Source organism: Jaculus jaculus, chromosome 1, assembly GCF_020740685.1.
Source record: "Jaculus jaculus isolate mJacJac1 chromosome 1, mJacJac1.mat.Y.cur, whole genome shotgun sequence".
Classification (NCBI taxonomy): Eukaryota; Metazoa; Chordata; class Mammalia; order Rodentia; family Dipodidae; genus Jaculus; species Jaculus jaculus.
The window spans coordinates 102,107,001-102,178,018 of record NC_059102.1 but is presented as its reverse complement, the minus strand read 5'-3'; the positions used below and the strand labels follow the sequence as shown (position 1 = coordinate 102,178,018).

At 46.0% G+C, this 71,018-nt stretch overlaps 1 protein-coding gene across 2 annotated transcripts; it reads left to right on the top strand.

The window, feature by feature from the left end:
* Positions 1 to 10,980: 10,980 nt before the first annotated feature.
* Positions 10,981 to 69,127, top strand: B4galt1 (beta-1,4-galactosyltransferase 1). Of its 2 annotated transcripts, XM_004658379.2 has the most exons (6): positions 10,992 to 11,387; positions 46,659 to 46,894; positions 60,231 to 60,418; positions 62,040 to 62,162; positions 65,505 to 65,609; positions 66,330 to 69,127. In XM_004658379.2, the coding sequence occupies exons 1-6, from the start codon at positions 11,048 to 11,050 to the stop codon at positions 66,460 to 66,462; spliced, it is 1,125 nt and encodes a 374-aa protein (XP_004658436.1). In that variant the 5' UTR covers positions 10,992 to 11,047; the 3' UTR covers positions 66,463 to 69,127. The 2 variants fall into 2 exon arrangements, with proteins under 2 accessions (XP_044989950.1, XP_004658436.1); XM_045134015.1 differs by lacking the exons at positions 60,231 to 60,418; positions 62,040 to 62,162; positions 65,505 to 65,609; positions 66,330 to 69,127 and adding an exon at positions 54,294 to 54,575 and having other exon boundaries at positions 10,981 to 11,387.
* Positions 69,128 to 71,018: the final 1,891 nt, after the last annotated feature.

Here is a 71,018-nt window from a genome sequence, read left to right as displayed (position 1 = left end):
CAAAAAACTTGTAATCTCAGCTTTTGGGAGGCAGGGACAGAAGAGAGTTTTGAGGCCAGTCTGGGTGACACAGAGAATTCAAGGCCAGCCTCAGGGAGGAAAGGAGAAAAGGAGAAAGAAAATCACTCTGAGGTATTTTTAAAATTATTTATTTATTTGCACAGTTAAACTAGACTTTGGCATTTTTTTAAAAAGTAGACTAAGTCTGTGGGGATCTTAATCTAAATATTTTATTTATTATTTATTTGAGAGAGAGAGAGATAGAAATAGGCCTTTAAAGAGAGAGAGAGAATGGGCATACCAGGGCTTCCAGTCACTGCAAACAAACTCCAGATGTGTGTGTCCCCTTGTGCATCTCGCTTACGTGGCTTCTGTGGAATCGAACCTTGGTTCTTTGGCTTTGCAGGTGAGCATCTTAACTGCTAAACCATCTCTTCAGCCCCAGCATTTTTTTTCTTTCCTGTAAGAGAAGAGATAGTGAATATTTTAGGCTTTGTAGGTCAGTTGTCTCTGTTGAAACTACTTCATTCTGCCATTGAAGCTTAAAAATAGTCATAGGCCATGTTAAAAATAAAAAATGCCTGAGTTCGAATACATTTTCATTTACAAACATAGGTGGTGGATTGGGGAGATAGTTCATTGGCAGTGGCTGAAGGCCCTGGTGCATCCATTCCTTCAGTTTCTCTCTCTCTCTCTCTCTCTCTCTCTCTCTCTCTCTCTCTCTCTCTGTGTGTGTGTGTGTGTGTGTGTGTGTGTATGTGTGTGTGTGCCTCTCTCTCAAATAAATAAATAAATAATTTTAAAAAAGATAAGTTTTGGGCTGGAGAGATGGCTTAGCATTTAAGCGCTTGCCTGTGAAGTCTAAGGACCCCCGTTTCAGGCTTGATTCCCCAGGACCCACATTAGCCAGATGCACAAGGGGGCGCACGCATCTGGAGTTCGTTTGCAGTGGCTGGAGGCCCTGGCATGCCTATTCTGTCTCTATCTGCCTCTTTCTCTCTCTGTCTGTCACTCTCAAATAAATAAATATTTTTTTAAATAAAAAAAGATAAGTTGTGGCACATGCCTTTAATCCCAGCACTGAGAGGCAGAGGTAGGAAAATCACTATGAGTTTGAGGCCCGGTGCTAAGTAGTGAGTTCCAGGCAGGGGCGGGAGTAGGGGAACCAAATCTAACTGATGGAACCTAGTTTGCCAATCACTAGCACTGATAATTGAAACAGGAATTGCACCTGAAAATAGTATGTTTCCATAACAAAAACCTAAGGCAGTCTGGAGAGATGGCTCAGTAGTTAAAGCCTTGCCTGCAAAGCCTAAGGACCCAGGCTCAATTTCCCAGTACGCACATAAATCCAGATACACATGCATCTGCACTTTGTTTGCAGTGGCTAGAGACCCTGACACCCTCATTCTTTCTCTCTCTCAAATAAATAAATCATACATAAATACACAAATCTCTAGTCTCTGTTTCTGTCATTGGTGCCCTATCTGAAGTGAGTAGACATTTGTTCATACAACAGTATTTTATACAAGAACCATTTTCTGGGCTGAAGAGATGGCTCAGAGGTTAAGGTGCACATGTAATATGGAGTTTGTTTGCAGAGGCTAGAGGCCCTGGCATGCCCATTCTGTCTGTCTTTTTCTCTTCTCTATCTCTCTCTCTCTGTATACATAAGTAAATAAAAATAATTAGTTAAAAAAAAACCATTTCCTGAAATTTCAAAACAGCAATGAAACATCAAGGTCGAGCCTGTGTAGGTTCTATCTTGGTGTGGTGGCACACCCCTTTTGGTCCCAGCACTTGGGATGCAGAGGTAGGAGGATCATTGTTAGTTCAAGGCCAGCCTGGGACTACAAAGTACCAGATCAGCCTGGGCTAGAGGGAGACTCTACCTCAAAACATCAACAACAACAAAGATAGAGTCTGTGGTGGCACAGGCCTCTAATCCCAGCCCTCAAGAGGCTGAGATAGAAGGATTTCCAGGAGTTGGAGGCCAGCCTGGGGACTATAGATTGACTGTTAGGTCAGTTAGGTCTAGAATGAGACCTTGCCTCAAAAACAAAACAAAACAAAACAAAAGAAACACATGTTATGGTAGTCAAGGGAAAAAGTGGAAAAGGATTCCCATTCTAATAGAAGGCAAACAAAAAGGGCTTAGCGGTTAGAAACCACAGCTAAATGCAACACAGACTCTAAAGTGAATCCTGAGCTATAAAGTCTAGTATTGGGAAAACCAGTGAAATTTGAGTGAGGATTAAGGGTAGGATGATAGTCATGTACCAATGTTATGTTCCTGACTTTTTTTTTTTTTTGTTAAATATTTTATTTTTACTTATTTATTTGACAGAGAAAGAGTGAGAGAATGGGTGCACCAGGGTCTCCAGCCACTGCAAACAAATTCCAGATGCGTGCACCCCTTGTGCATCTGGCTAAAATGGGTCCTGGGGAATTGAGCCTGGGTCCTTTGGCCTTGCAGGCAAACACCTTAACTGCTAAACCATCCATCCAGCCCAGTTTCTGATCTTTTAAAAAATATTTTATTTTTATTTATGTATTTGAGAGAGGGAAAAAGAGAGAGAGAGAGAGAGAGAGAATGGGAAAGCCAGGGCTTCTAGTCACTGCAAACAAATTCCAGATGCATGTGCCACCTTATGCATCTGGCTTACGTGAGTACTGGGGAATCAAACCAAGGTCCGTTGGCTTTGCAGGCAAGTGCCTTAACTGCCAAGCCATCTCTCCAGCCCCTGATGATGATGATGATGATGATGATGATGATGATGATGATTTTGAGATATGGTCTTGCTCTAGCCTAATTGCTCTAGCCTAATTCACCAAGTAGTTTCAGGCTAGCCTCAAACTCACAGCAATCCTACCTCTGCCTCCCAAGTGCTGGGAAAGGAATGCACTACCATGCCTGGCAACTTTAATTAATTTATTTATTTTATTTTATTTTGTAGGTAGGATCTCCCTCTAGCCCAGACTGACCTGGAATTCACTATGTAGTCTCAGGGTGGCCTTGGACTTTCAGCGATACTCCTACCTCTGCCTGGGATTAAAGTGCTGGGATTAAAGGCGTGCGTCACCATGCCCCGATCAACTTTCTGATTTTTTTCTTTTTTTTTTTTTTTAGTTTTTCGAGGTAGGGTCTCACTCTGGTTCAGGCTGACCTGGAATTAACTGTGTAGTCTCAGGGTGGCCTCGAGCTCATGGTGATCCTCCTATCTCTGCCTCCCAAGCGCTGTGATTAAAGGCGTGCACCACCATGCCCAGATCAACTTTCTGATTTTTTTTTTGAGAAAGAGAGAAAGAGAGAGAGAGAATTGGTGTGCCAGGGCCTCAGCTACTGTAATTGAACTCCAAACACTTGCACCACCTAGTGGGCATATGCGACCTTGCACTTGCCTCACTTTTGTGCATCTGGCTTACATGGGATCTGGAGAGTCGAGTATGTGTCCTTAGGCTTTGCAGGCAAGCACCTTAACTGCTAAGCCATCTCTCCAGCCCAACTTTCTGATTTTTGATCGTTGCTTTTAAAGATTTGGAGGAAATATGGAATAATGTCAAACTCTCAAATAGTGCTCTCAAATAGTCTAGCTTAATTTGCAACTTTTCCCCACATACAATATATAACGGGAAACTAGGGTCAGGAAAGCCGTAATAGACCCTCCCATTTGGAAAGGAGGTTATTAAGAAGCACATCATAGCCATTAGTAAATCTGAGAACCAATCCTGCTTGTGTGAACAACTCCCCAGGTCTGGCTCAGAGGAATATGGCTTTTAGTGCTTCTTCTCTCCCTTCTCCCCTTGTGGCTGAGCTCTGGGCTTGGAGGGAGTAGTATTCCCCTGAGTTAATGCCTCCTTCTTCATAAGAAATGGGCCTTGTTTTCAGTCAGTAATATTCAAGATGATTCACAGGATGTCTGGGTGTTCATGTGTTGGGGGTGATTTTCCACAAATTTCATTGCATTTCACTCCATTAGATAAAACCACAGCCCAAAATCTCTAGAGGAGTCCTTCCGTCCTCTAAGCTGTGAGTCAGAGGGCTGAGGGACAAATCCTTAAGATATATATATAGGCTTTCTGAAACAATCTTGCTAAGGTAGCCCAGGCTGGCTGCAAATTCTTAAGCCTTCTGTCTCAGCCTCCCCAGTGCTGGGATTATAGGCGTGTGCCACCACACCTACTCCTCTCTGGGGTTACAGGCATGTGTCACCACACTTACCCTTCTCCAGGTTTTAATTTACTATGATCTTTTTTTTTTGAGGTAGGGTCTCACTCTGGTCCAGGCTGACCTGGAATTAACTCTGTAGTCTCAGGGTAGCCTTGAACTCATGGCGATCCTCCTACCTCTGCCTCCGGAGTGCTGGGATTAAAGGCGTGCGCCACCACACCCGGCCTTTTTTTTTTTTTTAATTTTTATTTATTTATTTGAGAGCAACAGACACACAGAGAAAGACAGATAGAGGGAGAGAGAGAGAATGGGCGCGCCAGGGCTTCCAGCCTCTGCAAACGAACTCCAGACGCGTGCGCCCCCTTGTGCATCTGGCTAACGTGGGACCTGGGGAACCGAGCCTCGAACCGGGGTCCTTAGGCTTCACAGGCAAGTGCTTAACCGCTAAGCCATCTCTCCAGCCCCCCCCCCCTTTTTGTTTAATTAACTATAGAATTTCTTTTGGTGGATGTGTTCATTTGTGTGAGTGTGCACATGTGGGACCAGAGGCCAACTTGGGGTGTCTGTCCTAGCCTTTCACTTTGTTTGAGGCAGGGTCTTGTTCACTGCTGTTAGCTATGTAGCTTGCCTGTGTGCTTCCAGGGGATTCTCCTATCTCTGCCTTCATCTCCCTGTAGGTAAATGGGGATTACAGGCACACATGCCACCACATCCAGCTTTGCATGGGTTCTTGGGATTCACGCTCAGGTATTGGCATTTGTGTGGCAAGGTACTTTATCTTCTGAGTCATCTCTCCCCATCCCTTCTAGCTTAGTTTAGTTTCTCTAAATTTTTGTGTAGTTGCTAAGTCAGTTGGAACTTTAAACATTGTGCTTGGAAGTCTTTATATCAAAGCCACAAATTCAGTTGACACATTCTCTTTAGTTTTTGCATCATGTTACCAATATGTCACTAGGTTTTGGATAACCTCTGCTAGCAATTTCCTCACTGGGTTTGATACTTTTCTAGCTGTTCAAGCAGAGTCTTGTGAACTCCTCCCTTGAGCAATTTTTAACTGCTTATAAAATCTGGAGAGGAGTATGGCTTCACCAGCCTCTGTTCTAGCAGCTACTGTCAATAAATCCTGGGGTAGTGAAGGGGCCTGGGAGTTCCTCTCATATACAAAATGGAGACTAGCCGGGCGTGGTGGCGCATGCCTTGAATCCCAGCACTCAGGAGGCAGAGGTAGGAGGATCATCCTGAGTTCGAGGCCACCCTGAGATTACAGAGTGAATTCCAGGTCAGCCTGGGCTAGAATGAGACCCTACCTTGAGAAACCAAAAAAAAAAAAAAAAAAAAAAAAAAGAAAGAAAGAAAGAAAAGAAAGAAAGAAAGAAAGAAAAAAAAAATGGAGACTTAACAGACCCAATCTTTGTGGAGGTCTTCTTCCAGTAATCACAGCTGCTGACCATTTAGGAAGGCAACACCATGTTATGCTCAAGGACAGCATTCCACACAAATACCTAACAATTTGGATTTCTCTAATGTTTCCCCAATGAAATTAGTATTTTATAGAGTAGTACTTTGAAATTACATAAATGTCCCTAGTGTTGAGATTATAGGTGTGAACCACCATGCCTGGATCCTTTAATTAGCAAAATCTTTTTTTTTTTTTTTTTTTATTTAGTTAGGAGTGGTAGCATAGGCCTTTAATCCCAGCACTCTGGGAGGCAGAGGTAGGAAGATCACTGTGAGTTCAAGGCTCTAAGAAGTGTTGCTTCCAGCTAGTCTTTATGCAATGTGTTCATCTTCTTTCTTTGTTCTTGAAATGACCCTTTTTAGAACATGTCCTACAGTCTGGGAAAACTCAAGCAGCCACCTGGGAAGAACTCTGGGTAGAGACCAATGTGGGGAACGGAGCCCCATCTTGAGCCACTGGCCTCCAGCTAGCGCCAGCTACTGGCAAACGGGAGTTCGTAGGAACATTATGTAAAATGTTTTGAAACTTCCTCTTCTGCCAGTGCTCTGGTCAGCACTGCATGAGGCAGAACTTCTCAGTCAACTTGCATTATGCTACATCAGACATCTGAAATAGTTTCCTGTCATGCACCAGGCGCTATTCTTTGCTCCTCTAATCTAATGGGACCGAACAGAAATGGAAACTGATAAGTGCAGCTTAGATCTCTCTCTTTTTTTTTTTTTTTTGAGGTAGGGCCAGGTGGACCTGGAATTCACTATGTAGTCTCAGGGTGGCCTTGAACTCACAGCAATCCTCCTACATCTGTTTCCCAAGTGCTGGGATTAAAGGTGTGCACCACCATGCCTGGATTTTTTTTTAAAACATATTTTTTTAAATTTATATTTATTTATTTATTTATTTGAGAGAGACTTTCTGAATATAACCCCAATTGCTCAGGCAATAGAACCACAGATTAACAGCTGGGACCTCATGAAATTACAAAGCTTTTGTATGGCAAAAGACACTGTGAATAGAGCAAAGAGGCAACCTACAGAATGGGAAAAAATCTTCGCCAGCTATATATCTGATAGAGGATTAATATCTAGGATATACAAAGAACTCAAAAAGTTAAATAATAAGGAATCAAACAAGCCAATCAAAAAATGGGCTATGAGAGCCGGGCGTGGTGGCGCACGCCTTTAATCCCAGCACTGGGGAGGCAGAAGTAGGAGGATTGCCATGAGTTCAAGGCCACCCTGAGACTACAGAGTTAATTCCAGGTCAGCCTGGACCAGAGTGAGACCCTACCTCGAAAAACCAAAAAAAAAAAAAAAAAAAAAAAGGGCTATGAGACTAAATAGAGCATTCTCAAAGGAAGAAATACGAATGGCATATAAGCATCTATAAAAATGTTCTATGTCACTAGTCATCAGGGAAATGCAGATTAAAACTACACTGAGATTCCATCTCACTCCTGTCAGATTGGCCACCATCATGAAAACAAATGATCATAAATGTTGGCGGGGATGTGGAAAAAAAGGAACCCTTCTACACTGCTGGTGGGAATGCAATCTGGTCCAGCCATTGTGGAAAACAGTGTGGAGGTTCCTAAAACAGCTAGAGATTGATCTACCATATGACCCAGCTATAGCGCTCCTAGGCATATATCCAAAGGACTCATCTCATTTCCTTAGAAGTACATGCTCAACCATGTTTATTGCTGCTCAACTTATAATAGCTGGGAAATGGAACCAGCCTAGATGTCCCTCAACAGATGAGTGGATAATGAAGATGTGGTACATTTATACAATGGAGTTCTACTCAGCGGTAAAGAAAAATGAAGTTATGAAATTTGCAGAAAAATGGATGGACCTGGAAAGTATTATACTAAGTCAGGTAACCCAGGCCCAGAAAGCCAAGCGCCACATGTTCTCTCGCATATGTGGATCCTAGCTACAGATGATTGGGCTTCTGCATGAGAATGAAAATACTTAGTAGCAGAGGCCAGTAAGTTAAAAACGAGATATAAAGGGAAAAGAAAGGAAGGGAAGAGGGTACTTAATAGGTTGATATTGTATATATATAAGTACAATGATTGAGATGGGGAGGTAATATGATGGAGAATGGAATTTCAAAGGGGAAAGTGTCAGGGGGGAGGGAGGGAATTACCATGGGATATTTTTTATATTCGTGGAAAATGTTAATAAAAATTTAAAAATTAAAAAAAACATATTTTTAAAATATTTATTTATTTATTTATTTGAGAGAGCATGAGAGAGAAAGAGGCAGACAGAGAGAGAGAGAGAGAAAGAGAGAGAGAATGGGCACACCAGGGCCTCTAGCCTTTGCAAACGAACTCCAGACACATGTACTACCTTGTGCATCTGGCTAACGTGGGTTGTGGGGAATTGAACCGAGGGTGTTTGGCTTTGCAGGCAAGTGCCTTAGCTGCTAAACCATCTCTTCAGCCCATCTTTTTTTTTTTTTAAGAACTGTAATTTAATTAATCTATTTATTTGCAAGCAGAGAAAGAGAGAGAGGAGATAGCCAGAGAATGGGCGTGCCAAGGCCTCTAGCCACTGCAAATAAATTCCAGATACATGTGCCCTCTTGTACATCTGCCTTACATGGGTCGTGGGGAATTGTACCTGGGCCCTTTGGCTTTGCGGGCAAGCGCCTTAACCACTAAGCCACCCCTCCAGCCCTAGGTCTCTTACTGAGGGACAGATAACTACCAAATAACATTCTTTTTCCTCAACTTCGGTCCACAGAGAGGGGGGCCTGGATAGGTCTGTGACCCTAATATTTTTTAAATCTTGCCTCCAGACCATCATCTTCACCTATGAGTCATGCCCATTTTTCTCTGCTCATGCTTCAGTGTTTCAGATGGGGGAAGGGTATCTACCTCAGTCTAGCCATTGGCTAATACAATTTCTCCATTGGCATAGGTTGTTGGGGTCAGTGTCACCCTGACCAAGTCGTTGGAAAATAACTCTCAACTTTTAGTCCTAAAATAACTTAGCAATATTTTCCTCTTTCTGCATCAAGATGAAGTCAGATGTGTGGCGTACATCTGTAATATCAACACTTGGGAAGTTGAAACAGGAGGAATTGCTGTGAGCTTGAGGCTAGCCTGGGCTACATAGTGAATTCTGTGGTTCATAGTTCTAGCTTGGGCTATAGTGTCTCAAAAAAAAAAAAAAAAAAGGAAAGAGGCTAGGTATATGGCTATGTAAGCACAGGGAATCAAGGTCGATCCCCAGCAACCATGGGAGAGGTCAAACATGCCTCAGTGTCAGTGCTTAGGGGGTCAGTAGGTCGGGTTTGCGGATTGGCCAATCCAGCCTAATTAGTGAGCTCCAGGTCACTGAGAGATCCTGTGTCAAAAGAAGTGGAAAATGATCCTGAAGATGACACCACTTTGTCCTGCACAGACACACCCGCCCAAACACACTCATACAAACATCTACACACACAAGAAAAAGATGATCGTAAGTAAGTACTGTGGTCATGTTAGCATAGGCCTGTAATCTCAGCACTTGGAAGGTTGAGACAGGAGGCCACCCTGGGTTCTTTTCACCCTAATCTCAAAAACCAAACTCTCAAAATAGAATAGCTGTTGACACCCTCTGTCTCCGAGTCCACTGTCAGAACCCTTAGTTTCCTCATACATTTAGATCACAGTACCACCAGGGGTCTTTCTCTGCTGTGAGGTCCTTCAAGTACCATGCGGGTCTGAGACAGGCACAGAGGCTTTCATCCTGAAAAGCATGTGTATGTGTAAGGGTTTTATAATTTTTTAAATTTTTATTTATTTATTTATTTTTGGTCTCGCTCTAGCTCAGTCTGACCTGGAATTCACTAAGTACTCTCAGGTTGGCCTCGAACTCATGAAGATCCTTCTACATCTCAGGGTGGCCTCGAGCTCATGGAGATCCTGCCTCCTGAGTGCTGGGATTAAAGGCGTGTGCCACCATGCCCCGCTGTTGTGTTATCTTTAGCAAGTTTCTTAACCTCCTTGGGCCTGAACCCTGGTTTTTGTTGTTGTTGTTTTAAGGACAGAGGTTTATTTTTAAAATATATTTATTTATTTACTTGAAAGAGAGAGAGAGAGAAAGAGAATGGACACTCCAGGGCCTCCAGACAATGCAAACCCCCTTGTGCATCTGGCTTACGTGGGGCCTGGAGAGTCTAACCGGGATCCCTTGGCTTTGCAGGCAAACACCTAAACCGCTAAGCCCTCTCTCCAGCACCCCCCCCCTTTGTTTGTTGTTTGTTTTATTTTTCGAGGTAAGGTCTCACTCTGGTCCAGGCTGACCTGGAGTTCACTATGGAGTCTCAGGGTGGCCTCGAACGCACGGCGATCCTCCTACCTCTGCCTCCCTAGTGCTGGGATTGAAGGCGTGCGCCATCACGCCCCGCTTTGTGTTTTTGTTTTTTGGAGTCTTGCCATGTGGGTAACCCAAACTGGCTTCAAATTTTGGATCCTCCTGCCTCCACCTCCAAATTGCTGGTATTACAGGTATACCCCACCTCCACACCGGCTTTTTGAACTCTGTAAAATGGGGGTGTAATTCTTACTCGGTGCCCAACGTAAAACCGATCGCTCTCCTGCACACCAGCGCTCTACGATAGCTTTGCGCTACACACTTCTCAAAGCATGTGTCCTTGAGAGGTGGCATGCATTCAGAAAGAACCGAGCCAGGCTGGCCTCTGAAAGTGTCTAACCCGACATACACCACAGCGGGGCGAGAGAAAGGGCAACTCTGTACTTTTCTCACCTTAACTCTCTGTAAGGGCCTCCCTTCCTACAAGCTCCCTCACCTGCAGCCTGACCCGGGATAGGCTGGGGGATCTCTCAGAACCTTCGCAGGGCACCCAAGCCCGCTTCCTGGACCACCTTTCTGGGCTCCAGTCCCTCGGTACCCCTCGGGGCTACCGATGCCTACGGGCTGGAAGGTGGCCAGGGTGCCCAGTCCCTCTGGACAGCGTCCCGCACCCTGGTCCTTGCGGACACCAGGACCTGGTAGGCTCCCCCCCAACTTACACCGGGGCGGGAGAGGAGGCGGGGAGGAGCCCGCCCGCCCATGGGCGTGGGATCCAGGTTCCAGCGGCGGCTGCCCGCCCCGCCCTCCCGAGGCCCCGCCCCTCCCGAGGCCCCGCCCCTCCAGGCCCCGCCCCTGACTAGGCCCCGCCCCCTCCCCAGGCCCCGCCCCGCGGCGGCCTCGCCCGCCCGCGCCCGCGGCGCCTCCTCCCCGCTCGCTCGGGAACCGCGCGTCCGGGCAGTCGGCCGCCGCTCGCAGGCGCCGCGCTCCTTCGCCCCCCTCCCCGACCCCTCCCCCGTCGCCGTGGTCGGGTAGCGTCTGGCGGGCGGCCTGCGGGCGGGCCGTCCCCTCGGTCTGCAGCCCACCCCCCACCCTTAAAGCGGCGGCGGGAAGATGAGGTTCCGGGAGCCGCTCCTGGGCGGCAGCGCCGCGATGCCCGGCGCCACCCTGCAGCGGGCCTGCCGCCTGCTCGTGGCCGTGTGCGCGCTGCACCTCGGCGTCACCGTCGTCTACTACCTGGCGGGCCGCGACCTGCGCCGCCTGCCCCAGCTCATCGGAGCGCCGCCGCCGCTGCAGGGGCAGCCCTCGGGGGAGCCCCGGCCCCGGGCCGCAGGGCCGCCGCCTCCGCTGGGCAGAGTCTCCTCCGAGCCGGCCGACAACCTGACCTCGGTACCCCTGTCCCCCACCACGGCACTGTCGTTGCCCGCGTGCCCCGAAGAGTCCCCGCTGCTCGGTAAGGACTCGTCTCCGAAGACCGGGACTCCCCCCACCCCCCAACACACACACTTCTTTCCCCGAGGTCTGATTTTCACGACTGCCAGCCCTCCTAATTCTAGATCGGATGGGGGGACCGATTGTCCCTTGGTTGGCGGTGGTCTCAAGGTCCTGGGGCCCGCTAGGGAAGCCCCTGGATGGACTCTTCCATCCCCGGCACCAGAGAAATCCCCCTAGAGACGTCTCTGCTCCGGCCCAAGGCTCAGAAGTTTTTGGAGTTTGGATCTGCTTCAGGCTTGGACCTGCCTCGCTGTACTAACATGAGTGGGAACTATCAGATGGCACAGAGCAACCCGCATCTGGGGGACTGACTGTGACCCCCCTAACCTCTCAGAGACGTTGACTTGTCTCTCTGTCCGGCTTTCACTAGAGCCACTTCCCTGAGGTTTTTTTTTTTTTTAACTTTTGGGCTAGTGACTCAACTGTGCTTAAGGTTTTCTTTCTGGTAAATGGAGATAATAGTATCTACTTAGGGGGTTACTGTGGAAGGGTAAATGAAACAGTGTAACTAAGGCTTTAATTAATGAGGATGAGCTCTCAGTGAGTTATTGTTGTGATGTTTCCTCTTCTGTGCAGAACCCTAACCTGGGGCCCTCTCTTCCATCCCCAACTTCCTCCTAAAAGTTTCCCCAAAGGAAAGTGAGCAGGGCCCTTCCCAGCGACAGAGGGCTTGTATACTTTTTTTGAGGGGGCGGGGGTGGGGGGGTGGGGCAGGAGGGCTAAAATGTAACTAGTTAGCTGAGACAAGCTGTCCTTTCCTGGCAGTCCTTGTCCAAGGGATCCATACTCAGCTTTTCAGCAGTTCATGGTAGACAGACAGCTCTGCTAGGTGGGTTTGCATTGTCTATGCTAGGAGGGGGGTAACCTCAGCGTGGACCTCTCTTTGACCCGAACGCACAGGCCTTCGGGTCTAAGGCCTCCACAGGTTGCTCCCAGGGTTACCAGACAGGTGGTCGTTCAGTTCTACTGCCAGGTTTTAGAGGAGGTCGTTCTGAGTGAGGGGCCCAGGCAGGCTGGCTGGCAGGCAGTGGGCCAATAGCTCTGTCACATTCCGGGAGAGCCCTGGCAGAGCAGGCCTTTCTACAGGCTCTTGCTCAATTTCTCCAACAATTACTGCAGTATTTTCATATCAAGTTTGGGAGGAACCTCTTGGAGTTGGTCAAACATGAAGTGTCATGAGGGAGTCTGTCTCAAAGCACAAAATTGAGCTCCTTTGGACTTAGTGACTAAGCTGAGAATCAGAGCAGATCTATTAAAAATGAAGTAGAATCTTTGTCCTGCTGCTAAATGTCTGACCTCAGGCACGGTACAGTTTCTTCCTCTTGTGTAAAGAGGGCTTGTCTGTGCTTACCTCACAGGGTTGTTTTGAGGACTAATCGAGGTTGTGTACATTAAATATAAGGCACGTAGCAGTAGGCATACAGCCCATGACAGCTCATAATCACGTAGCAGTGCAGTTTGTTTGAGACCTTGAAGTACCGTTTTTCTTAGACTCCCATGGAGATGGCTCTGAACAACACAGAGAAAAGAGGGAGAGGGTGACTGAGTCCTCCAGACCACAGGCGTTTTGCTTTTGTTTTTGATTGTGTCTGAGCAATGTGCAGAAAGGAAGAGAAATGAATTAGGAAATTAATGTTTAGTTGACTGGTGCTTAAGGTATAGGGCCTTCTTGGTAACATGGGAGAGTCGCAGCAGTGACTAGAGCTATGCTGTGTATTGCTTGGTTTGGCTTGGTAATATGGTGGTGTTAGTGAGCAGCTTGTCACCAGTTACTAGTGTTGCTAACTTGATTCTGAAATTGGCTGCTCAAAAGGCCTTCTTGAGAGAACACTTTGAAGGGCTGGGTGAGAGCCTGGCCTTCCTCTGAGGTTTGGCTGCCTTCTTGTGACTTGCATGGACTGCTGTGTATCCTGCTGCTGAGGCTGCAACCCCAGAAATGAGGGTAGGAGCCTTGTCTCCATTTTAACTGAGCCCTTAGGTTTGAATGGTTGGGTGAAGCATTTAGAGCAGAGTTCTTTGCCAAGGAGGGATCTCAAGAAAGCTGTAAATCTGTCTGGAGTGTGTGGGTTGGGGAAGGCAAACCCATCTGTTGAACTGGGCAGGTGTCGCTCAAAGCCCTCGCTGGGTGGTTTTGAGGTTGGTGGGAGAAAGCATCCGTGGGGGTTAGGGTTGTGGCCTTTTCACTCCTTGCAGTTCCTTTCCCCGACTTGGCTGTACTGTCTGGTGTCCAGAGGTCTGAGCCAGATGCTTGGATCCCTCTCAGCTCATAGCTGGTGGCTTTGAGGTGGTTAGGCACCAGGCTGGGCTGCTAATGGGTCACTGCTTGTTCTGTCTCTGGGTTGTCACTCAGAGCATTTGAATGGATTTCAGATAGGCTGGGCTCAGAACCCTGCCTCTGCACGTCAGGTGTGACTGTAGTGTTCGGAGTCCCTCTGTAGGTTCCTGTGAGGCCCTCCAGAAGTGTGGGCTGCAGCAGGGTAGGAGGCCTTCCTTGAATCCTCTCATTTTCCCCTAGAGTTCTAGGTAGTCTGGTCACCCCTTGGGGGTCTGCACCAGCCACACCGCACTGCTGACCCTGAGAGTGAGGCTCCCTTTTCTGGCCACCTGGGTGCTTGCCTGAGATGGAAGGAGCAGCAGCCTTACGGTTCTTTCCCGGAATGTTTATCTTTTTCCCGAATGTTTATCTGCTCAGATTTGGCACAGTCCAACATGATTTGACTGGCTGTGGCACAGGCAGTTGGCTTGGAGGCAGCGAGTGTGTGTGGAGTGTGTGTGTGTGGGGGGGGGGGATGTGGGCAGCAAGCACATCAGACTGGCCTGGTTGGGAAAAGCAGGGCTGGCCCTGGGGCTCAGCTAGGGTCTGGGATGGATACTACAGTTTCTCAAGGGAGCAAGGTGAGTTCTGGGGCTGCTTAAACCTCAAACACCCTTTGCCTAGCAGTGCTTTGAGGAGATCCTCTTCATTTGTTCAAAGAGAAAAGCAAGGGCTGGGGAAATGGCTTAGTGGTTAAGGCGTTTGCCTACAAAACCTAAGGACCCTGGTTCGATTCCCCCAAGACCCATGTAAGGCAGATGTACAAGTAGGCTCATGCATCTGGAGTGCCTTTGCAGTGGCTGGTGGCCCTGGCATACCCATTCACTCTTTCTCTCTTCCTCTCTTCCTCTTTCCCTCTCTCAAATAAATAAATAAATAAAATACTTTTTAAAAAAAGGAGAAGCAAGCAGCAGCTGTAGGTAACCCAGGCTCTGGGAGAGCATTTGTTCATGAGCCAGCTTCCCTGGTTTTCCTGGGTTCTGTTCGCTCAATGGTTTGCGTCCATCAAGGGTATAGTACGTGCTAGATCTCTGCTGGGCCCTTTACTCTCTGTGTCTCTCCAGCAGGCTGCTGCTGACCTCCGTGCGTGCACATGTGGACGTGAGCAGGACAGAGTGTACTGTGAGGCTGGGGAGAAGGCTATTTTTTTTCTTTTTTTTTTGGTTTTTCGAGGTAGGATCTCACTCTGGTCCAGGCTAACTTGGAATTAACTCTGTAGTCTCAGGGTGGCCTTGAACTCACGGCGATCCTCCTACCTCTGCCTCCCGAGTGCTGGGATTAAAGGCGTGCGCCACCACGCCCGGCTGAGAAGGCTATTTTTCACCCACCAGTTCTATGACTCTAGGGTGGAGTGTCATCCTAGGAGGAGGCATAGAGATCCTCACTGTGTTCAGACCTCGAAGCTATTGGGTTTAAGTAATTCATCCTTTAAATGAGTTGTGTCCTGCTCCTTTTTGCTGGGGGCAATCATTTATTGATATAAACCTGTCTAACAGTTGTGTTAGATATACCATGACCTTCCTGGAACAGAGAAAAGAGCTTGAAGACCTTAGCTTCTTCCAATTCAGGCAGATCCCCAGGTGGTCAAGAAAAAAGTGAGCCTTACTGTCATGGTCCTTCAGAAACACCTTCCATGAGTATCTGATTCATGTTCATGCCCAAACCTGGTTACTTTTTCACATATGGCATATTGTCAGTGGAAGTGATCCCTGTTTATAATTTACTTTAGACTTAACGAAGATGTGGCTTAGTGGTAGAATGTTCAGGGCTCTGGATTCAACGTTAGCATTGCAAAAAAAAAAAAAAAATTGAAATAAAATAATCCCATGTCCAGCTGGGTGTGGTGGTACATGCCTTTAATCCCAGCACTCAGGAGGCAGAGGTAGGAGGATCCCCAAAAGTTCAAGGCCACCCTGAGACTACATAGTGAGTTATAGGTCAGCCTGGGCTAGAGTGAGACCCTACCTCAAAAAATTTTTAAAAAAAATCCCCAGGTTTGAACAAGTGTGAGAGTTTTCCTTCTTGTGCAAAAGGGTTTCACAGGAGCAGGTGGAAGTTCCTTGGGGCACAGAGAATAAGAGCCAGATGTGGTATTGAACTCAAACTGCAGTTTCTTGGCATAGCACCCCAAAAGGAGACTGGTTCTCTTCTCAAAGTTAACGTAGATACTTAGTACAGTTGCCTGATAGGGCCCAGAGTTTGGGAAGTGGATCTTTTATAAGGTGTATCTATGAGTCAGCTCAAAGTTCTTTTTTTTTTTTTCCTGAGGTAGGGTCTCACTTTGGTCCAGGCTGACCTGGAATTAACTATGTAGTCTCAGGGTGGTCTTGAACTCATGGCAATCCTCCTACCTCTGCCTCCCCAGTGCTGGGATTAAAGGCACGCACCACCACGCCCAGCTATTTTTTTTTTTTCGAGGTAGGGTCTCACTCTGGTCCAGGCTGACCTGGAATTAACTCTGTAGTCTCAGGGTGGCCTTGAACTCACGGTGATTCTCCTACCTCTGCCTCCCGAGGGCTGGGATTAAAGGAGGGCGCCACCACGCCCAGCTCCAACTATTTTTTTTTTAAAGGTTACTATTTGAGAGAGAATGTGTGTGTGTATAGTATATATGTATACACACACACACACACACACACACACACACACACACACTTTTTGCCAGGGCCTCTTGCCACTGCAAACAAATTCCAGACACTTTGCATGGGTACTGGGAAATTAAACCCAGGCAGTTAGATTTTACAAGCAAGTGCCTTTAATCACTGAGCCATCTTTCTAGCCCTCAAAGGTTATTATTATCATTATTTTGTTTTGTTTCTTTGAGGTGGGGTCTCACTCTAGCCCAGGCTGACCTGGGATTCACTATGGAGTCTCAGGGTGGCCTCGAACTCACGGCAATCCTCCTACCTCTGCCTCCCGAGTGCTGGGATTAAAGGCGTGCACCACCACGCCTGGCTTTTTTTTTGGGGGGGGGGGTTAAGATTTTTTTATTTGACTAGCCTGGGACTACAGAGTGAGTTCCATTTCAGCCTGGGCTAAAGTGAGACCTGAACCCCCCCCAAAAAAATGTGACAGAGAAGGAGGGCAAGTATGAATGGGCCATGGTCTCCTGCCATTGCAAATGAACACCATGCACCATTTTGTGTGTCTGGCTTTACGTCAGTACTGGGGAATTGAACCCAGGCTGTCTGGTTTTTATAAGCAAGTACCTTTATCCCCTGAGCCATCTCTCCAGCTCTCAAAGGTCTTAAGTAGATGTTCTTAATGACTAAGGCACCTGGTGACTTTTTTAGTTTTGTACTGTGTGAACACTAAAATTACAGAGAAGGCAAAATGTCTTCCCTGTAGCAACTCACAGTTTAAGCAAGGAAGACAATTAAGTGACTCTAACATGTAGAAAACTGGTGTGTGTGTGTGTGTGTGTGTGTGTGTGTGTGTGTGTGTATGTGTGTATTCATCTTTCCCCCTAATAGTGTCATTTCTTTCAGACCCAGAGTTGATATCAGTTCTTCCATCCTGGTTTTATTTGATTGTGTGAAAATTTTCCTCTCTCTCTGAAACTGTACATTAGCTCTGTCAGGTACTCTTAACTTGCTGCTTGCTAATGATTATAATAAGACATCCGCAGCCATCTGCCTGGGTATTACCGTCTCTGGGTAGCAGCAGGGGAGGGATTTCCAGGCTAATATAGGGGTTGTGAATGATAGGACAGTTAATGCCAAGGGAGTCCAAGTCCCCCCCCTCTCAGACAGATTCCACTCTAGGGACCAGCCAGGCTTTGACAGTGAGGGTCAGCAGACTCAGTTTAGGCTCAGTTGGGCTGTGAGCATCTGGGAAAGTGGCCCAGTTATTCTATAGTCAAACCTAGTGATTTCTCCAGGACCCACTTAACGCTGGCTCTTGCACCTTGTTCCCACTCGTTGTCCCTGCCTGTTCTTGCCAAGAGAAAGAGGCTGGAATTTTGTTTGTCCTCCTACCCGCCCCCCCCCATCCCCTCGCCTAGGTAGGGTTTCACTGTTAGTCCAGGCTGACCTGGAATTCACTATGTAGTCTCAGGGTGGCCTCGAACTCATGGCGATCAAGTGCTGCACCACCATGCCCACCCAGCTGAGGCTGGAATTTTGCTCAAATCCACATCCATCTGGAAATTCCAAGGGAGTGGCAGTCTTGTCTAATGGCCTCCCTTTTGGCTTTCCTTTGAGAGCCTGGTACTGTGATTATTTTATATTTGGTTCTGGAATAGTCTGATGTGCTCCTTGGGCTAGCCATCTAGAACTGGACTTATTGGGGAGTTAAGGCATGAGATTGGCCTCCACAGGTACCTTCAGCCTGCCTCCCTGTCCCTAAGCTGGGGGAGGTCTCTTGGAAGCTGACGGCAGCAGTGACTGGAGAGTCCTCAGTGTCAGAGCCTTTGTCCCTGCCTCTGCAGGATGAGGAAATCCCTCTGAAAAGAGCCCTCTAGTTAGAAGATCTTGGTGGCTTGGGGGCGGGGAACAGGGCTTGGCTGGGGCTGCTTCCGTGTGAACGTGGCCTAAAGGGATTCGACCTCAGGAGACCAAGGGGTGAGTCATTCATACACTTGGTGTTTCAGGTTCCTCAGTTCAGTGTGAGCTTGGCCCCTCCCCCATATCATTGGCTATTGCTGAATTCTTTTTTCTTTCTATTTTTTTTCGAGGTAGGGTCTCACTCTAGCTCAGGTTGACCTGGAACTCACTGTGGAGTCTCAGGGTGGCCTCAAATTCAAGGCGATCCTCCTACCTCTGCCTCCCAAGTGCTGGGAATAAAGGTGTGCACCACCACACCCAGCTCCATGTAGCTAAAATTCTTTAGCAGTGATGCTAAGTTTTGTCTGGGTGTGTTCTGGAGGTTCTTTTCCACCCCAACCCCTCACCAAGCAGCCTCTCCAAAGCCCCTCACAAAGTCCAGAGGGGAGAATGGTTTACCTCACTCGAATGTCAGATCTTGCTTTACTTTTTGTGTGTGTGGATTTTTGGGGAGAGGGGGGAGTTTGGGGGTGAGAATAATCTCTTCATTTTGTGCAAACAAATGCAAGGGCTGGGGGTATAGCTCAGTGGTAGGCCTTGTGTATTTGAGGTCTTCAATTTGATCTCTAGTTCTAAAAAACAAAGCAGGCTAATTAAAAATAATTTGCAAAATTGAGAGGGGACTAGCCAGGTGTGGTGGTGTACACCTTTAATCCCAACATTTGCCTTTATTCCTAGTGAATTCCAGGCCAGCCTGGGACAGTGAGATCCTACCTGGAAAAACAAACATACACCCCAAAAAAATAAAAATAAAAACCTGAAGGGGGAAGAAGCATACCCATATTCTTTTTCTTATACATGTTTAAGAATGTGGTTGATATCTGTCTTATTTCTGTTTTATTTAATATATATTTAATATTTTATATTTATTTAATATATATATGTATATTTTATATTTATTTAATATATATATATGTATGTATGCATGCATGTTTATATATGTGTGTGTGTATGTATGTGTGTGTGTATATATATATACAGGTAGGGTCTAACTCTAGCTTAGGCTGACCTTGAATTCACTTTGTAGTCTCAAAGTGGCCTCAAACTCATGGTAAGTCTCCTACTTCTGCTTCCTGAGTGCTAGAGAGAGAATGGGTGTGCCAGGGTTTCCAGCCACTGTAAATGAACTCCAGGTGCATGTACTACCTTGTATATCTGGCTTATGTGGGTACTGAGGAAACGAACCTGGGTCCTTGGGCTTAGCAGGCAAGTTCCTTAACCACTAAGCCATCTCTCCAGCTCCAAATCAATTTACATAATAAGTTCATGTAGGTAGCCTGGCATTCAGCCTTTTGCACTTGCATTCTGTTACAGTTTTGGTCCTATGCCTTTCTCATTAAGTCACAAAGGTGGGCGGGGTTTGTAGCTCAGTGTAAACCAGGCGGCGCTAGTGTGTGTGATGACTTGGGCTTGGTCACCAGCACCACCTTTGAAAATAAAAAATAAAATAAATAAAACCAACTAACAAATCACAAGGCCAATATCATCCCCTTTCAACTAAATATTCCATAACTTTCTTTATCATGTAACTTTAAATTTTTTTATCATTTTATTTATTAATTAGAGACAGAGGGAGAGAGAGAGAGAGAGAGAGAGAGAGAGAAATGGCCACACCAGGGCCTCTAGCCACTACAAATGAACTCCAGATGCATGCTCCACGATGTGCATCTGGCTTACATGGGACCTGGAGAATCAAACCTAGGTCCTTAGGCAAGCACCTTAACCACTCAGTTATCTCTCTAGCCCTATCATGTAACTTTTGTCAAGCACATATGCATAGAGGTTTTTTCTCTAAAAAGTACAGTTTTATGTACAAGGCTTACATAAAACTGTACTTTTTAGATGGCTTTTATAGGAGTGTTTTCTCAAAGAAAAAAAAGAATGAAGCCGGGCGTGGTGACGCACGCCTTTAATCCCAGCATTTGGGAGGCAGAGGTAGGAGGATTGCCATGAGTTTGAGGGCACCCTGAGACTCCTTAGTGAATTCCAGGTCAGCCTGGGCTAGAGTGAGACCCTACCTCAAAAAACAAAAAAAAGAAAAAGAAAAAAACCTAATGAATGCTTTTTAAGAAGCAGTAGGTTTTTTTTTTTCTTGGTGTGTGTATGCATGTGTGATGTGCATGTGTTTATGTATGTGTGTACTGGTTGGTGTTCATGCATATGTGTGCATGTAGAGGCTGGAGGTGGATGTCCTTTCCAGTCTCTACCTTATTTATTTTATTTTATTTTATTTTATTAAAGGCATGCACCACCACACCCGGCTCTATCTTTTTTTTTTTTTTTTTAGTTTTAGTTTTATTTATTTGAGAGAGGCAGATAGAGAAAGAATGAGTGCTCCAGGGCCTCCAACCCCTGCCAATGAACTCCAGATGCATGCGCCACCTTGTGCATCTGGCTTGCGTAGGTCCTGGGGAATTGAACCTCGAACCGGGGTCCTTAGGCTTCATAGGCAAGCCCTTAACCACTAAGCCATCTCTCCAGCCCTTATTTTATTCTTTTGAGTCAGATCTCTCACTGAACCTAGACTTCACTGACTGCTGGACTGGCTTACCAGTAAGCCCTAGAGATCCATGTGTCAGCCACGCCCTAGTCCAGCAGTTGTGTGTGGGTTCTGAGGGTCTGAACTCAGGGGGTCATCATGCTTAGGCTGTGAACATTTCACCCTCCGAGCTCTTCCCCAGCCTAGGAAGCACTGAGTGTTTAAGCTGTCAGGCAAAGGGTAGAGCCATCAGAAATTACAGGTCTGCATAGCGCTGGCAGATGAATATCACTTATTTTTGAATGATGTGTCTAGAATTCTGATTAAAAAGGGAACTAGAGCCAGGCGTGGTGGCACACGCCTTTAATCCCAGCACCCGGGAGGCAGAGGTAGGATCACCTTGAGTTGGAGGCTACCCTGAGATGACATAGTGAATTCCAAGTCAGCCTGGGCTACAGTGAGACCCTACCTCGAAAAACAAAAAAACAAAAACAAAACCAAAACTACCTCAAAAAAACAAAACACAACAAAAATAACAGCAACAAAAAAGGGAACTAGGACCAGGAAAGTACCTCAGTACCTGGGGTAGGGGCAGAGGGTCAGGCTGCAGGACAGATCCTGGGATCTGGCTGAGCAGAGATCTCTTGTGAAGAGAGTCCGTGGGAGTGGTGCTTTCTCAGTAACTTCTCCATCTGTTTCCTTAGCTGCCAAGTCCCTAATGCAGCTCTAAGGGCTGGTGCTAGATGAATACCAGTAGGCCAACCCAGTGCTGTTGTGGTCACTGAGATGTGACACAGAGGAGAGGTGGGGACAAGCCCAGCAAATCAGGTTTCTGGAACACGCAGCCTTTACCCATTCACGTGTTCCTGATTCCGGGGAGGGACCTTGCAGTGAGCGTTCTTTAGGCTTCTGGGAATTCTCTGCAGGCAGACTGCCAGCAGAGCAGAGAGGCTGGCCCTCAGCGGGGACTTGGTGGATTGGATCAATAAAGCTTCAAGCTGCTGGGCTTGGCTGTTCCCAAGGATGGATGACGACTATGTGTGTGTGTGTGTATATATATATGTTGTTTTTTTTGGTTTTTTTTTGAGGTAGGGGCTCAGGCTGACATGGAATTCACTGTGCAGTCTCAGGGTGGCCTCGAACTCAGGCCGATCCTCCTACCTCTGCCTCCCGAGTGCTGGGATTAAAGGCGTGCTCCCCCACGCCCGGCTACAAGGAATATATTTTAAAGTTACTCCATTTTGGATGCTCTGTGAGGCTAAGTTCTCTTCTGTGGGAATGTTGGGTGTTGAAGTTGCCAGAGGTCACTTGGCACCAAGCCTTGGGATTGAGGGCAAAGCTGCATTGAGAGGAGGGGCAGGATTCTGCAGACCAGCATGACCCATGCAGCGTGAGGTCAGGCTCTTTCCTGCCCCACCACATGGGCCTCATCACAGGGAGGGGCCCTGGCTGGGGCTTCAATAATTGCTTGGCCTCATGACAGGGTATGTTCTAAAAATGCCTTTACCATTTTCTTTAGAAGTTTCTTCCTGTTTTGCATAATGTCCTTTTGCCTCTGACATCCTGAAATGCCAGGGCTGCCATTGGTATGGCAGGACACCACCAAGTTGAAAAAATAAGACAGGAAAGGACCCTGAGATAAGAAGGGCTCTTGTGGTACAGGAGATTGGGAACTTTCTCTGGAAATGTCCAGCGTGCAGATAAGCACAGCACACAGCCTGAGCAGGGGCCCTGCCTGACCAGCAAGGGAGCTTCCTCCTAAAGTCAGGAGGGGTCCCGAGGAAGACCTCAAGCAAGGACTCATTTGCTCATTCAGCACGCTTACAGTAACTACATTATATGAAGACATGAAAAGGGCTGGCCCCCTGCTCTCAGGAAGCCCCTTACAGTGGAAGGACTCTTGGTCAGCGAGAGGGAGCCTTGGAGCACAGAGGTACAGAAGAGGGACCGGGAGTCAAATGGACAGTCTGGGCCAGGGCCAGAGTCAGAAACGAAGGGCCTCTTCCAACTAATGTTGGCTGCTCTGTGTCAGCATGCTCTTGTCGGGAGGGGCAGGGACCCAAGGCCGAAAGTGCTCTGTGGTTTCTTCCAGCTGGTGTCGCAAGGCTGAAGTCTCACCTGTTGCTTACAGTTACTGACAGGGCAGGAGAGGGAAGGAAATGAAGGTAGAGTGAGCGGAAGATGATCAGAGAGGAGGTGGTGGGGTTGGGACTCTTGGGGACTGTTGCTGGCCAGCAGCCAGCTGAGGGAACACAGTGAAGGGAAAGCGAGGTATAGAGGGAGCTGTTTTCTTTTCTTTTTTTTTTTAAATATTTTTGGTTCATTTTTTATTTATTTACTTATTTGAGAGCGACAGACACAGAGAGAAAGACAGATAGAGAGAGAGAGAGAACGGGCGCGCCAGGGCTTCCAGCCTCTGCAAACGAACTCCAGACGCGTGCGCCCCGTTGTGCATCTGGCTCACGTGGGACCTGGGGAACCGAGCCTTGAACCGGGGTCCTTAGGCTTCACAGGCAAGCACTTAACCGCTAAGCCATCTCTCCAGCCCTAGAGGGAGCTGTTTTATGGTCTGTCGCGGGTAGAACCTAGAAGGACACTGGATTCTCAGTTCTGCCGTAGGGCCTAAGGTCAGGCTAGACTCCTTTGGTTCATGTTGCCTTTCTGAAGTTTGGGCTGAATCTTTTGGTCTTTTAACACCCTTCTTTCTCTACCTCCTAATTTTTTAAATTAATTAATTTGAGAGAGAGAGAGAGATAGAGAGATAGAGAAAGAGGCAGGTAGAGAGAAAGAGGGAGAGGGAGGGAGAGAATGGACACAGCAGGACCTCTAGCTACTCTATACGAACTCCAGATGCTTGCGTCACCTTGTGCATCTGGTATATGTGGGTCCTGGGGAATCAAACCTGGGTCCTTAGGCTTGGCAGGCAAATACATTAACCACTAAGCCATCTCTCCAGACCTTACTGTTTGTTTTTGTTTGTGGTAATACTACATATAGTCTTCCTGAGGGTACCTTGAGGCCATGGATAAAACTAAACCCCACATATATGTCATTTTTCTTCCTATGCGTATTTATCTATGCAAAGTTTAATGTCTAAATCAGGCATAGGCATAGTCAGGTACAATAAGTAATAAATAAAAACAGTAAAAAAATTTACAACAGTATGTTGTAATAAAACCTATTTAAGTTTATATATATATATATATATGTACATATATATATATATATATATATATATATATATATATATATATATTTTTTTTTTTTTTTTTGGTTTTTCAAGGTAGGGTCTCACTGTAGCCCAGGCTGACCTGGAATTCACTATGGAGTCTCAAGGTGGCCTCAAATTCACGGCAGTCCTCCCACCTCTGCCTCCCGAGTGCTGGGATTAAAGGCGTGAGCCACCACGCCAGGCAAGTTTATATATTTTTTATTTCTGGAATTTTCCGCGTAATATTTTCAGACCTCAGTTTATGCTGGGTAACTTTTTTTTTTTTTAAATGGAGGAAGGGATATTTATTGAAGCTTACAGAGGCAGGGGGGCTTCCATAATGGCAGAAGAATCTGGCCTGCTTACACAGGACCAAACACAGAGAGAGAAGCACAAGCCTAAAGCCACACAGCACAGCACACTTCAAGAACTTCAGCTAGGCACACTTTGCATATCTTTAGATTGAAATCTCAAACACCACCATACCTTAAGATCTGCCCAGTAACATCACCTCCAGTCAGGCGACTGCAGATGCAAACTACAAACTAATAAAACAGTGAATATATTGGGGGTCATATTTTCAAACTACCTCATTCTGTCCCTGACCCTCAACAGATTCACAATCATCACACATTGTAAATTTTACTCAGTTCAATTCTAAAGGTATGCTGGGTAACTTTTGAAATGGAGTGACTGAAATAGTGGGATGATGCTGAATAAGATGGGATGACTGTAGTTCTTATTTGTGATGATTTTGACTTTGGCTTTATAGGCTGTCTTTTTTAAAATTTTTATTTATGCATTTATTGGAGAGACAGAACAAGGCGGGGGGAGGAAGGGAGAGAATGGACACAACAGGGCCTCTTCCAGCCACTGCAAACAAACTCCAGACGCGTGTACCACCTAGTACATCTGGCTTACATGGGTAGTGGGGAATCAAACCTGTATCCTTAGGCTTCATAGGCAAGTGCTTTAACTGCTAAACCATCTCTCCAGCCACTATATATTGTGTTTTCTTTAATATTTTATTTTATATTTTAAAATTCATTTATTTAGAGAGAGAAAAATACAGAAATAGGCAGGCAGAGAGAAAATGAGCATGCCGGGGCTCCAGATGTGTGTGCCCCCTTGTGCATCTGGCTTACATGGGTCCTGGGGAGTCGAACCTGGGACCTTTGGCTTTGTAGGCAAGTGCCTTAACTGCTAAGCATTCTCTCCATCCCTATATGTTGGTTTTTTGAGGTAGGGTCTCACTCTAGCCCAAGCTGACCTAGAATTCACTATGTAATCTCAGGCTGGCGTGGAACTCACAGCAATCCTTCTACCTCTGCCCTCTGCTGGGATTGAAGGAGTGTACCACCATGCCCAGCTTTGGCTAGTATATTTTTTTTTGCTTAGTTTTATTTATTTTATTTTTTTGGTTTTTTGAGGTAGGGTCTCACTCTAGCCCAGGCTCACCTGGAATTCACTAGATAATCTCAGGGTGGCCTTGAACTCATGAACTTGCGGTGATCCACCAACCACTGCCTCCCGAGTGCTGGGATTAAAAGTGTGCGCCACACGCCTGGCCTTAGTTTTATTTTTAAGACAGGCTCTCACTATGTATATAGAAGTATTGGTTGGCCCTAATTGGTTGATCCTCTTGCCTCAATCTCCTGCCTACTGGGATTACAATCATGCCCCACTTACTCAGTTTGTCTACTATCCCTTCTTCCTTCTAGGTTTCACTACCATAGATAACCTTGAACATTTTTGCAAGGCATAGCTCTTTACTTTAATTGAATTACTTCCTTGGGATAAATTCCTGGAAAGGAATTTCTAGGCCAGATATGGTTGTCTCAACAACATGGGTTCACACTGCCACATTGCCGTCCAAGAGGTTTGGAATCATTCACAGGCTCTAAATTAGAAATTCTTGGCTTTTAAAGAATGTGGGTTCTGAGGCAGAGAATTGGATCTATCAGGAGCCTCGTGTACACATTTCCCTCTGAGCAGTTCCTGCTGGAGTACTCAGTGTCCCTGGCCCCCAAAAGAGTCTAATGATTCTTTCAGTGCTCCCACAGGCAGAGCTGATTTGCACAAAACAAAAACTTCCCTCTCTTGTTTATATGTTAAGCCAGGCATGTAGAATGTTGTCAGACACAGGCTGTAAAAATCCAACTTAGAAAGAGTTGATATAAAAACAAAAATCTATGTGAGGGCTGGAGAGATGGCTTAACAGTTAAGGCACTTGCCTGTGGAGCCTAAGGACCCGGGTTCAATTCTCCAGTACCCACATAAGCCAGATGCACAAGGTGGCACATGCATCTGGGATTTGTCTGCAGTGGTTAGGGGTCCTGATGTGCCCATTCTCCCTCTCTCTCTAACTCACTCAAAATAAATAAAGATTGAAAAAAAAAAAAACAAAAACAAGCAACAACTATGTGAGTTGATACCTGGAAACTACATGTGACTATCCATAGAGATGATAGTTGCCATTGGGTTAGCCTGAGCAGCCTGTCATTTAACCCAAGTAGATGAACTCATATCTGATAGCTCCAGTTTGTGGATTCCAAAAATGGTCCAAAGGGGAAAAAAGCTTTTAAATTATGTTGGATAAAAAGATATTCGAGGTCACTCTGAGACTACATAGTGAATTCCAGGTCAGCCTGGGCTAGAGTGAAGTCCTACATTGAAAATGAAAAATTGGCCGGGCGTGGTGGCGCACGCCTTTAATCCCAGCACTCGGGAGGCAGAGGTAGGAGGATCGCCGAGAGTTCAAGGCCATCCTGAGACTACATAGTGAATTCCAGGTCAGCCTGAGCCAGAGTGAGACCCTACCTCGAAAAACCAAAAAAAAAAAAAAAAAAAAAAGAAAATGAAAAATTGATTCAGTACCTCAAAGTCCTATGAATGTGAAAGACCAGTATGTCCCTGTAGTCATTTTTATTTTTATTTTTTTAATCTTCAAAATAATTTTTTTATTAACAACTTCCGTGATTATAAAAAAGTATCCCATGGTAATACCCTTCCCCCCCCCCACTCTCCCCTTTGAAACTCCATTCTCTATCGTATCCCCTCCCCATGTCAATACACTTGATCAGTCTCTCTTTTATTTTGATGTCATGATCTTTTCCTCCTATTATGATGGTCTTGTGTAGGTAGTGTCAGGCACTCTGAGGTCATGGATATCCAGTCCATTTTGTGTTTGGGGGGAGCACGTTGTAAGGAGTCCTACCCTTCCTTTGGCTCTTACATTCTTTCTGCCACCTCTTCTGCAATAGACCCTGAGCCTTGGAAGGTGTGATAGAGATATTGTAGTATTGAGCAATCCAGTCACTTCTTTCCAGCACTGTGATGCCTTCTGAGTCATCCCAAGGTTACTGCCACTGAAGAGAGAAGATTTTCTACCAAAAGTGAGAGTAGCATTAATATAAGAGTATGAACATTAAGAGAAGTGCTTACTGGGCAGTTTGATAAGCATAGTATATACATTTAGCCAGACAGCAGCAGATGTTACACCCTTAGGGCTCATGACTACCTGTTTTAAGTTTTCAGTATCAGGGATGTATTCCCTGTCAAGGAGTGGGCCTCAGTCTAATTAGAAGGCAGTTTCCACCATGACAGATATGCTGCAGGTTCATTTGTCCTGGCTGGCCAAATATAAGGTGTGCAGTGTCCACTGTTGAGTATCTTCACTTGTGTTTTCTCTTCCTCCCATTGAACCTGTAGTCATTTTCTATGCGCGTGTCTACCACTCCCTCCCCACAGTTTGCAGTGCCGGGTTTCGAACCCAGGGCCTTGTGCATGCCAGTGTGCCTATTTCATAGACTATATGTAGCCTGTTTGATTGTATAAGTGATAGAGTGATTCAGTGTATGAATGATAGAGCCAGTGATTTCAGTGACCACCAGCTAATAGATTCAGCAGATGGGCCCACACTGAACTTACAATAGTCACTCCCTTTGTCTTCCAGCCACTGTCTATGTCTTCTGAATTTACAGTTCACTTGGGACTTAACCGAACACTCTGGTTCATTGATTCAGGTCAGAACTACTGTTCAGCATATTGTTCCTTAAAGAGCCAACACAATATTTTTTGTTCTTGTAAAATGGGGATTTTCTACCTTAAGAGGCTGGTAAGAGGATTAAATGAGATGAGGCTATGATACTTTCAGTGCACTGAATATCTTCATCAGTGCTGATCCCTTGGGTACAGAAAGCTTACCTTGAGGCCCTCAGGCTGTACTGTACAATTTCTGCCAAGTGCAGGCTTATTTATCTCTTTATAAAATCTGCCCTATGGCAGAGTCAAGACTACGAGGAAAAAGGAGAGGTATGAGGCTGTGACCAGGGCTTAGGGAAGTACTAGTGGAGTCCAGAGCCATAATCTAGTGGAGACTGTGACCTGCCCAGGGTGGACAGACCTGTCCCAGGCCACAAGGAGAGGGTCTGTGGATGCACACTGGGAAGGTTGAGAATGTGTTGCCATGTTGTCAGGTGTGCCACGAAGCCAGATGCATAGGGTGGCACTTTTTTTATGCAATTCTTTTTTTATTTTTTTTAATTAATTAATTAATTTATTTATTTGAGAGTGACAGACACAGAGAGAAAGACAGATAGAGGGAGAGAGAGAACGGGAGAGCCAGGGCTTCCAGCCACTGCAAACGAACTCCAGACGCGTGCGCCCCCTTGTGCATCTGGCTAACGTGGGACCTGGGGAACCGAGCCTTGAACCGGGGTCCTTAGGCTTCACAGGCAAGTGCTTAACCGCTAAGCCATCTCTCCAGCCCACATTTTTTTTTTTTTTTTTTTTTAAGAAAGAGTGCTAAGCCAGGTGTGATGGTGCATGCCTTTAATCCCAGCACTGGGGAGACGGAGGTAGGAGGATCGCCATGAGTTCAAGGCCACCCTGAAACTACAGAGTTAATTCCAGGTCAGCCTGGGCTAGAATGAGACCCTACCTCGAAAAACCAAAAAAATAAAAAATAAAAAGAAAGCGTGCTGATGTAGGGAGAGATAGCTTAGTGGTTGAAGACACTAGCTTACAAAGTTTGACAGCCTGGGTTCAGTTCCCCAGTGCCCACGTAAGCCAAATGCACAAGGTGGCGCATGCATCCAGAGTTTGTTTGCAGTTGCAGGAGGCCCTGGCATGCATTCCCTCTCTCTCATTCTCATTCTTTCACCATTTCTTCCCCAAACTCTGCTGGCAAATAAATTAATATATATAAAAAATATGTACATATATTTAGTTTTTTGAGGTAGTCTCACTGTAACCCAGGCTGATCTGGAATTCACTATATAATCTCAGGGTGGCCTCAAACTCATGGCAATTCTCCTACCTCTGCGTCCCGAGTGCTGGGATTAAAGGCGTGCGTCACCACGCCTGGCAATATATATTTTTTTAAGGTGCTGATGTAGGGTTGGAGAGATGGCTTAACACTTAAGGCGCTTTTCTGGAAAGCCTAAGGACTCATGTTTGACTCCACAGATCCCTGTAAACCAGATGTACAAGGTGATGCAAGTGCCAGGTTGTGCATGCACACAGGGTGGCACACATGTCAGGTTCCATGGCAGTGGCTAGAGGCCCTGGAGTGCCAGTTCTGCCTCTCTCCCCCTCTCCTGCTTGTGGTCTCCCATAAAAAGTGCTGATGTAGTCAAGGCTTGGTTGTAGGAGTACTTGATGCCTCCGCTAGGGCCATGTAGTGTCGAGCTGGGGGAGTTGTTAGTGGGCCCTGAAAACCAGGATTGACTCTTAACTGGAGAAATCCACACCTACATAAACGTTTTAGAACCTTGTGGCAACTCCAGTGCCCCAGTGGGAAGGCAGAAGCTAGAGGATTGGTCTATAAGCTGGTTAGTGTGAAGACTTTGTCAGTGGGAGCCACAGTGCATACAGCCCTAGGCTCCAGCCACCCAGAACACTGTGCTTGTTTGTCCCTTGCTATATGCCAAGTGAGCGAGCATGGGGACAGTTAGTTCTTCACGTGTGTTATTTTCATTAGTTCTCACAGTAGCTTTTTCTTGCTTAATTACCTTGATGAGCACCTTCAGTACAGTGATGAATAGATATGGTATGAGAAGGCATCCTTAGGTTTTATCTTAGGAGGGGAAATGCTCAGATTTTCTTCTAGTAAGAATGATGTTAGCAGTGACACTTTCACAGATGCCATAATCGGGTTAAGGAAATTCCCCTCTGTTTCTAGCTGGTTAAATTCCCTCCCCCCCCCCCCCCCCCCCGAGATAGGGTCTCACTCCAGCCCAGGCTGGCCTCTAACTCATAGTAATCATCCTACCTCTGCCTCCCAAGTGCTGGGATTAAAGAAGTGCACTACCATGCCTGGCTGGTTAAGTGTTTTTATCACTCAAAGATGAGGGGTATTGTTGTCAAGTCCTGTTCTCTGTTGATAACATTATACATGAATTGATTTTTATATACTAAATCTTCCTTGCAGAGCCAGGATAAATATCACTTGGTCATGATATTTGATATGTTGTACTTGTTGCTTGGTTGAGTTTGCCAGTATTTTGTAGCTTTAAAACCTTTTTTTTTTTTTTTTTTTTATTAGAGCAAGCAAGAGAGAGAGTATGGGCATTCCTGGGCCTCTATTCATTGCAAATGGGCTCTGGATGCATGCACCACCAGGTGCCATTTGGCTTTCATGGGTTCTGGGGAATCAAACCTGGCTGGGTCCTTAGGCTTTGCAGGCAAGCTCCTTAACCATTAAGCCATCTCTCCAGCCCTGTTGTTGCTGTTTTAATCATAGGATGTTTGTCTTTAGTTTTCTTTCCTTGTGATACCTTTTTTTGGTTTTAGTGTCAGAATGATATTGCTTCAAAAAATGAGTAGGAAAAGAGAGACTGATTGAGATGGGGAGGGGATATGATGGAGAATGGAATTTCAAAGGGGAAAGTGGGGGAATGGAGGGTACTACTTTGGAATATTTTTTATAATCATAGAAAATGTTAATAAAAATTGAGAAAAAATGAGTAGGGAAGTGTTCCCTCTTCTGGTTTTTGAAAGGCTTTGTGGTATGTTTGTCTTCTTTCTTCTCTGGTAGAATTCACCAGTCAAGCCACTGGGCCTGACCTGTGTGTATGTGTGCGGCAGGAGCTGGTATCATCTGTGTTTTGGCTTTATCTCTGGTATCTTCAGCTACACAGAAAGTTTGGGTTTTTATGTTGAAATTGTGTCTTTTTCTCTATGACTGCAGTTTAGTTTCACAACTGGGAAGGACTCCCTATCCCTAAGTTGCTTCTTTGACATTTTAGTACTTGTCCCTGGTAGTGGCTATTCAGCTAGTGTATGTTGAAGTATCCTTTGTTCTTGTCCTTGGGACCCTTTAAGGTGTCAGAGGTCTTCCAGCCTGTTACAGACCTAGCAGGTATACTCGGGCTGCTAGAGCTGTGGACAGGAAGTGCTGGGGAGTTGGGAGAAAGACAGGAACATTATTGAAAGTGTGTAAGTGCCAAACACTATGATAAGAGTGTATGTACCATTTCACTTACCTCTTATCACTTGAAAGGAAGACATAACCCCATTCTTTATAAGAGGAAATTGGAGCTGGCTTCACGTAAAGTGGTTCTGATATCAGAGAGGTATTTGCCAGAAGTGCATGGCTGGCTAACTGCCCAGATGGTCCATATCGGCATTAGACTTTCTACAGTTTGGTTCTAGATGGAGAGAGAACACTGTATTTGAAATTAGTTTTGCAGGTCCAGAAATTGCATCAGGGCTCCAAACTGACCAAGGCTCTAGCTGACTGAAGGATACAACTCCCTATACACATGTGCTTGAACGCTAAGAGGCTGTTTTACTGGAAGAGCATAACTGCTGTCAAGTCACCACGTGTCGACCACCCCACGTGGAAGACCACAGTTCACTCAGGGAACTGATAAGGTCCCCTAAGTTTGTCAGATCCTGTCAGGCTGGCATGGCTGACAAGTCAAACCCCCCACCATGTCGCAGACCTGCCTCAGGGACTTTCTGGTAGTACCCCGTACAGTTCTTATTCTGTCCTCTTAGTCCTTTATTTATTTTCTTCCTTTCTTTTGTATTTTCTTCTTTGCCATCTAGACATCAAACTTCATTTCATGGTTCCTTACCATCCCTGGCCGACTTAGAAATTCTTGCCTTATTTATTTATTCTCTTTTCATTCTCACTTCCATTTCCCTATTTTGATGTGAAACCACTGATACTCATATTTATCTTAAGACCATTAATTCTTCTCGACTAGAAGGCATATGGTTGTATAGACTTAACCATATTTTTGTCTGTGTAAACACCACTACGTTCAGAATACAAAACAGTTTCCTCACTCTAAAAATTCCCCTTTTCAGTCACATTTACCTCACGCCTGCCTTTAACCCCAGATAACCATCAGTTGGTTGTTTTTGGAGACAGGCATGCATGTGTATATGTGTGTCCATACGTTTGTTAGGTGCATGCCTGTGCTGGGGTATATGTACATGGAGGTTAATGACAGGAGTCTTCCTTAGCCGCTGTCCCCTCTGTCACTGAAATCCAGAGCTCGCTGCTTCTGCTAGTCTGGCTGGCCAGCTTGCCTAGGAGTGCCCTGTTTCTTCCTGCTGAGTGTTAGGAGTACACCGGGCGCCAAACTCCAGTCCTCAGGCTCGGGCGGCCAGTGCTTTATCAGCAGCCAGCTCCCCAGCCTCATGTGTCGTCAGGGCTTGAATATGATAGGCAAGCATGCTACCACTGAGCCACAGCCTTTTAAAAGAAGGATGTCGCCTGTGTGGTTTTGTTCTGTTTTCAGACAAGGTCTCCTTATGTAGCCCAGGCTGGCTGGGAACTCACAGTCCTTTCTCAGATTACAGACATGTGCCGCCATGCCCAGCTGCTCACGAAAATGTCAGTTGTTCCAATAATGCCTTTTATGGCAGAAGGAAGTCAGTGATCATGTGTTCTGTTCTGTTGTCATGTCTCAGTCTGGGATGATTTCATAGAATTTCAGTGCAGTTTATGACAGAGTACAGAGTGCAGCCAAGCAGTTGTATTGTCGAGGACTCTTCAGGTTTCCTTATGATCAGGATTAGGGTTTTTTTTTTTTTTGTTCTTTTTAAAATTTTTATTATTATTATTATTATTTTTAGTTATTTGACAGAGAAAGACCAGAGCCTCCAAACACATGTGCTCCCTTATGTATCTAGCTAACATGGGTCCTGGGGAATCGAACCTGGGTCCTTTGGCTTTGCAGGAAACATCTTAACAGCTAAGCCATCCCTCAATCTATTTATTTATTTGAGAGAGAGAATGGGTGCGCCAGAGCCTGTAGCCATTGCAAATGAACTCCAGACACATGCTCAACATTGTGCATCTGGCTTATGTGGGTCCTGGGAAATTGAACCTGGGTCCTTTGGCTTGCAGGCAAGTGCCTTAACGGCTAAGCCATCTCTCCAGCCCTGTTTTTTTTTTTAATTAATTAATTTTTATTAACACCTTACATGATTGTAAATAACATCCTATGGTAATACCCTCCCCCCCCCACTTTGAAACTCCATTCTCCATCATATCCCCTCCCCATCTCAATCAGTCTCTCTTTTAATTTTGATGTCGTGATCTTTTCCTCCTCGTATGATGGTCTTGTGTAGGTAGTGTCAGGCATTGTGAGGTCGTGGATATCCAGGCCATTTTGTTTCTGGAGGAGCATGTTGTAAGGAGTCCTAACCTTCCTTTGGCTCTTACATTCTTTCCACCACCTTTTCCACAATAGACCCTGATCCTTGGAAGGTGTGATAGAGATACTGCAGTGCTGAGTACTCCTCTGTCACTTCTTCCCAGCACCGTGATGCCTTCTGAGTCATCCCAAGGTCACTGCCATCTGAAAAGAGAAGGTTCTCTACCAAAAATTAGAGTAGCATTAATATATGGGCATGGACATTAAGAGAAGTGCTTATTGGGCATTTTGATGAGCATAGTATATATATTTAGCCAGACAGCAGCAGACATTGCACCTCTAGGGCTGTAATGTTTTGGGGGCATCAGGGACCTCCCTGGCCAACAACTCACTAGAAGGTGTTCCATCCCTGGCACTGAAAATTTTCTAGTAACAATCTATGGCTTCTGGGTGTTCCATTGTCCAAAAACATAGGTTTCCATATGATTTATTTATATCCTCTTAGATTTTTTTTTTTTAATTTGAGAGAGGGAGAGAGAGAGAGAAAGAGAATTGGCGCTCCAGGGCTTTCAGCCACTGCAAATGAACTCCAGACACATGTGCCACCTTCTGCATCTGGCTACCGTGGGTCCTGGGGAATCGAGCCTGGCCTGTCACATGGTGCTTCTGGAAGTCTTTTCTGAGAGATGGTTCAGTGATTAAAGTTAATTGCTTGCAAAGCCTGCAAGCTTGGGTTCTATCACCCAGTACCCACATAAAGCCAGATGAACAAAGTGGTGCATGTGTCTCGAGTTCATTTGCAGTAGTAACAAGAGGCCCTGCCATACCTATTCTCCTTCCCCCCTCAATAAGTAAAATAGTTTTTAAAAAAGATTGAGATTTGGCCTTATTTTCTCAAGGAATGAACACCATTGGGTAAAGAGCTTGTTTGGTGAAGAAATAACAACATTTTCATTAGGAGATAGACCATCTAGTGCCACAAAGTCCAATTATATAGGACTGTAGCCTGGAAACCACCCTACCCCCCAGGTAGGGTCTCACTCTAGTCCAGGCTAACCTGGAATTCACTATGTAGTCTCAGGCTGGCCTTGAACTCACAGCAGTTCTGCCTCTGCCTCCTGAGTGCTAGGATTAAAGGTGTGCCCAGCTTAATTTTTTTTTTTTTTTCTGTTTGTCAAGGTAGGGTCTCCTAGCCTGTGCTGATCTGGAATTCACTATGTAGTCTCAGGGTGGCCTTGAACTCATGGCAATACTCCTATCTCTGCCTCCTGAGTGCCAGGATTAAAGGTGTGTGCTGCCATGCCCGGCTTAAATTTTTTTTTTTTTTTAATTGAGGGGATGTTTGGGTTGTGCCTGCAGTTAATGAATCAAATATTATATCTGGGAGCAAAAGATATTCTTAGAGCGTAGAAATGCGTGATTTTGCTCCTACTTCAGTTGCAGATGTGTGTAGTTCAGACAAAACCTCAGATTCTAAAATATCAAAGCAACGTGGCTTCCGGGTCTGTAAGCTTAGTTTGTAAACTGGGTTGGGAGCCATCCACAGCATAGAAATGGATGGGAGGCAACTCCTGCCCCTAAAAAGATGCTAATGGTAGAGGCCTGCAGGTAGAAGGGCATGCTCCCCCTCCCCCCAGCTCCAAGGCAGGCCTGGAAAGGTGTTTGGCTGTGGAGCTTGGGGGAAGTTTTGAAGAAAGGGGGGAGGGAATGTGTGTGTGTGTGTGTGTGTGTGTGTGTGTGTGTGTATATATATATATATATATATATATATATATATATACATTTTTTTTATTTTTGAGGTAGGGTCTCACTCTAGCCCAGGCTCACCTGAGATTCACTACGTAGTCTCAGGGTGGCCTCAGACTCAAGGCAGTCCTCCTGCCTCTGCCTCCTGAGTGATGGGATTAAAGGCTTGTCCCACCACACCCGGCAAAAGGATAATATTTGATGGCAATTTTAAAAGACCTTGCCAGGCATGGTGGTGCAGACCTTTAATCCTGGCACAGAGGAGGCAGAGGTAGGTGGATTGCCATGAGGTCAGCCTTAGACTACACAGTGAATTCCAGGTCAGCGTGGGCTAGAGTGAGACCATTCCTCAAAACAAACAAACTAACAAACAAACAAACAAACAGAAAAGAATGTTCCCATTTTTATAAAAGTTTTCAAGGTGGCTTAAAAACAAGTGCCATAAAAAGGACCAACTTGAATAAATTAAAATCAGGGAAAAAGAATAGAAATGTAGAAAGTGAAGACTGAGGAAGATCATGGGTCCCCACATGGTGTTTACCATCTTACTTTTTGCAAAAATCCCAAGGGAAGCATTCTCTCTCACACATTGTCAGAAGATAAGTGTTTTCAGGTACTCCCACTGGACTACATCCCAGCCTCCCAATTTTGGTTTGTTTTTTTCGAGGTAGGGTCTCACTCTAGCCCAGGCTGACCTGGATTCACTATGGAGTCTCAGGGTGGCCTCCAACTCAATGGCAATCCTCCTACCTCTGCCTCCCAAGTGCTCAGATTAAAGGCCTGCACTACCATGTCTGGCTGTTGTCGTTTGTAATATGCTATATATTTATTTGAGCAACTACAAGGGAGAGAGAGAGAAAGAGAGAGAATGGATATGCCAGGGTTTCTAGCCACTGCACTCAAACCCCAGAGGCATGTGCCAACTTGGGCATCTGGCTTATGTGGGTACTGGCAAATTGAACCTGGGTCCTTAGACTTTGCAGGCAAGTGTCTTTACCACTAAGCTGTCTCTCCAGCCCTGTTGTTTTGTTTTGTTTGTACCTCATATTTAAAGAGCCTTGCTAGAGCAAAAGGGAGTTAGTGGTATAGTTAATGAATAAGCCTCTAAACTCGCGTTTTCCAAAATAAACTCCAGAGATCTGTATTAACATTACCTAGAGTGCTGGGGCTGACCACAAATTCAGTGGTCAAGCTTAGCATGAATGGGGCACTGGTTTTAATCCTCAGTATAAACAAAACAAACCAAGAACCCAAGTTAGAAATGGTGGCAAGAGGATCAGGAGATGAAGGTCATCCTTAGTAGCATAGTGAATTTGAGGCCAGTATGGGTTATATGAGACCCTATCTCAAACAAAATTATAAAACAAAAATTAAGCAAACAAACCAACCCTAGAGAGCATTTTAAGATGCAGCTTCCTGAGCCTCAGTCTAATCAGAATAGGACCCAGGAATCTGCAGTTTTCCGCATTTTTCCACATGATTCTTCTTGTACTACACAGTTCAAGGGCAGTTGATAGAAACCACTAACATTTTAAGAGCCAAGTAGCATATTTGTAATGACATAGCAACGTGTCAGTTTGCGAAGTGGCAGTTTCACTGGGACTGGTGGCTTGTGCTAGTCAGGCCACTTTCTGGTCATATTTTGTAAGATTACAAAGTGAGGCAGTGTGGGCACCTGCCAGGGCTGCCCTTAGCACAAGGTCCATGGAGCACCAGCTGGCCCCTCTGTGACAGGTACGGCTTTCTGCTTGGCCTCCCGGCCTTGCTTTGTACATCTGCTTAGGCAGCTTTTTTATTTGGGGGGAAATACTTTGTTTTTCTCTGTCGACAAATGTAGGCTTCAAAGCCAGGTGTGGTGGTGCATGCCTTTAATCCCAGCACTAGGGAGGCAGAGGTAGGAGGATCGCCATGATTTTGAGGCCACCCTGAGGCTCCATAGTGAATCCAGGTCAGCTTGGGCTAGAGTGAGACCCTACCTTGAAAAACCAAAAATAAATAAATAAATAAAAGTAGGCTTCCTACACCACAAATCTGTTTCCTGTTGAAAAAGTGATTCTTTCCCCAGGGTCTAACGGTAGCATGGCAGGGAGTTGGCAGAAAGAACAGTGGGTGTGGACTTGTGTTCTGTGTATGCCCAGACATACCACATTGGCAGTAGGAATAGATAATTCTTGTTTTCAGGCTGGGGAGATGGCTCAGCAGCTAAAGGTACTTGCTTGCAAAGCCTGGCAGCCCTGTGCTATTTCCTGGAACCCACGTAAAGCCAGGTGCACTAAGTGGAGCAAGTGTCTGGAGTTTGTTTGCAGTGGCAGGAAGCCCTGATATGCATGTACCATCTCTCTCATAAATAAGTAAATAAATTTTTAGAAAAGGATTTTCTTGCACCCAGGTGTGGTGGTGCACGCCCTTAATCCCAGCACTTGGGAGGCAGAGGTAGAGGATCGCTAGAAGTCCGAGGCCCCCTGAGACTCCATAGTGAATTCCAGGTCAGCCTGGGCTAGAGTGAGACCCTACATTAAAAAAAAAAAAATGATATCCTTGTTTGTTTGTTTTGGTTTTTCGATATTCTTGTTTTTTATGCTAAGCTTGGGGCAAATGCTTATGTACTTCTAGCACTTGTGAGGGTGGAGGCAGTGATTGAGTCCAAGGTCATCCGCAGGCACATAGTGGCAAGGCCAACCCGGGTTACATGAAACCCTGAGTCAAAACAACGCAAGAAAAAAAAAAGAAAGTATTATCTGAAAAGTTTACTTTGGAAGATACTTCTTTGTTGGGGATCACCTTTCCTTGGGTTATAGTTCAAATTATTTTTAGTTCAACTTTAAAGATATGTCCAAAGATATAATGAGATGCCATGAACATATGAGTTAAGTAAATCATTCTCAGTACCTTTGAAGTTTAAACTCCAGAGAAGTGGTTAATATGGGAATTGAGGTTCCATTGTGATGTTCTTCCATCAAGTTTTTGCTGCAGTGTTAGCAGAGAAGCAGGAAGAACAGCCGTGCAGCTCACTTGGCTAAGGTTTTGTGTGCTGTGTCCGTGGCAGAAGGAGTTGACTGGTGAGTGGATGCAGATCTGTGTGATGAATCCTCCCCAAGAGGAGCTGAGGAGCCCAGTTGAGGCAGCTGCTTTCCTACAAAACTGTCCTTGACTCTTTCCTACCTTGGAGTTGTCTTCCCTTCTTTGCTGCCAGTTTTATCCTGGTCATATGCACTACCACGGTTTACTTGGCTGGTCTCCCTGTCCTGCTGGGGACGAAGGCCACTCCTTAAGCTACCCGCGCCCCCCCCCCCCGCATGTTTGAGTGGATTTGGTGCGTGACTGCTTAGGATAAGTGGATGAACAGTAAGAACCAAGCTCGAGTGCTTGGGAAGGCTTCCTCCAGAAGGTGATGTCATAGTCATAGAACACGTTTAGAGACCTTGTCCTCTTCCCCAAAGGACTGAAGAGGTTTTGGGGGAACCCCATGCATATGAGACTGTGCTCTCCTTTCTAGTGTAAAGGATCCCCAGTGTGGCATCATGAGTTCACAGACGCACTGCCAGCGAGTCTTGTCATGTCCTGGCCTGCCATGCCCCATCCTGTCTGACCTCCCTTTTCACCCCCTTCCTCCCCTCCCCATTTCTTCTCTTTTTTTTTGGGGGGGGTGTATGGGGAGCTCAGCCTGTTCTTGACCTCCTAATAGCCTTCTGCCTATACCTCCTAAGTGCTGGGATTACAGGCTTGGCAAACCAGGTTCAGTTTAGCAGCAAGTTTCCCCCAAACGTAGATTTTTTTTTTAATTTGTTTTGTTTTATAAGATAAGATCTTGCTTTAGTCCAGGCTGACCTAGAATTTACTATGTAGTCTCTGGCTGGCCTTGAATTTACAGCAATCCTCCTACCTCAGCCTCCCAAGTGCTGGGATTAAACGTGTGCATCACCATGCCCAGCCTAAGTGTAGAAATTTGGTGGCTAATTTCCACTGTCACCTGGCCTTTCACGTGCCCCTGGAACAGCACATAGTAGGAGAGAAGGCTTGAAGAGGAGCTAAGTGATGCACTGTCATGTCAGATCTGAGACCTGATCCAGGAAGACATGCCCGCATCCCAGTTTATAGAAGCTGCCTAGTTGCACCTGCTCCCAAAGGTTGGAATTTTTGTTTGTTTATTTATTTGCAAGCTTTAAAGAAGAAAGAGAATATGGGTGTGCCAGGGCCTCCATCCATTGCAAACAAACTCCAGATGCATGTGACACTTTGTGCATCTGGCTTTACATGGGTGCTGGGGAATTGAACTCTGGTCATTAGACTCTGCAGGCCTTAGCCACTGAGCTGTCTCTTCAGCCCAAAGGTTGGAAGTTCTTGCTAAGGAAGTTTTCAAAAGAAATTTAGAGCCTGCCCCATGGCTTTCAAAGAAGGATTTAAAATAAATCAATCAATCAAAATTCATCATGATTATTTTGTAAAATGAAGGGCCCTTGAACAGTTCAACAGGAATCACGTAATCTTGGAAGAAAGGGCATTCTTCTGTATTACGTTAGCTTTGTGAAAACACCTACATGGTTCTATCATCTCTCTCTGTCTAGTGAAACTTTGTCACAATCCAACAACAGGCTAAGGATTATGTTCTGAACCACTCATTGGCCTATCAGTTGGAAAGCAGTGAATTGGATGTTCCAGCCTGTTTTGCTGAGGATAGGGGACTGAACCAGTGGCCCAGCCAGCACAAAGGCAAGGCAGGAGCCTGAGCTGAGGTTGGCTTAGATTAACAAAGCTTTTGATAGAGAGGCCTACGTGTGTTGGAGCTTGCCATGCTAGGCAAAGGAGTAGTGGAATTTGTCTGAGTTGAGCTCACACATTGAAGTTATTGAGCGACTTACACGCAAGGCCACGACCTAGACTCCCAGCCGAGAGACCCACGTGGCGGAGCTTGAGCTGGGGGAGCTGAGGACAGCTCACATCTGCTCATCTGCTTATGTAACCCTGCTTGCCCGCTCTCAGAGCCAAGAAAAAACAAGCCAGCCCAGCGGGGCTGAGGGCCTGTGGTAGCACACGCCATGCGCCACACAGCAAGGGTGCCTTGGCTCATTTGAGGATTATCACAAAGCCCATAGGCCCGTCCTTCCGCCTGTTCCTCTTCTTGTAGCCCCAGCAGTGGCTCTGAGAACCGGTAGCAGGTCTGCACGTTTCTGAACACTGTTGTTCCTCGGCCTTGTAGAATCTGGGCTTTCTGGGTTATCTCAGTTGTAGATCTAGGTGTGCAGTGGACTTAGTACCTGTGGAGTAGCAGGAGGTGTGTAGAGCACCAAGGCCCCCTCAGTGACCCTGGACCCGAGAAGGCATTCAACTCCAGGCTTGGTGCTCTTGTGTGCTCTGCAGTCTTGGCCGGGTGAATGGCAGGATTCCCAGAGTTGGGGTATGAGGAGAGAGAAAGAGAGAGGGTGGGGGGAAGCATTGCTGCATGGGACAGGGAGGGTGAATTGGGGGTCAGGTACCCACAGTATGTAAGAAGAATGACGGGGGGCTGTGAGGGCTGCACAGGTAAGTAGGAGTGTGGGAAGAGACGGTGGGGGCTGAAGCTCTGTGTGGCGCCACTGGGAGAGTGTGTTCCTTAGCCAGCTATAAACCAGCCAGAGGCTGGAGGGACGGCTTTGTGGTTAAGGCATGTGCCTACAAAGCCAAAGGAACCTGGTGTGATTCCCCAGGACCCACGTTAGCCAGATGCACAAAAAAGCGCATGTGTCTGGAGTTCGTTTGCAGTGGCTGGAGGCCCTGGCATACCCATTCTCTCTCTCCCCCTCTTTCTCTATCAAATAAATAAATAAAAGAAATAAACCAGTTGCAGTTTTCATTTAGGTTGTGTCACATGCTCAGCGGGAGCTCTGGAAAGAACAGTCTTGTCTAGTATTCGTACTTTCCTGAAATCACACTTCTTGGGTTGGCACATAACTTGGCTCTCAGTTGGTACTCAGAGAGAATTGATAGACACAAATTGAAAATAATGACATATCTCAGGGAGAATCTACATTAAATAGACATTTCAGAAAAGGCTCTGGTTTTATACTTGGAAGGCTCCCACAGATGGTCAGTTTGCTGTTAATACTTCCTATCTCCGTGTGTGTATGAGAGAGAGAAGAGAGGCAAAAGAGATGGGGAGAGAGAATAGAAGGCTGTCCACCTAGGTATGAATTCCCATACTGGCTGGACAACCGGGCCTGTTGAAATAACCCTGGAGGAGAAGCAGAGGAAGATAAGGTGGGCTTGAATAAATTTATTTGGGGCAGATTGAATTTAAGCTGTACCTGGCACATAGCTAAACACACCCTGCTGGCTGTGGGGTCAGGAGGAAGGTAAGGGATAGAGGCAGAGTTTTGGGAACTGTCATTGCCTCAAGCAGAGAGCTGAGCAAAAGCAAGAAGGGAGAATGTCTAAGAAGACTGAGGGAGGGCTGCAGAGATGGTTTAATGGTTAAGGCACTTGCCTGCAAAGCCAAAGGACCTCAGCTCATTTCCCCAAATACCCACGTAAAGCCAGATGCACAAGGTGGCACATGTGTCTGGAGTTGGTTTGCAGCTGCTGGAGGCCCTGACATGCGCGCATGCACTCTTTCTGTGCCTCTTTCCCTCCGTCTCATGTAAATACATTAAAATGGAGAAAGAAAAGATTGGGGAGAGAATGCAGTGAAGCTAGACATCAAGGAGTAGCTGGTAGTAAGGTAGGAGAGGCCGTAAGTGACTTTGGTGCTCGGAACTCAAGGCTTCCTTCTACCTTGTCAGCCAAGCCACTCATTTCCTTCTGTCTGCTTGTCATTTGTGCCCTCTTGGGACAGGGAAGATGAGAGCAAGAATTTTCCGAAGATTTTGGTTTAGGTTACTGTACTCTCTCTCTCTTTTTTTTTTTTTTTTTTTTTTTTTTTTTCAAGGTACAGTTTGGCTTTAGTCCAGGCTGACCTAGAATTCCCTATGTAGTCTCAGGCTGGCCTCGATCTCTTGATGATCCTCCTACCTCTGCCTCCCGAGTGCTGGGATTAAAGGCGTGCACCACCATGTGACGCCTTACCTTACATCCAGCCCAGTCTGTCGTTTACAAGTGAGGAGACAGGTATCCTGAAAGTGGATATGATTTGTCCAAGGATCACCCAGCAAGTGACTGGTGCAGTTAGACGAAGGTCCAGACTTCCTTTCTGTGTCTGGGACTCTTTATCTCACCACCATTCTGTAACTCCTGCAGGGAAACAGGAGGACACTTTCCAGCCTGCAGGTGTCTGCTGCAGACAGGCCGGGAGGGCCACATGGGGATTCCTGTCTCCTGGGTTGGTTTCAAAAAGCATGAGCAAGTTGGTAGTGTGGCAGGCCAGATGTCTCTCGGGTTCCTGTTAACAGTTATTTTTATTTAGCAGTGGGGTGGGGTCCTCTGAAGAGAGAAGAGTGCAGTGATGAGTCATGAGTTCACTGGACCAGGAGGCTTCCCAGAGGCCTTTGTTCAGGGCTTGGGAGTTGAGCGCCCCAGGCTCGGTGGACTTTGTGGGGAAGGGTGGATATAGTGGGAATCCCTAAGGACTCTGCTTGCTCAAAAGTTCCAGAGCTATTCACCCCTGTGCCATCAGCTTCCTGTTGCCCAACTTGCACAGTAAGGATCATCTGGGCTCCTTGATAATTATTCACTTAGGTCCCTCTCAAGGTCTGTTACTTTGGACTGCTCTGGGAGGGCCCTGAGGTTCTGTATTTATGCCAGTTACTTATGTAAGGTTCTGGAGTGACCACGACCACACAGACCACTCTGAGCCAAAGATGAAAGCTTTTATTCAGTGTGTGTGTGTGGGGGGGTGCGGGGCAGGAACTGCCAGGGCTGACTCACAAGAGAGGAGCACAGCCAACCTGAGTTTTCAGGTAGAGGGCTTTACAAGGTTTTTTTAGTGGGGGGGGGGAGGGAATTCCCACGGGATTATTTTTTTATAATCATGAAAGATGCTAATAAAAATTAAAAATTTTTAAAAATAAAAAATAATAAGGCTTTTTCAGTTGGGAGAAGGTGAGGAAGGAAAAAGAATTTGTTAAGTTGAATAGAGAACTTCCTTTGGGGAGCTCATTACATTAATCATTTAAAATAGATAGTGTGTGACGCCAGAACAGTGACCTTGTGACTTAGTAGATAAGGGGCCTGGAAACCATGACCTGCGGCATTATTATTAGGTGAGGAGGGGATAAGGACTGGGTGGTTTCCCGAAGAATGTGGATAATCCACTTTCCTATGTCACCATTCTGCTGACCTTGGTGACTCCATCTTGGGAGCCTGTCCTGACTAACAACTTCTAAGGAGTTTCATGATAGGATTGGGATAGACTAGTCCATGTAGACCAGTAGATTCATCCCCAGCCATGGTGCCTCTTCATCTGAGGGCATCCTGAGAGGTTGGAGCAGGCTTAGCACAGTCATGTAAAAAACTGTTCTCCAGCCCCTGACCTCCAAGACGGAGGCCATAGCAGGGAAGGAAGGACAGCTCTTAGGGTTTTGAGACTCTCCTTCCCTTCGGAGAGGAGGGGTCCTAATGTCTGAGTGTGGTCATCAAGACACTGAAAGAATGAAGCTCGATTGAGACCTGTAGCAGACAGCTTCAGGCTTGCTGAGATGAACTTCCAGACCAGGCACAGTTATGAAGGAAGGGATATTTATTGAAGCTTACAGATCCAGGGGAAGTTCCATGATGGCAGAAGTGCCAAGCAGAGAGAAGCCACAAGCCCCAAAGCCAAAAAGCCACACAGCACACTTCAGAACTCCAGGTGGAACTAGGTAGTTTGCATATTTTTAGATTGGAATTTCAAACCCATCACCACACCTTAGGACTCAACTGCCCAGTGACACCTCCTCCAGCCAAGTGGCTGCAGATGCAAGCTACAAGCTAATAAAACACAGAATATGAGCCAGGTGTGGTGGCGCATACCTTTAATCCCAGCACTCAAGAGGCAGAGGTAGGAGGATCGCCCTGAGTTCTAGGCCAGCCTGAGACTACATAGTGAAGTCCAGGTCAGCCTAAGCTAGCGTGCCACCTCAAAAAAAAAAAAAAAAAAGAATATATTGGAGGCCATCTATTCAAACTACCACAAGGTCTATCTATCTCTCAGTGCAAAAGTTAGCTTGTGGGTTTAAGGAGAATAAGAAAGGAAAGGCCTTTCTGGCAAAGGAAATAGGCATGGCTTGTAGACATGGGGAGAGGGAAGACAGCTGACCGGAGAGCCCTGTCCAGTTCAGCCTTACACAAAGGCCACACAGCCTAAGAGTCAATGGCGGCTTTTATGAGGAGGGTTAAGGGATCAAAGTTGAATCTTAGAAGAAAATGAATTCATGGGAACAGGTCTAGTTACGAAGGAAGAGTACAAAGGTGTGAGGAATGTTCTGGAAAAGGAAGAAGAGGTGGCAGCTGCTGAGCAGTACCTGCTGCCAGGCAGGAGGAGCAGGCCCACAGCTTCCTTTGCTCAGGCCAGTGTCATTTCAGGAGGATGAGTGCTCCCTGGCCATATGAGCTACACCTTTTTTGTTTGTTTTTTGGTTTTCATGGTAGGGTCTCACTCTAGCCCATGCTGACCTGGAATCCACTATATAGCCTCAGGCTGGCCTCACAGTGATCCTCCTACCTCTGAGTGCTGGGATTAAAGGTGTGTGCCACCATGCCCAGCAAGCTACACGTTTTTTAATAAATAGGGCAGACTGGGGCCTGCACAGCGAAGTCTGAGAAAATGGTTCTCACTGATATGCTTCAGGTGAACTTTGATCTGAGATTGTGGTTAGCATTATCACCTGTTTTGTCCCTGCCTTTGTTCTAGTGGCTAGGAGGCTTTCCCAGGGAAACTGGTACAGATACCATGACGGCTCCACAAATGACAAAATTGCTTCAGTGATAGTGTGTTAATAAAGTCAAAGAGGTTTATTGACTGCGTAGTTCTCAGAGTCTTTGGTGTGTGTCAGTTACAAAAGCAGGATTCAGTATGATGTGGCCAGGGCATAGTTTCTGCACTGAGCCTCTTGCTGAGTCTCTTGTTTCCTGGAACCCATTTTGAGGAAGTCTGAAGTACAGGGAGTACTGCAAGCCTGCTTTTCTACTGATTCTCAGATTCTCATGTATGTCACCCATGGCTCATCCGTTTCCCTCCACACCTAACCTGCCACCAACTCAAATCTACCATCTGTCTCTTCAATCTTTTGAGGCAAGAGCTCTTTGACTGCCACATTTTACTGTTTTGGGTCCATGCTCTTCTAGCACAAAAATTTCTGACTCTCTGTCTCTCCACATGCTTCTGCTTTATCACCAACTGTGACTAAGCATGGTTTGATGTTCTTTCCTTAAGTTCTTTTTCTTTCCTCTCCTCCTCTGGGGTCTCATTGCCTCCAGCCTTCCCCATTGAGTTTGGTTCACCTCCATGTTGGGTCCCTTCTGCTCTCCATTACCTTCAGATTTGAAGCTCATTTTCTCCACACTGAACACAGGACACCCCAGTTAGGATAGGTTCAGAGAGCCATGTCAGTCTATTGTCCAAAACCTCAGAACTTCCAAGGAAGTGCATTCTCATCTGTACTCAGTGATCTTACCACAGCCATAATTTATAGCTGCCTGATGAGAGAGGGTTCTGGGCAGGGAGCGCCTCCTGGGATAAACTACTGTAATAGACAGCTTCCCATCACTGAGATGAACTTCCAGACCAGGCACAGTTATGGAGGAAGGGCTTTATTGAAGCTTACAGATCCAGGAGAAGTTCCATAATGGCAGAAGAAGCTGGCCTGCTTTCACAGGTCAGAGTGAGGCCACAAGCCAAAAGCCATACCACACCACACACTCTAGGAACTCCAGACTAGGCACTTTGCATATCTTTAGATTGGATTTCAAACCCACCACCACACCTTTCTAGGAACTCCAGACTAGGCACTTTGCATATCTTTAGATTGGATTTCAAACCCACCACCACACCTTTCTAGGAACTCCAGACTAGGCACTTTGCATATCTTTAGATTGGTTTTCAAGCCCACCACTACACCTTAAGATCCACCCAGTGACAGTTCCAGTGAAGTGTCTGCAGATCCAAACTAAAAACTAATAAAACACTGAATGTATTGGGGACCATGTGTTCAAACTACCACAACTACTACTGGGGTTTGTCCAGTAAGGAGTGGTTTCTGGGATGAGCGTTTTCCTGCAGTGACTGATTGCTCTTATTCCAGAAATGTTCCCAGTGCTGGGCATGAGTGGTCTCTCCACGGCCACCTGCAGCTGAGGCCCAGTCATCAGACTCCATCTGAGGAGTGATTTGTCCTGTGGCTTGCTAACTTCTCCTTCCTTCCATCTCTCTAGTTGGCCCCCTATCGATTGACTTTACTGTTCCTGTGGATCTGGAGCTTTTGGCAAAACAAAACCCGGAGATAAGGATGGGTGGCCGTTTCAACCCCAAGTACTGCATCTCTCCTCACAAGGTGGCTATCATTATTCCATTCCGCAACCGACAGGAACACCTCAAGTATTGGCTGTATTACTTACATCCAATCCTGCAGCGCCAGCAATTGGACTATGGCATCTATGTGATCAACCAGGTGAGGTTGGGGAAGATGAGGCGAGAGAGAGTATGTGTTACCAAATGTCCGTGTAGTGAATGGCAGAGGGCGGGGAGTGACTTCATAGGCACCTGGCATTTTAACAGCGAGAAGCTAGCTGTACTGCCACTACCACCCATGGTTAAGCAGTGCACATGAGCATAGAGCCCAGTGGTGTGCTTGCTCATTAATTTCAGCTCTGTTAGCCAGGGACATCGGTTTTTGGAAGGTAGACTTCCAGCAAAAAAGAAAAGTATAAAGAAGACAACCTTAATTACCACAAAGTAAAGCACTGATTATTTTTGAATAGCTATTTATTTTTCTTGTTATTCTTTTAAAAAAAATTAGGCAACTTGTCCAGGCATAGTGATACACACCTTTAATTCCAACACTGGGGAGGCTAAGGTAGGAGGATTGTTGTGAGCTTGAGGCCAGCCTGGGGCCACAGAGTGACTTCCAGGTCAGGCTGGGCTAGAGTGAGACCCTGCATTTAAAAAACAAAATTTTAGACAACTTCAAAATTCCTCCAGTCAGACTGTATCTTCTGAGGTACCCATGAGAGACCATGTGCTGAGTTGAGTCTACATGCCTACACCTAGCCATGGGTGGTAGGGAAAGTCTGGTCTGAGTCTGAGAAAGGTTTTCCTGCCTCCTATTTGATCTGTGTGTGTCAGGCTTTTACCCTGCTTATGAAACTAATACTGAAGACTTGCCGACCTTTATCACTACAACTCGGATAGTCAAGTTGATCTAAGACTACTTCCTCTTCTCTCTCTCTCTCCCTCTTTTTGAAATAGGGTCTCACTTTAGCCCAGGCTGATCTGAAATTCACTATGTAGTCTCAGTGCAGCCTTGAACTCACTGCAATTTGCCTACCTCTGCGCCTCCCAAGTGCTGGGATTAAAAGAGTGTGACCACGCCCACCTCTGCCCCCTTTTTATAACTAGAGTCACTTTGCTTCTTCTAGGAGCTTCAGGAGCATTCCCCCACACACACCAAGAATATAAGTTTGATATTTTAAATTCATCCCAAATACATATGTCCTTATATGTTTAATCTGCTAGGTACCGTGAAAAGTCTAACATATCTGTGTACCAAATTTTATTGAAATACTTTGGAAGAGTCAGTGCATGCCCATTTTTACAAGGCCGGTGTCCACATCATTTTAAGATAAACCCTGAGTCAGATTGAGGTAGTGAAAGTGTTGACTCTTCTCTGCTTCCATCCAATTTGAGGAGCTTTTGTGCTCTCCCTGGGTCTAAAAGAGGAGCTGGGAACAATGCTGTGTTCATCCACATTCTGAGGGCTGCTGTGGCATGGTGCTGCCTCAGAGAATTGCAGGGAACTCCTAAGGAGGTATAAAATCATGTCCCACTTTAGACAAGTGGGACTTTCCCATGTAGCGTATTAATAATCCCAAATGGCATGTGAGTGGATTGTTGCTGCCAAGTGCTTGGGAAACTCAGAGGAAGGAGAGCGATCCATGACCTGAAAGAATCAGGATGTAAACTGGATTCTGAAGGCATGTCAGGAGCCAGAGAATGGGGACCCCAAGGAAATAAAGGAGCCCATGTGATCCCAGAAATGGAGATACTAGTTGGTTGAGGAAGAACCAGAGGCTCTGAGACCAGGTGTTAGAGCTGTTTGTCAGCTAGATAAGGCAGAATAGGGTCCTGTTGCAAGCAGCCAGGCTAGCAGTGGTGGGAAACTATGAGCCTGTTGGCTAAGTGAAGTTAAGACCAAGGCCCATGAGGCCTTCAAGCAAGATAGTCACACAGTTGGGGTTCATCTTGAAGGATAGTATTGGTGAATATAAAAGAGAACAGGTAAAATGCAGGTGACTTCAACAAGTATTTGTTTGAGGAAAGTTCTGCCATCCAGAAACATTGTCTGTTGCTATTGAGTGGGGGTTGATGGTGGCAGAATTCACAGTTCGTTGTTGCAGCAGCAGTGGTGATCGTCCGGGAAGGAAGCCATTGTCGCCTGAACCAGCCAGGATTGCGAAGAGCAAGCCAGGCCGGCTGCACCTTGCTTCTTCTGACAGTGCTGTACCGGTACTGAGTGACACATTGTAGACGGTGTCCTTGGGTCTTATTCGCTGAGGCCTTTGATGGCCTCCCACGCATCTGCCTGAGCAGAGAACAGACCGTCATGGTCTGAATGGTACACATTTAGACTAAAATAATATATTTTTTATGAAGGAGGAAAACAAGAGTTAGTGATGAGAATTTTTTTTTTAAATTCAAGTGATCATGGTCATATTGAATTTTCAGTGCATGTAAGGCTTTCTTGTTTAATTACAAAGTCCAGACAGATGAAATTTAGCTGTCAATTCCATTTAGCTTAAGTTCCTCTAGCATGTTTACATAGATATTCCCATGGCTTGAAATAACACATTTCTCTATGTCTGTATGTCTTGCTTTTTCCTGCTGTAATCCAAGTTGGACCAGTGGCACCATTGTGCTGGCAAATGCTAGGCTTTGCCTAAGATGGTATCTCCTGTCCCCATTTGGGGCTAGTGAGAAAGGGTGCTTAAAATAGGAATGGCACCTGAGACATCTAATCCAGATGTCCCCAGGTAGACTTGAGGGAGGCAGATTTCATTCCTGCAGTGCCTTCACCAGTGCACTGTGACTTCTGGAAGTGTTTCCCAAGCTTTTCTAGCCAGAGAAACTGTTTTATTATTATGATTAAATATTTTAATTTATTTGACAGAGAATGGAGGAGGAATGAGAGACAGACAGAGAGAGAATGGACGCACCAGGGACTTCAGCCACTGTAAACGAACTCTAGATGTGTGCGCCCCTTGTGCATCTGGCTAACATGGGTCCTAGGGAATCGAATCTGGGTCCTTTGGCTTTGTAGGCAAACACCTTAACCACTAAGCCATCCCTCCAGCCCAGGGAACTGTTTTGTAAGAACTATCTCCATTGATGAGTGCTTTGTGAATCAGTTTTGGGGAAAACATGTCTAAATTAATACCTCTTCCTTTCCTTAGGATAATTGAAATTCCCCATTCTCTTTCCCCCTCCTTGCAACTTTAGCATTAGAAATATTTTTCCTTTTAGGAGTTGGGGATTTAGCTCAGTGGTAAAGTGCTTGCCTAGCATGCATGCAGACTTGAGTTTGATCCTCAGCACTGAAAAAAAAAAAAAAAAAAGTCAAAAAACTGCTTTTCCAGGTGTGGTGGCTCACACCTATGATTCAAGCAACTTGGGAGGCTGAGGCAGGAGGATGAAGAGAGTTTGGAGCCACCCTGGGTTACATGGTGAGACCAGCTCAAAAGAGCGAGAACTGTTTTTAGTTTTTCAAACACAGACCCGCACCCTTGTTTTCTAGTTTTGTTACTATCAGACCTTCCCTGTGCTGCTTTTTCCTTAGTCTTTTTCTTATAAGAATTCACTTTCTACCTGAGTAGAATTTTGTTACTTTTCTACCCCTTCCTCAGACGATCTTATGTAGTCCATTTCATCTCCTCCACTCTGCCATCCCTTTTGGGAAAATGCAGCTAATCACAGCCCAGATACATCAAGAAGCAGCTTGAAGTCTGCCCTACTTTTCTAGTTTAAAAAAAAAAAAAAGACCTAATACATAATAAAGTGATACAACGAGCCTGAGTCTTGAAAAGTCACTCCAGTAGAACATACCCCACTTACAAATTAAGAACTCCCTATGCCCTCTGCTTTATGGCCATAGACTAGAGGAGGAAGAAAGATTTCTATAGCACCAGCCTTTGCAGCACATTATTTATTGAGTAAATACACCTTGTGTGCTATTTGCCTCATTAGAGGCTATTAGAATGATATCTCATGTCAACTTTTCATTGCCCTCATCTGAGATTGGGGGGGACACAACAATGCTTAAAATTAGAATGGCCGCCAGGTGTGGTGGTACACGCCTTTAATCCCAGCACTCGGGAGGCAGAGGTAGGAGGATCGCTGTGAGTTCAAGGCCACGATGAGACTACATAGTGAATTCCAGGTCAGCCTGGGTTAGAGTGAGACCCTACCTAGAAAAAAAAACAAAAAACAAAAACAGAATGGCCTCCAAGACATGTAGTCCAGAATTGAAACAGGTTTCTCAGTACAGGACTTGGTAGAAATGTTACACAATTCCCCATTGACAAGGTCACTGAGGTGAGGGCTGCACCCCATCTCCACCTCCTTCCTTAGCTTCACCTTCAGTGTCCCTAGGACTTGCCCAGACCCTAGAGTCCAGACAGTGACCTGTGTCACAGAGGAGACAGACTCAGAGAGAGGAGGTAAGCAGTAGAGATAAATACTGCTCACATAAATAACAGTGGGGCTGGGACTAACCCTCAACCCCTCACTACCAGTTTAATGCCTTCCCACTACATCACAACAGCTCTCATTGAGGCCATTTAGCCTCTCCTTGAAGTGTTTCTCAAAGCCTGCTGTCCAGGGCTGTGAGTGGGCGTTTCCCAGCCAGTAGCCTTGGGCAGACCCTGTAAGTTCTTCAGACCTCCGTCTCCTCCATAGGAGGAGAGGAAGTCAGTATCTGCCTCACTGGGCTGTTGGACACCTGGTATGTGATATATGCTTGGTAAATATTAGCTGTTATTGTCACGATTTGCGTCTTTCCTCTCCACCCTTCTTTCTGCCTGCCTGTTGCCTCTGCGTGGTACGATGTTGATAAATTTTTTACTGATCTCCCTGTGTCAACCCAACTCAGTACCAGTATCAAGACCTTTCTGGTGCTGGGTTGATGGCTCTAAAAAGCACTGCTTGCAAAGCCTCTTAGCTGGGTTCAATTCCCCAGTGCCTTGTGAGCTGATCACTGATTGACAAGAGATCCTGACGTTTGTGCACACACACACATGAACCTTCCTTCCGTTTGGTTTGTTGGGGCCTCTGTGGGTTCAGAGGATAAGGAATGGCAGTGTGAGTCAAATGACAGGATCTGAGAGGACCGGGAACCAGGTCACTCCTCCAGAGGAGGGTTGTGTCTCATACTGCTGTCTGCAGGTGTGGAGATGAAGGTCAAGGTGTCATGTAGCAAACAGAGAATGGATTCTATTTCCTTATGTCAGCCAGGAAAGGAAAGGCCACGTGACCAGAAGATGCTCTCGCCTGTTAAAACCTCAAGTGGAAAATGTATGATGCTTTGGGGATTACCCATCATAAAGATTACAGATGAGTGCATGCAGGCGTCACTGCTGTGTAGCTTTCTCATAGCCATGGCAGTCCCGGCCCCAGAGTTAAGATCAGCTGTGGTTTCCCCAGTTTATATAGCTTCTCACACCTCTGGTCTCCTCACTCAGCTGCCTGAGAGTGTGATTCTGTCCATGCTACTCCTCTCTTTAAACCCTTCAGCATGTCTCCACTGCCACAAAGCAGAGGCCTAAATGGTCCAAAACCCCAAGCTTAGCTTACAGTACCATTTGGGGTTTGGCCCTGCTGACCTCCAGCTGCTCCTTCCTCATGCCCGTTTGCACAGTGTGCGCCACGGCCGGGCCCCACTGCTCGTCATCTCACCCAGGTACTTGCCCGCTCTTTGTGCCCGTGCTTAAGCAGTCTCCCTCTGCCTGTGGGGTTTCCCCAGTGGTTCTCTTTTCTAGACACCTTTTAAGCTTCATCCTTTTACCTTATTAACTCTGGAGCCCCAAGAACAGAGATGACATCTTCCTCCCTGTGCTTCCCAGGCCGCTTAGCACTTTCCAGCAAGAAATGATTCTCTGTATTTGTGCCGCATCTTGGCTCCTGAACTCCAGTCCCCAGGCCAGACTCCTCCCCACATCCCTTGCCGCAAAGATCCTCCGCAGTCTGGTACAGATGTGGTGAGGTTTGGAACATGTGACATCTCTCCATGATGCCCATGTAGTTCCACCCGCTCCAGGACACCTTGCTCCCAGTCCTCTGGCTGGGTGTGTGCATGCTGCAAGTGGAGTCTCTTCCCAGCCTGGCTAGGTCGTGACCCTTGAGACACTTGCACAGCCTCTCTCCATGGCATAGGCTACCCCTCCCCAGAATGAACTCTCAGGAAAAATGCAGGCCACCGACTTTTTAGCCCTGTATGTGTTCCGGGCAGGTGACTCATACCTGTAATCTCAGCACTCAAGGCTGAAACAGGAGGATTGCAAATTTGTGAACAGCCAGGAAAACACAATGAGTTTAAGGCTATTCTGAGCTATGTAACAGGACCTTGTCTCAAAAAAACAGAAACCAAAAAACAGAAGCAAAGTCTCCTTTGTGATCCTTTAAATGTTAACCTCCACAGCCCCAGGGAGGGCCCCTCACTGGCCCTGCTCAGGGAGGGCTACAAAGGTAAGCACATGATGGCCAGTAGCAGAGCTGGGGTTTGGAGAGAGGCCGTGCGAGGCCTAAGGACCACCCTGTCCTAACGTGGTCATTCCCAGAATGACCCACAGATACTTGCTGCTCCGAAACTTGCTAGCTCGTGCAAAAGGGCCACAGCTCTTGAGTAACAGCCACAGAACCCCAGGGCACCGTGCAGGCTTGTCTGCCAGGCAGATTCTTGCCTGAAGGACTAGGCGACGCAAGGAATGAGCCCAGCTTGCTCCCTAAGGGTTCTTTGGCTTTGAATTTTTCCCCTCTCCTTTTATCTGTGCACTGTTTCAGGGTGATAAGATGGCTCTTTGGAGACAGCCCTGTGTACCCTCAGGGCCCGAGGTTCTGCCGCCACTCCTCAGCACCTGGCTGTGCACCGATCCAGGCAGCAGGTTCCTCCATGAGAGCAGGATCAGTTGAGGTGAAGCAGACCCATGGAACCAACCCCATAGTGAGGGCCACTGCCTGGGCTTGTGGTCCCCACTGGTATGGCTTCTGTTTTGCCCTCTGTGTGCCCTCCCCACCCTCTGCCCTCCATTTCCTCCAGAGCTGCCAGGTGGGTATGTCTGTAGGTGGGGCTCATCCATTCACCCCTCCCCAACCTTTGGGCACTTGGACCTGTCCACTCTTGCTGAGGTGGGGATGGTGGGGGAGGGCTGGGACTGTCTGTGTTACCACTGAGTGCTGTCCTTGTGCTCTGTCCCCTCCCTCCCTGACCATATCTGTCCATTCTTCCCCGAGAGTATGTTGAAGCACTTTCTGGTACTCCTGTTTCCGGGAAACACCATTTTCTCCAAGCACTCTGATTATGACAGTTATTAGGACTTTGCCGTGGAACGAGCATGTGATCAGAATGGGCCCCTTCCCCTTTTACAGCCTTGATGTTTGCCTCTTACCTCTCTCCTTTGCATATGCCCTTCTCTCTTCTTCTTCTTTTTCTTTCTTTCTTTTTTTTTTTCTTCTAGTGAGGACCTTTTGCCTTTACTTGTTAATCCTGTTTGTAGCAAAGCAAGTTGAAGGAAGAGCTCCTCTCTGTGGTCTGCTTCTCACTTTTCACCTACCTTTTCTTCTGTCCTCTGCCTCCTATAAAGAGAGAGAAGCCGACTTACCTACTGCTGCTGCCGCCGCCACCGCTACCACCACTGCCACCCTGGTAATGTCCTCACATCCAACTCAGTGGCTGGCCCCACTGGCCAGAGGAAGCTGTGTGAATGCCCCTGTGAGCGTGCTGTCTGCCCGCGCTGGGGCCTCCTAGGCAAGCGCAGGGCTGCCGTGGGCTCGCTTGGAAACACCAAGATTGCTGGAAGCCAACTCACTGTGCAGAGGGCTGAGAGACTTTGCCACCTTTAAATAAACCACAGTAGAGCTCCTGCTGTATGTATAGAAGTGTATACACCTCATTTCTTAAATTCCATATCATTAGCGTCCTCATGCTGTCTCAGTCTTCATGTTCATGACTTGCCATACCTTCACTGTGGTTGATCATTGAACTCGAGCATAATTAACCTTTTCTCTAGTAGAAAACTGCGGATAGTGTATTCATGAGCATCTTGAGAGTGTGAAGTTTATTCTGTGTTGACTTCTTCTGCATTTACTTCCACAGGCTACATGAAAATGTGAAAAGGCATGGGATTAAAGGTTAAGAAACTGTTTGTACGTTTCTATAGATTTATATACAAATAGGTAGTTGTTTTCTGAAAGAGGTCTTTATTTCCAGCTTGTCTCTTACACGTCCTGAAAATGCTTAGTGCCCCTGTTCTGTGCAGAGATAGAAAGGCCTCAGTGGCTCAGGCCCAGAGAAGTGGGTATCCTGCTCCACTTCTGCCTCTGGCGCCCGACCCCACATTCCTTAGCTCTTCCACCCTGTGCTCCTGGGAAGTGGAGGTCAAGGATGTATTTGGCCTTGTAAGAGACTGCTTTAGTCACGGGAGAGCTGCCTCCTCAGCTGGGACCCTCATCCAGAAAGGTCCATTTCTAAAACAAGCCTCAGGGACTGCAGAGATGGCTTAGCAGTTAAGACAAATGCCTGCAAAGCCGAAAAATCCAGGTTCAATTGTCTAGGTCCAACTTAAGCCAGATGCACATGGTGGCACCTGAGTCTGGAGTTTGTTTGCAGCAGCTGGAAGCCCTGGCATGCCCATTCTCACTCTGTCTGTCCCCCTCTAATAAATAAATAAAAATAAATCTTAAAAAAAAATTTTTAAAAGCCTTAGATTCAAGTTCTGTTAAGGTCTGTCTAAGCTCAGGACTTCCATCTTACTATGTTTAAAAATCAGAAAACAGCTGCTATGAACTCAAAGGAAAGTGGATATTAGCCCTTCACAAATTAGCATCTGTAGAATTTCAGGTCCTCTGGGCATCACCTCTTCTGGTCCCAGATCTCCACTGAAGCCTGCGAGAATGCCCGGCTAGAGCGTCTTTGGCCCCAGCTGTCACCACCTTCTCAGCCTTGCCATCTGTGGGGGCACAGAAAGGCACACAGGGATGTTCAGCAAGCATTGTCACAGGCTACAGAGCTGCATCTGGATCTGTGGCCCTGTGGTCCTGGGGATAACGGTGGAGGTAGAAGTGCTTCTCACAGCATGTGTGTGAAAGCCACTGCATCTCTCATCCCAGAAATTCCGATTCATTGAGTCCTGGAACAACCCTATAGCTGCTGTGTTGCTGTGTCTTTGAATGAGGAGAACCCAAGTATGTCCTGTCCTCAACCAGTGGGGTGGTTGGGGATATAGCTGCTGGTCACACAAGAGGGCCTGCATTCCAGGAAAGGACAGAATAGATCTTTTAGAAGCTATTTGGCTATTTGGGAGCTGGACAGGATGGGCCATGGCTTTCTGCAATTAATCATCTGTCTCCTATTGCAGTTGGGGAAAAGGTACCTTAGCCCTCCCCCTCCGTAACCACCCCAGTGACTTTCCTGGGGTTAGATACCTGTCCTGATTATCCCTGCCCCGCCCCCAAGGCTGCTTGCCACTGCAGTGGGCGCAGGTGAAGCAAGAAGGGGAGCTGGAGCCTTTGCTCTTAGTCCTGAGGGAAGGAATTTTCAATTTACCCACCATTTATTACTTAGGCATGCATGCGCCCATGAATCATACCTTAGCTAGTCTCTGCGCCTTTACTTGGGTGGAGACACAAATCCTTCCTCAATATGCAAAACATGGTTGAAGGCTCCCTGTAGTCTAAACAAAGACAGAGCCTAAAAAGTACCACCTCTACCTTCCAGGATTCCTTGGCTTCACCCAGCCAAATTTCTTGCAGTTTCTGGAATGTTCTTTTATCTTCATAGCCCTTACAAATGTTCTCACCATGCGATGACTTTCTCTGAACCCACAACTCTTTTCTAACCCTCGGAATTTGGTCTCATTCTACCCACATCAGCCTCTGCTCAGTCATTTGAAGATTTTAAGCTATTTGCTGGCCTTTCTTCTTTCTTCCTATTTTCTCCCTCTAATAGCAGCCAGCACCCTAGATGAAAGGGATAACTTAAATCTTGCCAACCACTGTGAGATGAAGCCCACTTTTAAAAGCTTGCTTGTGCTGGGCACATGCCTTGTACTGAGCACTTAGGAGGTTGAGACAGGAGGATTACTATGAGTTTGAGGCCAGCCTGAGCTAAATAGCAAGGCACTGGCTCAAATCTTGCTCAAAAGGCAGGGTCTTTGTTCAAAGGGATGTTTACTTCAGTGTGCTGACCCCTCACCACGCCTTCCCACATGGTCTCAGTCTGGAAAGAGCTCTGGCTTTCTTCTGCTTGAGTCTAATCATGTGAGCCTTAGACTAATTCAGTTAAGCCTTAATCCTTTTTAGAAAGTCCCTGTGTGTCAGAGAAGCAGGATTGGAAGGGGGACTCTTGAAAGGACTCGGGAGGGACATAGGCAAACACTAAAACCCAAGGGAGTCCCTAAGAACTAGAAAATCATCCTAGAACCTGAGAAGTAGTCTGATGTGACCATCAGATGATGGCTCAAAATGGGTGGAGAAACCTCTTCTTATAACTGTGATCATAGCTGACTTGTTACCAGGCCAGGTGCTGATACCTTTTAGGCATTATGTTATTTAATACAACCCATCTGGTATCATGCCTATGTCACAAAGCAGGAAACTGAGACCTAACAGTGTGATTTGCCCAAAGTCAAATGGCTAATAAGTGGGAATAAAAATGTGTGTCTTGCGGGCGTGGTGGCACATGCCTTTAAACCCAGCATCGGGAGGTAGAAGTAGGAGGATCGCTGAGAGTTCGAGGCCACCCTGAGAGTACATAGTTAATTCCAGGTCAGCCTGGACCAGTGTGAGACCCTACCTTGAAAAGCCAAAAACAAACAAACAAAAAAAAGTATGTCTTAATGTAATGGCACACACCTATAATTCTAGCCCTCAGTAGGCAGAAGCAGGTGGATTGACCACAAGTTCAAAGTCGGCTTGGTTTATATAGTGAGTTACAAGCCAGTTAGGGCTCTATAGCAAGAGCTGGTCTCAAAAGTAACAATAAGGCATGGTGGCACACACCTTTAATCCCAATACTCGGGAGGCAGAGGTAGGAGGATTACCATGAGTTGGAGGTCACCCTGAGATTACATAGTGAATTTCAAGTCAGCCTTGGCTAGAGCAAGACCCTACCTATAAAAACAAAAACAAAACCGAGGGAAAAAAAAAAAAGGAAAGTAAGTCTGAGGGGTTGGAGAGCTGGCTCAACGGTTAAAGTGCTTGCCTACAAAACCTAAGGACCCAGATTCAATTCCCCAGGACCAATGTAGGCCAGATGCACGAGGTGATACATGTGTCTGGAGTTCATTTACAGTGGCTGGAGGCCCCGTATGCTCCTCTCACTCCCTCTCTCTCTCTATCTGCCCTGCGCCCTCAAATAAACTTAAACACAAAGAAGTCTGGGTTGAGGTGAAGGCCATGAATGCAGAGGCACTTGTCCTGGACTTGTTCCCCTTCCCCCAGTGGCTATCAGCAATACCACAGCAACCCCAATAACTTCATAGTGTTCCTGCTCAATTCCTGAAGTGGGAACTGTTTTGCCTCATGACCTACATGGAATTAGCCGAACCCAGAATTCAAGATTGACTTTCCTGGTGGAGCAGCCAAAGAACACAGTGCCTTTTGGCACAGCCTTCTCCCTCATCCATGTATGGTTAGAGTGCTTTGTTAGGAACTTACGAAAGGAACTCGTGTGTCTGGTGGTTTATAAATTCATCCACTATTCTTTGATTTGTTCTCTGACTTCCTGGTACTTGACTGTAAGTAGTTTGTTTGCGTCATGTACCTGGGGGTTGATGGCCAGCATGTGGAGTGCCAGTTTCCAAGTCTTCTAGCTGCATGTAGAGGACTTTGCATCGCTTACTTCTGAGATGATGAGTGGATTTTGGCCCCTGATGGACTGGTGATAGCCAAAGTAAAGGGCCCTGTTCTCTTGATCCCTAGATATATGGGTGGGGGGAGCAGTAAGTGGGAACTAGAGAGATGGCTCAGCAGTTAAGACACTTGCCTGTAAAGCCTAAGGACAGGAGTTTGTCTCTCAAGTAAAATATTTTAAAAACCACACAAGTGAGACTGACTTCCACAGTTGAACTTTCACGTCTTTGCGGCAGTGCTGCAAGGTCAGGATGAGGCGGGCACTTGCTGAAGGGCTTGGTGAACTACCTGTAAGAAGTGGCGGTAGCAGAGTGGGCATCCTCCCTACTAACCCCGAGCCACAGGAACAGACACCCAAATGCATAGTAACTTCCAAGGGGCTGTTTTGGTTGGAGCTTTCCAGAAGGTGTGGCCATCTACCATTGCATGTTTTCACTCGTCCTTAGCTCATTCATCTATCCATCCATCATTCATACATGCATCCAGCCAGCCAGCAAGTATTAAGCTCTTTATTTTATGACACTAGGGTACTAGGGGAATTAAAAAAAAAAAGCATGAGCTTTTATAGAGCCTGTATTTTAGTGAAGACAAAATGAAAATAAACAACTTTGTACCAACAGATTTGGTGCTTTGGCCCCAGTGGTCAGTACCCTGAAGCAGGGTCCCCTCTTCTTTTGGTGTCCTTTAAATCTGTCATGATGTGATTGTGACTGCTTCCTACCCTACACTGAGAGTGAACTGTATTCCTCTAGTACCTAGTTTAGTGTCTGACAGACGTGTGGAAGACCCACAATGTGGCAGTCAGACTGTAGGAAGCATAAAAATGAAAAGGCACCCAACTGCCACTGCTTCCTATATGTTTTTTTGGAGTTAGTTTATTAAAATGTGTTAAAATGCCTTTTTCACCATTTTTTAAGATTGAGTTGGACCTCCTTTTTTTTGTTGTTGCTTATTTATTAAGACAGGGTTTCATGGGCTGTGCGTAAGAGCACTTGCTATACAGGCATGAAGACCTGAGTAGTGCCCTCAGGAAAAGCTGCACTTGGGCCTGGGGAGGTGGCTCAGTGGTTAAGGCACTTGCTTAGAAGCTTGACAGCCTGGGTTCAGTCACCCAACCACCCACATAAAGCTGGACGAGATTTACTTGCAACAATGAGAGACCCTCTTTCCCCCCCCACACACACACACACAAAAAAAGAAAAAGACAGGGCTTCACTATGTGTCCTAAGCTGCTCTGGAATTTACTACGTAACCCTGGCTGGCCTCAGAATCATGATCCTTCTGCTCTGGCCTCCTGCGTGCTGGGATTACAGGTGTACACCACCGTGTGTGGCCCTTATTTATTTTTTTTAACAGCCCTAATTCATTGACTTGTTTAGCCAGTTTCCCACTGACGCTTGTGTAGTTGCCTGCAGTCTTCCGCTGCAGTGCACACATCCCAGAGAGCACCAGCGTTCACAGATATTCCCATACATGCAAGTCCTGCAAGACAGACGCCTACAAGTGGGACTGCTGACTCAGAGGCTGACGCTCAGCATTGATTTGTGAAATAAAGGGCAGAAAAGTGAGGCCCAGCAGTTAGCTAATGACCATGTGTCAACTCACCAGTCCCTATGAAACCTCTGCTCCGCGGCCTATGGCATCTGACGCGACGTTTGTTTTTGCATCAGGCTGGAGACACTATGTTCAATCGTGCTAAGCTCCTCAACATTGGCTTTCAAGAAGCCTTGAAGGACTATGACTACAACTGCTTTGTGTTCAGCGACGTAGACCTCATTCCAATGGATGACCACAATGCCTACAGGTGCTTTTCACAGCCACGGCACATTTCTGTCGCGATGGACAAGTTTGGATTTAGGTAAGAGATACTCAGCCCGAAATCTGCAGTAGATGTGTTGCTTTTATACATGTGAGCTAGGCAATGTAGTTTCTCTACCCAGGAGTGCTCCTAGGTTTTACAGGAGAATGCCACCTTAAAGAAATGGTTGCTTTTTTTTTTTTTTTTTTAAGTCTGCTGTCACTTATTACTGAAGTCCAAGCTGTTTAGGTGCGAACTGGCTCTTTTCCAGGGGAAGATCATGCCTAGGCTCTTCAGCAGTTATTTTTCACCTGTCTGCCTTCCCTTCTCTCCCTACCTTTTCTTTGACATGTTCATACTCTGACTCCTCTTGTTCCTTCCTTAAAGCGTGAGGGTGAGACAGGATGAGGTCTAAGTGACCACCCAAGTTTTTTGTTTTTTTTTTTCTTGTGTGGACACATCATGTGTTGGTACCATTGTCTCCCTCTTCCCTGCCACCATTACTCCGAGGATCCTCCTCAGTGGGATTGCTGGTGTTCATTATGTGGTTGTGGATTTTAACTTGTGAGTGAAGCAACTGGGAAGCTGAGGTGGGAGGATCATGAGTTCAAGTCTTGCCTAGAAATTTAGTGAGACTAAGCTGAAAATTCAAGGCCAACCTGGGCTACAAAGTAAAACCCTATCTCCACACACAACATCCCTGTGGAAAAGAATTTTCAAAAGAAGGAGAAGGAAAGAAAGGGAGGAAGGGAAGAAATGGAGGGAGAGAGGAAGAAAGGAAGGAAATAATTATTATGATGACTTTTATATGATTTATATGATTTGGCTAGAATTTTCCTCAGTTTTTTGTGATGGTTTCCAGTAAAAGCCTGAGTGTGGTTTGGGGTTGCATTTAGTGAGGGTTGACACAAAAAAGTCCTTAAAAGACCCACAGAACGGCCTTTGTATGGCCTTTGGGCATATCTTGATTCTTGACATTTCTCTTCAGTACTTACTCTGTGTCCCGTGGGAATCTACCCTTCATAACCATTGAGGAACTTCAAATGCAAATACATAAATGTTGAGAATGAGCGAGACAAGAACCCAGGTGTCCTACTGCTTGGAAATATGGGAAAATAAATGATCAGTTTATATTTTGCTAAGTCAAGATAAAATATAAATGTGAAAGAAAATATTGGAGGAAATTTCCAGGTCTGATGCCTCTATTGTTAAGGTTAATGTTTAAGTCATATGCCTTTAGAAGAACAAAAGCTAGATTGGTAGACTGAATGGGGCAAGAAAACAAGTGGACGGTGTGAGCTCAGGGACTTGAAGGCAATCTCAGATTTGGAGCCTCCTTGATAAGATTTTCTTTGCAGGAACAGGGTATCTGGGAAGCAGATTCACAAGCCACAGGGGAAGGACTGGACTTAGGACTGCTCATTGACTGGCTTTCAAGATAACCATAGGAACAGCAGCATATTTTTAGAAAGAGGAAGGGTCTATGTTTGGGTATCTGTGTGCCTCTAAGATAAACTGAGCCCTGGTTTAAAAGCAAATTAAACAAAGCAAGCCCTCATAACTCCCCCCATCAGTAAATCGCAATGACTAAGTAATATGTTAAAAATGTGTATGTGTTCAGCAGTCATTACCTGGGATGTCAAACTTACTGACCATGCTATGCATATGTTTTTTTCCCCAGTTTGCCATATGTTCAGTATTTTGGAGGAGTCTCTGCTCTCAGTAAACAACAGTTTCTTGCCATCAATGGATTTCCTAATAATTACTGGGGCTGGGGAGGAGAAGATGATGACATTTTTAACAGGTAATGGTTATATCACTTTCTCACATGTCCATTTTCACTTCCAGGTTTTTATATTGTTTTATTTATGAAGAGAGAGAATATGAATGGGCATATCAGGACCTCCAGCCACTGCAAACTCCAGATGCATGCACCACTTTGTACATATGACTTTATGTGGGTACTGGGGATTTGAACCCAGGTCATTAGGCTTTGCAGATAAGTGCTTTAACTGTTGAGCCACCTCTCCAGCCCACTTCCAGGTTTTGAATCAGTGCTTGATTATTCTGTAAGGACTGATCTCAGGAGAGAAGCATTCCCACTCTCAACCCTTGTGTCCTATAGGTGCTGAGCAGGGTCCTTAGAAAAAGGGGCTCCTGAGATGTTATAATCGCCTTGGAAGATGTAAAATGAGAACCAACTGGAAGGACAAATTTCCTTTGACTTAAAAATTTTGTTGTTGTTTTTATTTATTTATTTGAGAGTGACAAAAAGAGAGGAAGAGGCAGATAAAGAGAGAGAGAGAGAGGGAGAGAATGGGCATGCCAAGGCCTCCAGCCTCTGCAAACAAACTCCAGATGCATGCGCCCCCTTGTATGTCTGGCTAATGTGGGTCCTGGGGAGTTGAGCCTCAAACCAGGGTCCTTAGACTTCACAGGCAAACGCTTAACCACTAAGCCATCTCTCCAGCCCCTCCTTTGACTTTATAAATGACATTTTGTACTAAAGGAATAAACCTGTGACATCAGGACTGGGGAGATGGCTCAGCAGTTAAAGGCACTTGCTTGCAAACCCTGTCAGCCTAGGTTCAGTTCTCCAGAATACTCCTAAAATTTGGTACAAAAAGTGGCACACAACAAAAATAAGTGGCACAAACATCTGGTGTTCCATTTCCTGTTGCTCCTCTATGTATATACACACACACGTACACATGCAAATAAAAAAAAAATAAACCTATGACATCCTCTGCAAAACTTCAGTGTCTGCTACACAGTGTGGTGGTGTACGCTTTTAATCTCAGCACTCAGGAGGCAAAGGTAGGAGGATCACTGAGTTCTAGACCATCCTGAGACTATGTAGTGAATTCCAGGTTAGCCTGAGCTAGAGTGAAACCCTAACTTTAAAAAAAGAAAAGAAAATTAACATCTTAGCTGGATGTTGTGGTATATACCAGTAATCTTAGTGTTAGAGAAGCTGAGTCAAGAGGATTGCTACAAGTTCAAGGTCAACCTGGGCTATACCATGAGAACCTTTCTTTCTTTCTTTCTTTCTTTCTTTCTTTTTTTTTTTCAATGTAGGGTCTCACTCTAGTCCAGGCTGGCCTGGAATTTACTCTGTAGTCTCAGGGTGGCCTCAAACTCAAGGGATCCTCCTACCTCTGCTTCTGAGTACTATGATTAAAGATGTGTGCCACCATGCCTGAGGAGAACCTTTTTTTAACAAAACAAAACATCACTAGATGTGTTGGCACATGCCATTAATCCCAGCACTCAACAGACAGAGGTAGGAGAACTGCTGTGAGTTTAAGGCCAGCCTGAGACTACAGAGTAAATTTCAGGTCAGCCTGGGCTAGAGTGAGACCCTACCTACCTCAAAAAAAAAAAAAAAAAGAAAGAAAGAAAGAAAGAAATAAACAAGCAAACATTTAGTATCTCATTGTGGACCCTTTTCAATATAAAGTGTTTCCTTGGGCAGAGTCCTAACTCTCCTAACAGAATATTTGTGCTGTAGTTTTAATTTGGAAGATTTTGACTGTATACAAGAAAAGACAGAGTAGTCTAATGAACTTTTGTGTTGGACCCACCTGGCCCACAGTCATACCATGTCCAGTCTTATCCCATCCACATTCCAGGACCCTTTTAAAACTGGTAAGCCTATCTCTTGTCATTGAAGGTCGTTAAAAAAAAAAAAAAAACTGTGAGCCAGTCTGAACTCATAACTCATCCCTTGAGTTTGACACCAAAACATACCAGGTACAATTTTCCTGAACTGGAGAGCATTTATTTATTTATTTATTTGTTTGTTCAGTTTTGATTTTTAAATATTTTATTGGTGGGGGGGCTGGAGAGATGGCTTAGGCATCTTGCCTGCAAAGCCTGAAGACCTAAGTTTGAGTCCCCAGAATCCATGTAAGCCAGATGCACAAGGTGGTACATGCATATCTGGAGTTTGCAGTGGCTGGAGGCCCTGGTGCACCCATTCTGTCTGTCTATCTCAAATAAATAAATAAAATATTTTAAAAATGAAAAAAACTATGCCATCTCTCCAGCCCTCGAGCATATTTATTTGACCTGCTAACAGAGGTGTCTATCAGAGCAACAGTCTTACCATTCAAGGTTACCAGTGTGTGAGAATTTGACATAGACCCAAACTTTTTTTTTTTGGTGTGTTTGTGTGTGTGTGTGTGTGTGTGTGTGTGTTTTCAAGGTAGGGTCTCACCATAGCTCAGGCTGACCTGGTTAACTCTCATGGTGGCCCTGAACTCATGGCAAACCTCCTACCTCTGCCTTCCGAGTGCTGGGATTAAAGGTGTGCACCACTATGCCCAGTTTAAAACTGAAATTGGGAGGTAGAGGTAGGAGGATCACCGTGAGTTGAAGGCCACCGGGAGACGACATAGTGAATTCCAAGTCAGCCTTGCTAGTGTGAGATCCTACCTCAAAAAAAACAAAAACATTAAAAACAGTTAAGGCTTTGGTTATTCTGTAAGGATTGCTCTTTACTCATCCCAAGCCTCCAGCCCATGCAGAATCCTCCATCCTGCTCTGGCTACCTCCAGTCTCCTTCTCTGTCTTCCATTCTTGAACTTCTTACCGCTTCATGGTTGCATTGTGTCCCTTTGACTCGGGCACTGTCTGGTGTTAAGCTCTTGAGTAGGACATCTTTTCCACCTCATCCCCTGCTCCTTCTTCCTGCACCCTTTTTTCATCTGGTTGTGGAAGCTGACCTTGGTCCCTGAGCATTGTGTTTGCCCTCACCTGTGTTTTCTCCTGCCGCCCAGACTGCCCTGACAGACACTCATCCTACAACTTGATCCTGTTTGGCCTCCTCTAGCTGATTCACTTCCTTCTTCCCTTGGGCCAGTCCCTACCTTCCCCTTTTTACCTCCAGCTTGGCACTATGTTCTGAGCTTCCACTCTAAAAGTTGCATGAGGGCAAACCCCACAAACTAGAGTCTGTAATGAAAGGATATGGCGGAGTGTTGAGTTTTAACCCTGGCCATCCTGTGCTGGGTCACAAATGACGCTGGGCTGAGTGAGAACGGTGATTGAACTGGCAGATGGAGCCACAGTCTTGCAGCGCGGCTACCAAACCCACATCTCAGGGCCGCTCTGTGGTAATGACTCATCGTTTTACTCCTTGCAGGCTAGTTCACAAAGGCATGTCAATATCTCGCCCAAATGCTGTGATAGGGAGGTGTCGCATGATCCGACACTCAAGAGACAAGAAAAATGAGCCCAATCCTCAGAGGTATGTTCTGTGTGCAGTTTGTTGTTTTTTTTTTTTTTGTATGTGTACATGTGCATGCATACGTGTACATGTGTGGGGGCCAGGGATTGATGTCGTGTCTTTCTCAATTGCTCTGTACCTTAGTTTTTTTGAGACAAGTTCTCTCACTGAACCTAGAGCTCACTGATTTGGCTGGATAAGCTAGCCAGCAAACCCCAGAGATCCTCAATCTCCACCTCCCCAGCACTGGGGTTACAGCCAGGTACCTCTGAGCCCAGCTTTTACACGGGATCTGAACTCACGTCCTCAAGCTTGCACTGCAGGACAAGTGCTTTTCTGACTGAGCAGTCTCCTCAGCCCCGCAGCGAGCATTCTTGTCTTCAGGGTGGAGCAGGCTGCAGGACGGAGGCTCTGCACAGGGCGCCGTGCCTCCAGTGAAATGGAGGTGCTTATTCTATGGGAGAGGCGCAAGGAAAAGGGTAACTGGGAGCCGGGCGTGATGGCGCATGCCTTTAATACCAGTACTCGGGAGGCAGAGGTAGGAGGATTGCCATGAGTTCGAGGCCACCCTGAGACTCCATAGTGAATTCCAGGTCAGCCTAGGCTAGAGCGAGACCCTACCTCAAAAAAAAAAAAAAAAAAAAAGAAAGAAAAGGGTAACTGGGGAAGAAGTGTAAGTGTTCAGCAGTTTCCTAAGACCTCTATTTTGACATATTTCCCTTGTCCTTTCTTTCCTGGTAGATTTGACCGGATTGCCCACACAAAGGAGACTATGCGCTTTGATGGTTTGAACTCACTTACTTACCAGGTGTTGGACATAAAGAGATACCCATTGTATACCAAAATCACAGTGGACATCGGGACACCAAGCTAGCATTTTGGTACAAATAAGAGACCTGAAAATGGCCAGGGACCTCTGGTGTGTGTCTCTGTCAGTCGTCTGGGCTGGTCCCCCTCATTTGTACAGTCTAAGTGACACAGGGCCCTTCACTCGTCATTCAGACCCCTTCGAGATGGTCAGAAGGAGTGGAATGATTTGCCCCCAACTTGGCTCGGCATTCAAGGAGTTTCTCAGTGACCATCAGCCTTTGGGGGTCTTCTCGAACATGTTCAGTGTCACCCCAAAGAGTCAGAACTATACACAGCTCAGAATTTGACTGTGGGGCACGTTCCCACTGTTAAATCTGCTAAATTATGAAATGGTTAAGAACTTTGCTTTAAATGGCGATGTTATTACTTCATGAAAAATTGGAGACTGCTGCTGACTGAATTCAAATAGGCATGACATTCTTCTGCTGTCATTTTTTTTTTAACAGAGAAACACAACAATTCAACCATGTTTTACCCCTCTCCCACCTTCTTTCAGTGGTATGCAACTGTTACAATCACTGTGTGTATATGTGTGTGTGTTTTCGTAGCAAAAGAATTTAAAAACTTGAGCCTTGAACTTTCTGTCCCGCTAGCGTGTGGGTCCCCGGGAAGCTAGCATCCGGGCGGAAGCCCTGGGTGCTCTCCCTCCCAGGGGCCTGTCTCTAGTTGATTGTCTGATTTCTGAAGGTAAAGAATTTTTTTTAAGTAGTTTGTAGTATTTTAAAGAACAAATCAAGTTCTAATTATTCTATAGCTTTTGATTTTTGTGTTGATCCAAATTTGAATAGTTATTTAGTGTTAAGTCATGACAATTTATTTTTCTGGGCATGCTATGTAAACTTGAATTTCCTATGTATTTTTTATTGTGGTATTTTAAATATAGGGAGGGAATTGAGTATTTTTTAGGGGGAAATATAATGTATGCTGTAATGGCCACAAGCATGGCCTCTGATTTAGCTGGCAGGCCAGATTTCATGAAGAGCAAAATCCCCTTTGGGTCCCTTGATGAGGGCAAGGCCTCCTACTCAGCATTATCCTGCCAGACCTCTGGGTCAGGCGCCCAGGAGATAGCCTCTGCCCCTCCCAGGAGGGCTGGGAGGAAGGAACCTCAGCCTCCTGGAACTGACCCCTCAGGCCCCCAAGCTGTGGGGTTGAAAATAACAGCAGTTTGTTTACCATCACTTAGCGCCTCCCGCCTCCCTAGTTGGGGTGAGAGTGGCAAGTAACCTCTGTTTTGGCAGGGATGGCCTCCCTCCCAGAGCCTCTGGGCTGTACTCCCTGACCCACACTTTCTTCTTTCCTGCCTGGCCCTGCCTTTTACTGTTCTGCCTCCCTTTCCCCTTCTACCTTTGCTTCATTCTGTAAAACTGGCCTGTGGCACTCAGGATCAAAAAAGACTATTCATTGTGCCTTTTAATTAAAGATCGAGAAAATTCAGCTGTACCCACTCATTCCTCCTGAGAATTCTGGTGCCTAAATCTTCTCATTCTCCCGGCCCCCTCAGGGTTTTAGAAGGTGCTCTCACCCTTTGAGGCCAGCCCACAGGGTTGTCATTCACAAACATGCCCCTTTTGGGGATGTATAGCTGCCTGGGACTTGGAGTGAGATAAAAGGAGATGCAGTGAACACCAAGCAACTTGCCAGGCCCAGCCTGAGATCCTAAATTCAGCTGCCTAATCCAGAACCCAGCCCTTTGCTTGTGGAAGCCAGGACCCCACCCTTGCCCTAGTTCTTGCACCAGCTCTGCATGCAGAGACTGAGCTGATGGCTGGCCCTGATCCTACCTGTATTTGAATTGCTTTGAGCATATCAGATTCCTACTTGCTGCTTTTTCCAGGAGCTTTTGTATTGGTTAGAAACTATCTCCTCCTGCAAAAGCAACAGTCTATGCAAAGAGTATTTTTCTGTGGGCTCCTCATGCCTTACCAAGGTCATTAAAAGTAAGACTGGCTGCACTGAAAGGAGCTAGGGGAAATGCAAAGGCCTTTTTTCTGACTCCAGATCCTGACTTTTCCAAAGTGCCTTAAAAGAAAGGAGACAAATGCCTTGAGTGGTAGCTTCTGTATTACCTCCTGTGCTGGAAACACAATTCTACCTTTTCTCTTTTTTGTCCCTCTTATATTTTGTTCATGTTAAGTATATGGTTCATTCTAAGAACCAAGGAAAATTCTGCTTTGCCTGTTCCCCTACTCCTGACCAGCATTCTCAGGGGGGCTCTCCCAGGGCCCAGGTACAACCAAGGCACTGCTGGGCCTGGCCTGTGAGATGCTGCCTGCCGTCAGCATCCTCACGGAGAGTCTGGGGAGCGTTTACTTCGTCTGGGAGTTATGACCATGGCGTCACATGCTGTGCCTTTCTCTGTATATCCTATTGCTGGTGACCGATGTAAAGTGGCCTTTGGGAAAGATCAGAGGCACCAAAGGGCAAAGGAAATGCTGTGCTGGCCTTCAGCCTGGCAGTGTCTCCGCTGGGCTGGGTGTGGGCAGCTAGGATGACAGTGCTTCTGTCCTAGAGACCTGTTACGCTGTGTATTGCGATTTCCTGTGTATGCAAATTGTGTCTTTACTATTGGGAGGAGGGGTATCTGACTTTGGTGTTCAAAACAGACAACTGTATTTCTGCCTTTGAAATGCAGTAATGTAACATGAATAAATGTCTCTATCTTTATAGCCATGAGGTGTTTCTTTTCTGATTTAAGGGATTTGAGTTCTTTGGGGAGCTATGGGAGTCGGAAGTTTTTCCATCCGAGTCACAGCACCAGCTGTAAGGTTCAGAAGTGACCAAGACCACGGAGACCACCCTGAGGCAAAGATGGAAGCTTTTATTTGGGGGAAAAACATGAGCTGCCAGGACTGACTTTCAAGAGCAGGGCACAGCCAACTTTGAGATTACAGATAGTGGAGTATATAGAGCTCTTGGGTTGGGGGAAGGTGAGTGAGGAAGGAAAAAGAAGTCATTGGCCATTTCAAATAGCTAGGGTGTGAGACCAGAACAGCGACCAGGTGACCTGGGAGATAAGGGGGCAGGAAACATAGACTTGGGACTTTATTAGGCAAGGAAGGGATAATGGCTGGGTGGTTCCTTGAGGAATGTGGATGACCCACTTCCTTGTGTCTGTCACCCTCCTACTGTGACTCCATTTTTGTCTTGACCTAACATTCTAGCCTTTTGTTACTGATAAAAGATGAAGGCTAGGTGATGAGGAGGCAGTTTCCTGGTGGCTAGAGGTGGCAGAGTGGTGAGATCAATAGCGCCTGTGTAGCACGTTGTTATGACTTGGTCCTGAGCGAAGCAGAGACTTCTCTCATACCATCCCTGTATCCAGCTGGCTTCAGGGCAGTCGCTGGCAGACACTGTTATAGAGAAGGTGAGGGAGATGGGCTCTGTGCACCCTGTGAGAAGACAGAGGGAGACTAAAGGAGCTTGTTACTACTCTTGTCAACAGTTATGACATCAAAACACCAAGCATAAAGGGAGGATGAGCATTCAGAGGCAAGGCATAGAGGGCTTGGGGCAAGAGGAGGCAGAGGGGCATTTTGGGATCAGGGAAGAGTGGGAACACAAGAGAGTTTTAAGTTTGCCCATTGGGGATGGCAGTGTACTTATCCCTGCATGAGATAGGGTAAGGGCTAAGGAAAGAGGGGCCTGAGGAATAGCTCTGATTCTGGCTAAGGCAAGTGGTAGGAGCTGGGGTCAGGTTAGGTGAAGTTAATCAAGGACAAGCAGAAGGCATGCGTTAAGAGTCTAGTATTGTAAGTCACTGTCAGACAGGGGAGCCTATTAGTCCAAGTGAAACCTTGACTGAGACTGATTATACATAGCTCAAGAATAAAATAAAACTTAGTCATTGTTGAGTTACATTAGAGAGTAATTTCTTAAGTAGGTACCTTTTACCATTGAGCAAAACTAAGGCTTAACTAAAGAAACATTTGTAACTGTTACATGAAGCTTAGACAAACTATATTAACATTGCTTGTATTTTCATGTTTTGTATCAATATCTCGTATATAAGCAATGAATTTAGGATATTAGAAATGAGACAATTAAGTGAAACCTTGACTGAGACTGATTATATATGGCTCAAGAATAAAATAAAATAAGCCCGATTTAACATACAGTAGAGACAATATGACAAACACAAAGTAATTTCTTAAATAAGTGCCTTTTGCCATTGAAAAATTTTTTTTTGGTTTCTCAAGGTAGGGTCTCACTGTAGTCCAGGCTGACCTGGGATTCACTATGTAGTCTCAGGGCGGCCTCAAACTCACATAATCCTCCTACCTCTGCCTCCCAAGTGCTGGGATTAAAGGCATGTGCCACCATGCTGGGCTCACCATTGAACAATTTTAAGGCTTAACTAAAGATCATGACATCAAAATAAAAGAGAGACTGATTGAGAAGGGAAGGGGATATGATGGAAAGTGGAATTTCAAAGGGGAAAGTGGGAGGAGGGAGGGTATTACCATGGGATATTTTTTATAATCATGGAATGTTAATAAAAATTGAGAAAAAAAATTTAAAATAAAAGAAATATCTATTTATGACCATTACATGAAGCTT

What these genes read in the sequence shown, in the direction of transcription:
- B4galt1 (XM_004658379.2), top strand. Translation starts at nt 11,048, where the DNA reads ATGAGGTTCCGGGAGCCGCTCCTGGGCGGCAGCGCCGCGATGCCCGGC. An exon ending in CGAAGAGTCCCCGCTGCTCG is followed by an intron (nt 11,388 to 46,658) that starts GTAAGGACTCGT and finishes CCATCTCTCTAG; the next exon opens with TTGGCCCCCTATCGATTGAC. An exon ending in GCATCTATGTGATCAACCAG is followed by an intron (nt 46,895 to 60,230) that starts GTGAGGTTGGGG and finishes TTTTTGCATCAG; the next exon opens with GCTGGAGACACTATGTTCAA.